This window comes from Labrus bergylta, chromosome 8 (assembly GCF_963930695.1).
Source record: "Labrus bergylta chromosome 8, fLabBer1.1, whole genome shotgun sequence".
Lineage (NCBI taxonomy): Eukaryota > Metazoa > Chordata > Actinopteri > Labriformes > Labridae > Labrus > Labrus bergylta.
The window spans coordinates 4,713,901-4,774,848 of NC_089202.1; the positions used below are offsets into that span (position 1 = coordinate 4,713,901).

Consider the following 60,948-nt stretch of genomic DNA (forward strand, 5'->3'; position numbering starts at 1 on the left):
ATTATCTTTAGTTACCAATTTAGATCACCCAATTTCTCAAACTCATTTGATGAAAAACTATCTCAGACCTTATTGGCTATCATATTACGATGTTATAGTGTCTGGCTACGACGGCCAACTTTTTGGTGCTTCAGGTGTAGCCAATGGTTAAGGTATTAAATACCTTGAGCCAATTCATCTGTTTCTGTGCGTTAAGATTGTTTACTGTTCGACGGGAAAAAGAAGTCAGAGAAGAATGCAGCTCGATTGGAGAGATGATGTCTTGGAGGGGATTGTTAGCTTCACTTGAACACATATGTCTGTTTAAAGCGTTATTAAAAGCTAAATAGTCATTAGATTATTGTGATTAGGTTCGGAGATTATATTACGGCTGATTTGTTCCGGCTCTTTTGCTCTTCCCAAGGATTTTTTTTTTGCCCACTGAAATTCTAAATAACTATAAAACTTGGACTGCAGTCAGAAACACTTATCGAAAACCAGCACCTCAGTTGGGCTGTTGTGGTCAGTTCTCTCACGACTTCACACACTATTAGGAAGTTTCTTGAAGTAGATCAGAGGACACACTAATGTTGAATGTTTCTGACTCATATTGGCAGCATCTGGCTTTCAGGCACTGAAACTAAACAGATTTACATATTTCTGTCACGACTCAGTAAGTTTGATCTTTACATGAGGGAATCAAATGTGCAGCTGGTATGTTTACTAAACTTCATATGACCCTTCTTCTTGCTGTTAAAGTAAAGTGAATGCGGCTCCAATACAACCTGTATGAGACTGAAGGAGGTATGTGTTTCAAGACCTTCGTAATTTTCTCACACACACATTTGTCAAGGAGTATAAAAGAGCGAGGGGATTTCGAGTTCCTAACCCAGAGGACTTGAAGCACACTGCCTGAGGTTGTGATTGGTGAGATGGATGATTTGAACGGCTTGAGGAAAAGAGGGACAGTGAGAGGGAGAGAGGTTTAATTGGATCTGAGTCACTCTGTAGAGTCACTTGTCTTTCATATAGAACAAAGAAACACAAACAGGGTTAGTCATTGAAAAAACAGACCCTTTAGTGTAATCACTGTGCTGCCACATTTAGTTTGAGTGTTGTGTTTTGCCCATGTGTGCAGCTGAGTGTGACTAACAATCTCTCTGAGCCCAATATTTTTCCAATATTTTGGGTAGGATTGTTGTTGTGAGCTGAGAAAAGGCAGGGAGGGCGTAACAGAGAGGCTCACAGAAGACAGATGTAGAGTCAAGACTTTGCACATTCAAAGGTATTGGAAGAAGCAATAACAGTGAGTATATTGCTCACCTGCAGGCATAGTGTTCATATCATCCAGCAAATCAATAAGCCACAAATAGAAACACAATTTTATTGTCAGATAATGAACATTACGTAATTACAAAGATTCCTAGAGATGAACAGACATATACATTACACAGCGCAGCACATCATCAACACAAGCCTCAAACATAATGTGCTTTATGCTAGTAGTTACCCTTTTCAAATGTGTTTTCATGCAGGGCTCATACACAAACTATTAACAGAGAGACATTGTATGACAGAACGTAAATGACTTGCTGCTTTGTCTCTGAACTATTGTAACATGCAACATGACCATCCGTATAGAGCTGATGGTACGGTACGGTATGGTGCGGTATGGTATCGATGGAAGGGTATGGTATAGTATGGTATGGTATGGTATGGTATGGTATGGTATGGTATCGTTCAGTACGGTACGGTATGACATAGCATGAAATGGTGTGGTGTGGTGTAGTGTGGTGTGGACGCAGTGGTCTGAAACAGGAAAAACAAGAGTTTTAAACAGGTAAAACTCGAGACGTGGCGGTCCAACAAAGAGAAAAATTACAGTTTTCACATCAAATCAATCAATGGTAAAAAAACACTCTCTAAAGCTAATTCTGCCCAGACCTAATTAAGCCTCACTTGTGAATCGCTTTGCCTGCAATTGGTGAAGGGAAAAGAATCTGGCGATTGAACAGATCTTCTGTGCAGCTTCGATGTGTTCTCCGTCAAGTGGAAATATGTCCGTTGATGTCCTTTCGTTGCAGAACGGAATAAGACCGTTATTTTTCTGATAATCTGTTATAGTCTGACGCTCTCCGAGAAACTGAGACAATCCAAGCTCGGAATTCAGAACATTGCCGGCCGCGGATTACCTGCGCGCCAAAACTTAAAACAAAGAGAGATTTTCTTGCAGAAAACAGCAGGTGAGCTTGTGTCTCCGAACACTTGAAGTCAGCGCATGGAAAAAGAAAAAACAATGGAAGTTTTGTAGCCTGGCCTGCTTCCTGTGGGGTCTACCTCAGGTACCCTCTGTCATGATTTGGTGTTATTTAGTTTTGTGTTTAGTGTTTCTCTATGTTCTCGTGGGTTTTGTTCATTCTTGGGTTCTGTGTGTCTTCAGTGTTTCATGTATTTTATTTTGTAGTTGTCCTCAGTGTTTCTTGTGTCCATTCCTTCCTCTGTGTGTTTCCCCTTCATTGTGATTGCCCTCATTGTCTTCACCTGTGTTATTAGTCTCACCTGTGTTTGATTACCCCATGTCTATTTAGTCTCTGTGTTTCTTTCATTGTATGTATTTGTCGGTGTCATTTGTTGCATGTCAGTTTACCCATGGCTCCTTCTCTTGTTGGATTTTTTTGGAAGTAAGTTTTTGTTTAATTCAATATTTTTGTTAATTCTGCATTTGGGTCCTCCTCTTGGTTTTCTCGATCCGTGACAGAATGAACTGACCATACAATGGACCCAGTAGGATTATTTTTGTTGGAATTGCGTGAGGTTACTTATAACCTCACATGCTTAAAAAATGACTTAAAATATGCTTGCTGTAGCCAGGAAAGACTGGCAGCCATTCCACGGCTCAGGAGGAAATTCTTTCTAGACCATGGCTGAAAAACTTACTCCCGGAGTGGACTAGAGACTTTTTCTCTACGTCTGCTTCACAGTCTTATACCGCTGAGTCTGTTCGTCCTCAGCAGCCGGTAAACCAACCCAAGCCTCAGCTCGGGCCTCAGCTCGGGCCTCAGCTCGGGCCTCAGCTCGGGCCTCAGCCCTCAGCCATGTGTTCCTGTTCCTGTTCCAGTGGAGCACTGTCTGCCACCGGTTCCGGCGGAGCGCTGTCTGCCCCATGTTCCTGTTCCCGCAGAGCACTGTCTGCTACCAGTTCCGGCAGAGTGTGGTCTGTCCCCTGTGCCTGTGTCTGCTGAACCGCGTCTGTCATCGGTGCTGCTGAGCTGCATCTGACTCCCCTGTCTCCGTGGGAGGCCCTTCCCACTCCTATGACTCCTGCTCCCTCGTCAGAGGCCCTGCTGACTCCTGCTTCCTCGTCGGAGGCCCTGCTGACTCTTGCGTCCTCGTCGGAGGCCCTGCTGACTCCTGCGCCCTCGTCGGAGGCCCTGCTGACCCCTGCGCCCTCGTCGGAGGCCCTGCTGACCCCTGCGCCCTCGTCGGAGGCCCTGCTGACTCCTGCATCCTTGTTGAAAGTCCTGCAGACTCCTGCGCCCTTGTCGGAGGTTCCTCAGACCTGCTGAGTCTGCCTATTTCTGTGACTCCTGAACTCTCGTCGGAGGTTCTGCTGACTCCGCCCGCTGCTGTGTCTTCGTGGGAGGCTCGGCCTCTCACTGGTCCACTGTCGTCTGGTCGGCATCCAGGCCGCCCTCCCGATCTGCTATCTGTGTTCGGTCGGCCTCCCGGCCGTCCCCCCCGATCTGCTCTCTGTGTTCAGTCGGTCTCCCGGCCGCCCCCCCAATCTGCTCTCAGTGTTCGGTTGGCCTCCCGGCCGCCCCCCCCAATCTGCTCTCAGTGTTTGGTCGGCCTCCTGGCCGTCCACCTGAAGGTCTGGAGGTGTGAAGTATTGCAGGGGATTCTGGGAGTAAGAGTCCTTCAGATCTCTTTGTGATCCCAGTGAAAGACTCGAATGAGGGCCAGGTGTGGTGTGGTGTGGTATGGTATGTGTACGGTAGGTACAGTACGGTATTGGAGAGTGTGATTTTTTTGTTGCAAATTGTTCTAATTGATCCATGTGTGTTATTCCTGTTTGAGTCTGGCCAAACTACTACAGATTTCCCACAACTCAGAAGTGAGTATGTTGGTTGCCACAGGTGGCAAAAAATCAAGGTTGTCATCAACATTGTTACCTTCAAAGGCTTTTCATTTTGTAGTTTATTTTCTTTTCAAGGAAATCCAGTTCTTGTTGCTTAGCAGTCACTGTTGATCTTCTATTGTGCTATAACCATCTGCCATTTTCAAAGACACATTGTGATTTTTCCATTAGCACCAGACAACAGGCTGTAATTGTCATAACTCCTGAATAGGTACTAGTCAGAAGACTAATGGTTCCATGCAGGAAAAAAACATTTAATGGTAAAGTATTACTTGTACATTTTTCACACGAGCCAGCTGCTTTTAAGTACATCAGCACTGTTAAATATGGAAAAAGGAGTGGCTCCAAAAGAATTTGATTTACGGTCTTGCTCATCATCCATAACATGCAATGTTATCAAAACTAATTTTTTTCAGTTTATAAACTTTTAAATAAGCGTTGAAAAACATCTACTTCACAGCTATAAATATAATGCTGAAATTGTATTGCGCTTGAGTATTTTAGCCAGTGTTCCTATAGCGGCTTCTAAAGGATTTCATGTTTGGCCCACAGAAGCCAAAACGTAAGACACGATCAATACACAGTGAGGAAATAAACAGGCCTTTACAAAGTTAAACACCAAAACTACCACTAAGTGTTGACAAACTATTAACATTAAAAGAAAAATAGAATAGAATAGCAAAACTAGATTATTGTATAGGTTTTTAAAAAATCAAGTCATATTTAAAACTTTGATATTTAATATGGTTAGTGATGCATTTAGATCCTGTCATCTATGAAGATTTTAATTCCAACATGACTCAATTGTAGCTTTCCTTACTTTGACTCCACCCACCTTTTGACCGGAGAGTACAGAACTAATGAGGACTGCTGCTTTTGCTCATAACCCAGACATGGTAAGAAAAATGGACCTAATAATGTTCTGGCTCCAGCTTGGTTCTGACACACATGAGCTGATGAGTGGTCAAGTTTCTCTCTGTAAACTCTCTGTGGGGATGAACCATTTAAGCACATTAAATCAGGAGGTAGCACAATTCATGACAGAGCATGTAGCCTAATTGTGCTGTACATTTTCTTTTTAATAATTTGTATAAATGTGAAGCAAATCTGCTGTAACTGAAACGTTGTTTGAGGAACATTTAGAGAAAGTGGAATAAGGACTCTTCCCATTAAAATCATAGGAAATCAACAGCTACGGTGAAGTCAGCTAAAATGGACCACCTTTTGGTAAAAGATGCATAAGACCATCAAATAAGCTATGCATGAGATCTAATGATATTTTTATAAATTGTAATCAGTACTGCCGTTGACACACGAACATGCACACACTCTTTATTACCATAATGGTTTCCTGTAAGAACTCTGAGCAGCAGCATGGTGGGTCATTAATGGCACAGGTGGGATCATAAATCACATTTAACACTGTTTCAACTTTTCATCAATATTAAGTGCACAAAAAATCAACACTAGACTCCTTGTGTCCACCTTTGTAACACCCTGAACATCAAATAAAGAAAACATCTGGGAGACATGTTCATTTGTTGACTCTTTTGAATTACACATTTCTGTCAGAAAAAAACTGAAACAACTAGTTAATTGGTTTATAAAAATAAAACAAACCTTGGAGGCTCACACTGAATGTGATTTGTGTAATTAGCAAAATAACAAATGGGAAAAAAAATATTACTTAATTTTAATTTGCTCCACAAACAAACACTGAAAGCTGTTTTGAACACTTTCTGTAGCTTTAGTTACTCTGCCCTTTACAACCATTTTAAGGAACTTAATCATATCCACATGGGGCCACTTGGAAGTCAATATGTCATGATACATCACACAGACTCAGCACAAAAATCAATACTAAACTGCAGCTCCCTGGTGGAGGATTATAAAGATACATTCACCAGAAGTCTCCACCACCTTTAAGGTCATTTGTGGTTTCATATTTTAAGGATGCAGGTTCTCTGTTTTAATCTGACTGAACTGCATCATTGAGACAATCATTAACTAGTGGATCAACAGAACGCTCATTAATATCAACCATTTTAATGTTTGATACAACTGACTGTTCAATTAATTTAATAAGTCAATTCAAATATTTGTTGTTTCTAAATTTGACAGTTGACTGCTATAAAAATAAGAAATGTGTATTTTTTTTAAATTGATACAGAAAAGTTAAAAAGCTATTTTAGGGTTAAAGTCCTGATTGTGCAGATTGACATTGAAGAGGTAGAAATAAGATAAGCTCTTTAGGTAAACAGTGTGTGCTCTCATAATAAAGTAATGGTCATCTGTAATCGTATATCATGGTTTTGAATGGATCTTTTGATAATGACTCCTAACAACCTTTCAAATCTCCAGAATATTTGAATGTGTAAAATGAATGGAGGAGAGCAGAATAGATTGATTGAGGGATGTGGGATGAAGGAGTGAAAGGTAAAGGCATGAAGGGAAAAGGGGATAAAGTCTGATAGGTAGAAGGAAGAAGACATTTCAGACTTGGTCAGATGGGTGGAGGAAAAAGTTGATGGACCAGAGTCAGGTTGAGAAAGAGGAGAAATATGAAAGCTCTGAAAGCAGAGTTTTAAATGAGTTTGCTATGACAAGGCTCTCTGAGAGGCCCAATGTGGGAAGCTCATCTTCTTCAAACGGAGCAGGGAGACGGGCTGTGGAGGTGTGTGAGGAGAAAGTAGTGTTTTGCTGGGAGGCCTTGAAGAGCTGGAAACGTTTTGCTTGGTTGTTGGGACTCCAGGTTTTAAATGGTTCAGGCATGCCTCCGGTATGAAAAGATCTCTAAGGATGTGTTGTACAATGTTGAAGTTTTGGTGGGATTAGTTTGAGAAAGTAGGATTAGCGTAGACACGGGATGTGTTTAAAGTGCCGTCTTTGTTTCTGAACCTGCTCATAATATTTCATATAAAAAAAACAGCATGTATCTGATGTTAGAGCCTTGAACCAGTGACATAAGCCACACCAAAACTCTAGTGTTTGAGTTGTTTTTCAAACTTTAGACCCTTATTAAAACACTTTATATTCAATTCAGCCACATTAACTCAAAGTAGCTCGATATTTTAAAAACGTAAATAGTAACTACAGGATTTTCATGAATCAATTAGCCCTCCACCACACCCCTTTATAAACTTGAGAAAACTTTTAAAAACATGTTTCTAAACTGGCCTTTAACAAAAAGGTTGAATGTGAATGACTCAGTCCCTGATGTGTCTCGTTTCATTGGGATGCTGTGCAGAAAATCAACATTTCTCTTTTCTGCTCGTGCTCTTAAGGGAGGAAGATTTCAGGCCTGAGCATGACACTGCACTAGTGCATTATTAAAAAAATTTATTCTTGAATTATAATATCATCATTTAAGCATCCTATTCAAATTCAAAAATGTCTTATTTAAAAGATGATACAGGGCAGTTCAAGTGGAAGCCACTTCTATAAGAGAGCAGATCCCCCGAGCTTTTCACTGGTGACCCATCTGAGAAAAAATGAAACAACCTCACATGTAGTTATGTGATGCAAAAAATTGACAGAACTTAAAGTGATTATTGTGGAAGTATACTAAAATATATGATGTCAGGAGAGTTTTGAAAGTAAATATGTATTTAAAATATCAAATTAGGTGAAATAGGCTTTGTCAGTGTGTAGTGTTTATACGTGACACGATGACACTCACAAAGCTGTGATGCACAGGGACACAATAAGAGGGACGTGCTGTAGGCTGTTTGTGACCCGTCCTGTTGTTACACAGACAGATGGAGAGACAAAGAGTGCCCTTATGAAGAAGCAGTCCTGATTAGCAAAGTAGCGTGCTCATGCATAACAACAACTGTCATGAACTCAAAGTCAAGTGGACACTGTGAATCCATCGATAACGTCCTGCGATGAAGTGGCTGTGTTGCGTGGTTGTTAAGTGTGTCTAAATGTAAAGCTGCAGGGGGAGTGTGTTGGCGTCAGTATAGGGCTTATGAATGTGTGTCACGATTTTAGACATGGGGCACTTTCACACTCACAGGACACACATAGACTAAAGGACACAAAAAGATCAAAAGGAAGAATAGAAAATGATGTGTAGACTTTCATACCTTGATTTTGGATTAAAATGTAATCTGTATGTTTTATTATTAAGGTGTAAATGGAAAGCAGCTATCTTTTCCTATATTTGAAGCCATGTTCAAATATCAAATAAAAGTGGTATTTTGCTCGATGGGAGGCTGAAAAATTGTTGATGGGATTTTGGTTTGACGTTTCTAAATGATTAGCGGACATTTCTCATGAAATGCCACATCTAGTTAGAGTGAAGAATCCTGAATATAATACAGTAATCATTGTGTCAAAATTCATCATGCAAATATTCCAAGCGCAGCACTGGCCCTAACAATTATAATCATTGTATAAAACTTTGAGCCATCATCTGGCACAGAATCAAATGCACACACACAAATACTGAAAAAGGCATCCAGATCTCAGCCTTATGATTTAAAGCAAAAAAAAAAAAGATTTAGTGTCTTGCAAGTCTGAGTGAAAAGAAAACCTTGTATTTTGTGTAATTTAAGCATTAATCAGACCCTGCATCAATCTGTTTGTACAGTAGCAGGGTTTGATTGCGACTTCTTTGATGGCTTTCTATTTCCAAAAAGGGATAACAGCATTGACAATGCTGCCCTGTCCATAAACATAATCTCTAAAAGATTAAGTTCATGTTTCTGAAGGCTTTAGTGGTCATGATTGTCAGATCATTTCTTCCAGGTTGTTGCTTTTGTCACACTATCTGACAGCTCTCTGAAGGTTACATGGATCTTCTGCTAGAATTGATTGTGTGCTGGTCCAGCTGTGAGCCCACCTTCTACACAGTCATATTATAATATATTTACAACAAAAATTTTTCTTGTTGTGTTTTATGTCAACACATATGTAGAATTCACTCCTCGCCTGGCTTTTGCTTGTTTCCTTTTTGCTTTCCTTTCCCCTTTTCTGTTGTTGAGCAGCAGGCAGCCATAAAGACATTCAGACATGAGCACAGAAGATAGGAGCCATGAACACACAAACACAGAGTCAAATGTGCATTAAGTACACAGCAGGAGGGAGAGGTACTTGTGACAGCCAAATGGTGGCAGAGGAGGGAACATATGAAAGCCAGCCAGCTTCAATTATGAACACACAACGTGACATGAAGAAATGAGAAACTGTTTGTGTTGTAAGTTCAATCAAATATCAACTTATCATTATTAATCAATCAAGTTTATGACACTTAATTCAGCTGTCATCGTTGTTATAACACAAACACAATAATCTGCCGTCATTAACAGTTTGATTTGATTGACTTGTAAAAGTTTAAATAATTTGAATAGATTAATGTTCCATGCCAACTAAAGATATTAATGGTTGCTGTTCTTCTTATTTGAGTTGATTATATGATTCTATAAATGCAGACTTTATTAAGCATGTACAAACATTAAAAGGGTTTATCTCTTGCACACAACTTAAACAGAAGAAGAATTGTTGTTTTTACACAAAGGTGATGATGAGAAATAGGGCATGTGGCTTTTGTGGTTCTGGAGTCCATTTCTGGAGTGAGCGGTTTGTCACCTTAATGGATAGCACTAGTTCACTTTACTGTGAAACATAATGCACTGTGGGAAAAGGCTGAGCGACTTTGAGTCAAGCAACGAGTGGCCATGAAGAGTTCAACAATTCTACATTTATTTAGCAGACGCTTTTGTCCGAAGAGATGCACATCTATAAGTACAACACATACAAGGATCAAGACGAGAGGAAACAACATCAGTAAGTGCCAACAAACAGCTTGAGGTTAGAGCAGACACAGAGGAAATGGACAGGGTGTATTTTTTCATTTAATCCTCAGCATCAATATCATCATCATGTGCAGTATATCCTTATTATCATAATTAATATCATCAACATCAACAGTCACTTCAATACTAAGCAATAAATTTGGTACTCATGAAAGAGCTGGGTCTTGAGCTTTTTTCTTAAAGATGTGAGGGGTCTCTGCAGATCAAATGGAGTTTGGTCATTTATTGCAAAACAAGGTTGTTGTTGTTGTTGTTGTTGTTGTTGTTGTTGTTGTTTTTTGTTGTTGTTGTTGTTTTGATTCAGTTTTTTAAAAAGACCTTTCGATATTGAAATTTGATGCTTCATTTGGCAAGATAACTCCATATCTTGGGATTGTAAAGACATGTCAGTCTCTCACTTTCAGTATTTAACCCCTAACCTTAATTCAGACTGGAGGTGTATGTACATAACAAGAAGGATAAATACATTTCAATGGATCATTTAACATATTGCTATCTGCCTTGTTGTGCTTGGACATTTGTAATCTATATTTACAGACTGCATAAAAATGCAGAATTTGAAGGTCTGCACAAACCTACAAACATGTAGCATTTCTATGTTAAAGATCTTGATTTAGGTGTTAGAAGTGTTTTGGTTTCCTTTAGTCAACAGTTCTACCATCTAGAGTTTTTGCAGGCTGTAAACAGGGGAACAGTCTGTTTGGAGAGTGAAAGAGATGGACTGCATCCCGTCGTGATTCACAACCTATCCGTGGTCATCTAACAACCATTTGTTTTAACTGTCACCAATTAGATATCGGCAAACAAGTGCAGCAAACATCTCGCAGTTTGACGTCGACTTTCAACCTTTAAAATCAAATACAGTTTCACTGATTGACTCATTTATAGGCTGCAGTCATGTCTTCACTCCAAGGAGCATATACCATCCTTATCTTCATATAATAGCTGATGAGTTCCGAGATTGGGATATACATTAAAAAAAAATGTACACAAATAAAATCACAGAAACCATTAATAAAAAAAGAGAAGGAGCAACCTTTTGTGTATTGACAGACATGGTGTCTGACTGTTTGTTTGTTTTTCAGCTGTGGGAGATTTTTCTGGACCACTGATGAACTCTTTATGGCCACAGTTGAGCCTCAGCTTGGACTTTAGTACTAATGAGCCTTCATTCAGCATTTCATTAATAGATGTGAGAACAAATAGGGCAACTCAGCTGCATTTGTACCATGATGGGTCCATGACTATGAATATGGATATGAAAGACTTTGTTACTGACCATTCAGTGACCCATTGAAACCAATTATTTCCAGATGGCAGACCTTCTGCCTGCTCTCATTCAGAATTAAACGTACTGCACAGAGTTTGCAGCATGCTAACAAAGTTGTGCAAGAGAAACACAAAATATGTCAATGAAAGCACTGATCAATAGCCTCCACCTGTGAAATGGTCTACACAGCTCACAGATTGGTCCTACATTTTATAATACTGACTTTTTAATGGATATTTAATAACACAAATTTTGCAATTACAAACTAAATTTCATATACATATGTACTGATCTAGACTTTAATAATAAAAAATGGACTTTGACATGGCCATAATATAATACCTTCTGTAGCCCCATGGACTCGTGCATACAGCTGTCGTTGATTGTAGTCTCCTGTTGTCATCCATGTTATTACAGTGACGTGTATGGACCTGGCAGCCCCATCATCATAACAAGCACAGTCACTGTGTCTCCCATCCCTTTGCCCTACAATAACCTCACTATTGTTCATATGGAGACACGTGTGGAAACAGCTGGTGTTTTTACTAATACAGGAAATTAAATATCTGTTAAAGTCATTACTCTGATTAACACATTATTACAGAATGATGGCATTACAATATCTTTGGTTACATACAAAAAAATCTGCAAACACATGCACATAAATAAATAAACTCAGACACTAGCATGGAACAAAAAAAACATGAAGATCACACACGCAAATGTAAATATTGTGTACCTCTTTTATGGTAATAACACATTTTCTATTTACAAAGGACTGTCTGGTTCGCTTATCAATCAATGCTTTGATATAAGAATAATAAATTGACATCTCAGTGCAAACTTTCTTTATGTGGATTTCCTTTATCAATAGAGGTACATGTGACTTTTTGTGTGAAAGTAACACAAACTTGAACAACAAAAAGGATATTAAATATAACCTTGAGCGTTGTTGTAACAGCTATCTCACTGTGCTGTCTTAAATCTTTACTTTGCACTTTGTGTAATACATTTCTGTATATACTAGATTGACAAACATGATCTCATGGCCCCCTTACACACACACACACACACACACACACACACACACGCAAACACACGCAAACACACACAGACACTCACTCACCACACGAAAAAGAGATTGACATCTCCATATGTCATGTCATCTTGTTCTTTGTGATGACGCTAGTCATCAAGCAGAGACTGATAAATATAACCTTGAACTGGAAATTTCTTCAGTGTCATGTATGTAAATGTAAAACCTCACATGGTAACATCCTGGTGGACTTCCAAGTCTATCTCTCATTTTAGGTTTTTCATCAAACATGTTGCTGTGACATGATATGAAAGTTAAACGGTACAAACGGCTTTGAATAAGACATTTATGTTTTTTTTTGTCTCATACCATCCATCGTATACTTCCTGTAATCGACACCCCTCTCAAGCTCCTGTGAGGAACTTTTGCTTTCAGTTGACTTTGGCACCCACTGTGGACAAACTACTACCTCTTACGTCTCTGCTAATCTTTCTGCTTTCTTAAATATATGTGGTCCATAAAAAGTTATAAATATTGATTTCAGTTTGTTTCATGACGAGCTTAAGACTCCTCTCAGGAGCTTTAAATTTGTCTTGTTTTGAGTCTTGTGATCATTTCACTTTTCATGGTGTGTGATATGGCTTTTACAACAAACTTTATTCAGCTTGATCCTTTCCTACAATCAGTTAAAAAATGATGGGGGCCGTCCAATAAAACAAATGCAAACTGGTTTAAATAACCATTAAAACACATTTAGGAGTAAAAAAGAGAGAGTAATCAATATTTCACACATTTATATTATTTATCTTTTATAGAGTATAATCCCATAATGTTTATATGTAAATGATTGTACCTGTTTTATACCCTCAACTGGGCGATTCAACGCCTGATTTAAAGGTTGTAAAAATCAAAGTCTTTGTTTTTAATAAAAACTTTAAAAATATTCCTTAAAGAACTATTTTCAGGCGCTTGTGGCGCAGTAGTTAGTGCGCGCGCATGTATGGAGGCTGTAGTCTTCCAAGCGGGTGGCCCAGGTTCAAATCCGACCTGTGGCTCCTTTCCTGCATGTCATTCCCCACTCTCTCTCTCTCTCTCTCTCTCCCTCCCTGATTTCCGACTCTATCCACTTTCCTATCCCTACATTAAAGACACAAAAAGCCCAAAAATAAAACTTAAAAAAAAAAAACTATTTTCAAAAACTAAATTCCCCAAAACTCTTATCAGCATGAAAAAATAACAACACTTAGTTCATGTGTCTTTGTCACAGCACATCGTTAAACATAAAGCATTAAAGGGTTAATAATGGATTTATTGTTCTAGCTCGTACATGGAATAAATTCATAGATTTTTGAATGTATTAAGATTACTGCAGCAAAGTAGAATCCACAGAAACAAATGGATAGTGCAATCAAGGAACCTTCATGGATCTAACTAATGGATTTCATTCATGTTCATGTATGTTAAAGTCGTAGTAATTCAGTTTTGCTTCACATATCTGAGTTGTTGTTTTTTTCAGCCATGCTGGAGTCTGACAGCTTCTGATCTCAGCCGTTGTTTGTTTCCAAAGCAGACAGAGAGAAATGTAATTCTACGTCATTTGACCTAATTCAATTTTCCGTCTGGGCAATTTAAATAATCTAATGTAAGTATTATTAGTTACAAATGTCACATTAAAAGTGTGATGAGTGGAGCAGGTTTTGGGGGGGGGGATTGGGGGAAAGACCCACCTCACACATTTCAACATCCTGAAGCCACAGCAGAAGAAGACATCCATTCTCATTAAGCTGTTGCTTCAGGACCGGATGCTAATCATATTGTTCAAATAATCACAACATTACAGAGATTATAAACGTGTGAGGAATGCTCTCTAGTGATACAACAGTACTTCAATAACAGCTGATTGATTTCTTATTAAAAAAAAAGTCAGATTTTACCCAGCAGGAACAAATGAACTGAGGGTAAAGTTTACTTGATTATAACATGATATCATAAGGGAAACAGCATTGACATAATTACCAGTGTCATGTACCCTCCATAGCCACTCTGGCTGTTGTTTAGTTACAGTTTTAAAGGGTCTTTTGAGACTACACAGATGATCTGCCATCTTAAAAATCATCTGTGGATACTGTAAATGTTAGCTAATGTTTTCTTACCATGTAGTTTCATGGTTTGAACTTATTTTCCTTCTGCTAATGACACACTAATGACAGATTGAAAACATAAAGAAGACTTGTTGGATGCTTTAAACAGACTAGACGTGTCATTACATTACAAACCTCATCTTTCAAACCCACTTTAGGTTATTCAAACAAGTCCAAAAATCTGTTTTTATGTGTATAACCAAATCGTAGCTCAAAAATGATTATGTGTGTGAAAGCTGTTTGATAAAAATGACTGAATAGATATCCACATACAGTGAAGAGATGAGGAACCCTTCCGCTGTCCTGATATTGAATAATGTCACAACCAGACTAAATCATCGTTAATGCACTGCACCTTTGAATAATAATTGGATGTCAAAAGGGAGATAAACTACTTAAAAAGTTTGAATTTTTCGAGCCATAAGATATTTGTAGACTTCCAGAAGGAGTCACATTAAAGCTTCATGTAAACATCGCTCCTGTATGAATATGAATGAGACTGAAGCGCTGTCTGAGGTTAATTAACTAAAGATCTTATTACTTCTAGAAATGCACGGTGAACACAATTTGTCTGCATGACTTTTTCAAATGTTATTATTGACCCTGTGGACCTGCACAGTAAAGTAACATACAGGTCAATACTTGTATAATAAAATAATAATGTTTTATGTTTCTTTTTTTTAAATTAAAGATACAACCATTTCAAAGTCAAGAACTGTCTCAGAGTTTGTTTGTCACAGAGTCAGATGAAGTGAGTCACAATGAAAATACCCAAAGTCAGTGATAAACATTTAGTCAGGCTGTGCAGAGATTACAAAGTTTTCATGAGCTTCAGAGCAGAAAGTGAATTTGTGTGATTATTACAAAAGTTTTTATGTAATACAATTTCACTGACCCAGACTTCTATTGGAAATCTGCAAACAGGCACCGAGAGAAAGAGGTGACAAATAAGCCAATAAAGACGTTATATGACTGTAAATCAGAATGGCATTGATGAGCTGGATCATTTCCAAATGTCATAAGGAGAAAATTTAATTTAATGAAACTTAAACATCATATAGCCTGTAGATACTTGTTTAAAGTTATCTCACATTTTTACTTTGGTCTTTTATATAGGGTCAAACTTTGAACGATGGTAATACATAATTTTTCTGATACTGCTGTTCACTGTCAGTAATACAGGTACATGATTAAATGAACTTTGCACTCTGATAAACTCACTGCCTCTCTTAAACATTCACTTTCACAGATTTATAACTTCCGTTTTAACCAGTGAGCATATGTTTCATTTGTTTACACTAGAACACAAAACCTCTAATGGCTGCACTCTAAACCCTAAAGCCCATCGATGACTGGGCCTGTGTGTGTGTGTGTGTGTGTGTGTGTGTGTGTGTGTGTGTGTAGTATCTGCCAATGGTTTCAAGGAGGAAAAGTGCCACCAAGGGAAATCAATCCAGTGTGTTTCCAGAGGCAGAATTTGCTTCATACTTCTGAACCACCGTCAAAGGAGGAGTGGCGTCAGTCAGAAAAACAGAGCCCACAATTGAGTGAGGAATTAATTGTCGAGAAATGTGTGACACAGCAAATCACAAGTTGCACTGACATGAACTGAGTAAAGTATCTGCACAGCTTAATTAACATGGAGGCACACATGAGACACCCAGTAATGTAGATTAAACTACTTTTTACAAACTAAAAAAAACAACAACTTGTCTTGTGTTAGCCGTTAGCTTCTTGTGTTAACATGAATGCTAACACAGAAACAGTATGGCACTGTCTCCACACAAACACTTTATTGAGAATGAAACATCAGCATTTATTTTTACGTTTTTTTACAGCTGTTGGGGATTCAGTGCCTTGCTCAGGGGCACCTCATCAGTTCTCGGGAAGTCACCTGATGCATCCCCAGCAACCAGACCCTGAACTGACCACCCTTTGGTTCCCAACCCAGTCCCTAGACTGAGATTCTGCAGCATGCTAACAATTCTCAAGCCTTTGGATTCAATAATGGATCTTCTATCAAAAGTCCACCTGTGTAACTTTCTGAACAGTTTGATAGCACAAAATATAAGATCATATCAACGTATGCATTACATTGTTTTTTATTCTACATAGATCACGTTTGAGGTTTCTGGCAGCATTGAGGTTTTTTTTTTTAACCACTAGCTGGAAAAAAAAATCCCTTTTTGGAACAGTGTGAAAGAACAATGTTGAGGGACTGTTGGCTCTGCAGCCCCTTATGTTTCACCTCTTGAGTACATGATCACACATCCCGACGCTGAAGTGGGCCTCCTGTCTGAGCTGCTTTTTATCTCTCCGTGCTCAAGAGTCTCATGAATAATTTTTTGGCTTTGAAACACAGCAGCTAAAGAAGAAGAGCCAAGTGGAGACACTTCTTCTGACTCAGGATGCACGTCTGTAAGAGGTTTAAAATCAGTTCAGATAGCAAATCTTGCACCTCAAGATGACCTTTTTTTCTTTTTTGCTGATATGGTTTTCTTAACCTTGTCCAATCTGTTCGCAGGAACAATGACCTCAAAACTGCTGTAATCTTTGATCCTGCATGATTCTCGTTGCTTCATCTGATATCCTTCTTCCACAAATTACACGTCATTACAGACTGACCAAAATCGATCTGCACAGAAAATAACATCTTCAGACAAGCTGACCAAGACCTGAAAAAATGTTTCTCCTTCTTCTGCTCGTCTTTACTTTTTTCAGTCGTGGCTGACTCAACACTTCAGAATGTTCTCATTTCCCCGCTGGGACCAGACACACCTGCCAGTCCTCCTCTGAGCATCATAAACCATTTCACAAGCATTCAGTACTGCAAGTATCCATCTGTCCCCTCTCTTCTTTTTAATCTCCATCATTCAGTTACTTGTTTTCAGTTGTTTGAGTTGGCTCTCTATAATCCCTTCTCTCCACTTGTAAAACTTTTTGAAACGTCCTGGTTTGAGTAACTTCTTCAAAAAGAAAAAACGTAATCAAAAGTCTTGGATTAATCTTTTTAATATTAAGGAAGAATGTCTGTCCCCATCTGGCTTCCCAAATTAGTAATATATTTCAAGAAGATTTCAAATTATAAGCATTTCCAATTGAAAAATTGAAAAACAGGAACATGTTTCCTTATTTTTCCATTACATTAGTGTATGACTGAACAGGATGACAGTGGTGGTTCACTGTCAGTGTGTGCTGTCTGGCTCTGTCGCACACACAGGATGGAGGAGGCGACCAGGAGGACAAAGATCTGCTGAGCTCCATGCCGGGTCCAGGATGTGCACATATGGGTTTAGATAAACAAACATTGGGATGCATTTCTTAAGCTTTCAATGCATGATTGCTTTCTTTTCCAGACTTAGAGTGGGCTGTGGGTTGTGTTTACACCAGCTGTCTACTCCAGTCTCTGTGACACACTGCCTCCCTGTGGGGTAACGATGTAACTGGAGAGGCCTGAGCATATTCAGAACATTGTTTAGAATGGAGATGTTTCATTAACTACAGTTGTTGGAGTAAAGGCTACATTTTTAAAAAAGGGTTACATTATAAAGATGAGGTGACACATTTTTTGTATTAAACTACTTGTTTTTAAGCTTTTGCAGGCACTAATGTGCATTTTATGCTTCTGGTCAGAGATCAAGCCATTCAAAGTGACACCAGCCTCATCTGTGAGGGTACAGTGAGATGATTATTGAAAAGGAATAGAGGAAATATTGAAAGTTCAGATACAAAATCATGCATTACAATTCTCTGAGATGTTGTATCAATCTTCCTTTTTGGGTAAATATTTAATATTTTAAGCAGAAATTAGAATAATACCATGTGAGAAGTTCAGTGGCCTCTTTTTTATCTTTTGGTTGAACTGACAACAACCCAGAGACCTCCACAATGTCACAAGGAGACACGACTTTGTTGTATTGGGAGATTTGGGGTCGGAACAAAAAGTCTGGAAACCACAAAGTAAAGATGAAATGTGAAAAAATCCAGTGAGGTAAATGCATGAAGGAGATGTTTGCCATTAATGCTGCAAGCAGAGGAATAGTAAATGTTTGATGTAAAATCCTGACACACATCCTGTGGATTCAAACACAAAGTTGTGCTTCAGTTGAAAGATTGTGGGAGAGCTCGATGACTTCATGGTGCACGGTGAAATTTTAGGTTCTTTCACACAAGAGACCTGAGTGTTGTTAATAATGATACAGAACCAGTGCTTTGTTTTATTCTGGGTTCACTAGTTGATAGGTTTGGGGTTTACCTCTTAATGCAGCCAGGGATGGTACCATTTTTTTCAACACAAGCATGTGTTTGTTAGCATGTTATTTTTGTAAAGTGTCTTGAGATAACCTTTGTTATGAATTGGTGCTCTACAAATAGAGATTGATTGGTTGATAACTAAATGCAAGTTCAGTTGGAGCCAGTTGTTGGATTGATGACAAATCAAAGTAAATCTTGACCTTCAGATCCTGCCTCTAAAAAAGACGTTTTTACATCTCGACACTGCTGCCAGATTCTTGTTCAGAGTTTATTAATAGGGTCTCTATAAAATATGTCACAGAATAAAAAAAATTATCTTACAAGTGGCCCATCCTCAGTACCTTCAAGGCCCACAAGGGGGCCTCAGACCACTGGACTTTAAAGTGTCATGAGAGAACTCTCATTGTGATTTTGAACTTTATAAAAAAGTATTACTTGATTGAATTTTGATCACCTTGCAATTGTATTGCCATTTTCCTAGTGTGACATCTGAATATTTTCGATGCAATACTGATTTCCACCAGCCCTGCTTCTATGAGCCATTCAGCAGTGTCGACAACTTCTCCACTGACATCTGCCATAAAGGACAACCACTCAACATTCATGAGCAGGAAACATGAAATTAGCAGAAATTCAACACGCATTCAAAGATGAGTTCAGCTGCACTTTGCTTCAGTGCTAAAAAAAGGAAAACAAGTCAGTCTTTATGTTTGTATTTTATTGACAGTCCAGCCTGTTCTGTAGAATCAAACACTTCAGTCCCTGAACAGAAAAGGTTTCTTTTTCTCTTTACTCAAAATAAACAACCTCAACCCCTTTCCTGTTTTTTCTATTGTTACAGTTTCTTTCAAATAAGAAAAGGTTAGCATGACTATATGTTGCATACATTTACAATGAAATGATGGTTTCCCTTTCTCAGGACAACACAAACAGACAGAGATAAATCAACGTATTGTACAGAAATATATAGACCTAAGGCAGCAATACTGCGATAACTTACATTCAGATGTTTCAGCTGACACACAGAAAAACAAGCCCACACACACTCACACACACACTCTCCGTGTCACCTCATGCTTAGCACTTGGTATTGTTGTTAATACTGTAAATTAACGTGTGATTTATGACACATCTGGGCAAAAAACAACCAGAGAACAGCATCTGTATACTGTTATTTGGTGTTGTTAAATGAAATGTGAAGTCCAAGAAACTTCAGTGTGACAGTTCAAAATTAAATACGAACTCAAAATCCTTCATTTAAACACATTCAGTTATATGCTTGTCTTTAACAATCCAAGTATTTTATACATTTGAATAAATATATATAGCTACTTTGAATTTCCACTCGTTAAACCCTTTAATTATTAAGGATTTCAACAGACCGCTTCCAGCAGCAGAGCCAGCCACTTCTCCATCCATTCGCCTAAAACTGGAGTAGCGGTCAGCAGGCCAGACTCAGACAGGAAAAGGTAGCAAGGGATCAAATGTTGCCTGAGGAATTGGACAGGTGAAGTCCCTAGAGAGTTGTAACTTGCTCTCGATATACAGCCCATACATTTTACACAAAGTATTCAAGATATCAGATGAGCTTCTCAGAGGCTCGATAATGGAAGTGGGTCAGTAGAACAACTGTGCTAAAGTCTCCGTCTCGTCTAAGAAACAACATGTGGATACTTCATGTCACTCCTCAAACAATTACATTCACAAACATATTAGTTTAACAACTTCTTATATTGCTATATTTTCAACCACACGCTTGTTTGATTTTGACTAAATAAATTAAATTTTATAAGTATATGTGTATGGGATTCAGGTTTTTTCAAATATTATGCAAACTGCTACAACTCTGTGTGGTGGTCCCGCCTACTACTTGTTCAGGTCTTACTTTGGTTGGAGTGAAACGTGTGTGTGTGTGTGTGTGTGTGTGTGTGGGGGGGGGGGGGGGGGGGAGTGGTACAGCCTGTGAGAGACTTTATTCTTTGATTTGTTGGGGCAAGATATTTGCGCTGAGGTCATGAAGTCAGCACAAACATGGACAATGTTGGAGGATTTAAATAAAATAAATGATGACGACGATAACTTGGTCTCATCTGATACAAATCATCTCCACTTTTCATCCTCTTCGATCCTTTCGAGGATTTGCTCCAAAATGACAAAAAACAAACTAAAACAAAGAAGTGTTTACCTCTTGTTTTTCTTACTCACAGTGTCTGAACAGATGTGTGTATATGTCTGGACCTGGTGTGGATTACTGTCCATGAGCTACATGAGCCTGTTGACTCAACCCAAACTCATAAACAACAACAAGACAGACATCAATGAACCTCACTCCCTCTACTGTATTCAAGTAAAACAAATGCAAAAACACACACCCACTGAGATACAGTATGTTAGCTGTTTTAGGCACATGAGTACGATAAGTCACAGCAGGATGACACGTTAAAGCCACAATCTGGATTCATCTTGAAACTACAGGTTTCATACATACAGTGATTGAAGGTTTAAAAAGAGTTCCTGGTAGAAAAAAAAATCTCCACTACCAACATTATAACTCCTATTTAACTCCAGTGCAATACTTTGCAAACACAAACAAAGTCTGAAGGCTTAAAATGACCACAGAGGCCCAAATATAATACGGTCATTTACCCTGACGGTTTTCAGGTTGGTAAATGAAGTTCATGTATTTGATTATGACCCCACCTTCAAATTTGAATTCAAAACACTAAAATGCTTCATTTATTTTTTTAAAGGTGATACGTTTCCTGGGTTGATTTTAGTCATTCAGCTAAAGGGTTCTGGTGAAAACCTCGATCTGTTAAGAACATTTAGCAGGCTTTATTCATGTCTCAACCTGTCAGCTCTTACTGTAGACTGTGACGCCCTAATACTCCCTTTGTGCACAGGAAATAGAAGAAAGACTAAGATTTAGCAGACAGTTTATTCTGCCCTTATGTTCTTGATGCTCGCTAATGAAGAAATTGCATCTTGGAGATTTTTGTGTTTCAGAAACACAATAGAAATGTTCTTTCGTAATTGCAGTAAGGCTACAAAAGATCCATGACACAGCACTTTCTCTGAAGTAGTGAATGTTTAATCGTATAGTCCTGAAATATACTAACCCAATTTCTTTTAAAAATATATATATAGATGGGGAAATAAACAAATATCTTATTTGTGGGTCGTACATAATAAATATTCCCAGGTTGCATTTTCCCATTAGTGCACTCAAATTGCTGAGGAGAAAATAAAACGGGTTATTGGAAAGCTCTGCAGTACTTTTTACCAGATTGGGCTTTTAATATTTGATTTCATATGACACAGTTTATTGCATATACAACGTGTACAATAAACAATTTGAAAATGGTCACTGAGGAAGGCAACATACTCCTTTATCAGCAGTCTGGTCTGACAGTAAGTGAGTTTAACACAGTGTAACAGTGTCAGCCACTAATGGTTTCTTCACCAGGGTATCATTCAGTTGTTGTTGATCAGACTGATGATGGACTGTGTGGTTGAATCTGCAGGGGGACTGTTGTTCATCAGTGTAGCTGTTGAAGGTTGGTTGTAACATTACGCAGATAGTTTTGGTTTGGTTGTATATATGTATAATCATGTTACATGTGTGTGTTCATGTAAAATGTGTTTTATTACTAGTACACTGAATATCTCTTGTTATGTCCACGTTTCATCATCACTGTATGGGTCAGTGTTTGTTGAAGGCCACAGTCTGCAGTTTGGCTGAGTGTGTCTCTGTACAATGGTCTGTGGTGTGACAGTCTCCAATGCATGTAGGGTCTGTGGTATGTGTATGGCCTTTTTGACCACAGTCTGATGTGTGTGCATGTTGGTAGTTTCCTTTGTGTGCGCTGCTTGTTGGGTATGGGGAGCTTGCATTGTGTGTGGTATAAGTATCTCTGTGTCGGGGGGACCTCCTGGGTCTTTCATAGCCATACTCGCCCCCACCATGGCAGGGTAGCTACGATTCCTCCTCAGCCCGGCATTCAAGCCCGGAAGCCCCCCGCCCAGAGTGCTGTTCCCCAGTCCGTTAGGGCCAAAAGAGGCTAACAGACCACTACCAGATGGAACCGACCCAGCATGAGGAGGAACGGTGCGGAAACTTTTGAGTTTGTCCACAAGTCGAAGATTCAGTGGGTCCGTTTGGCTTTCATCATCTGTCTGCTCCCTCTCTGCCTCTCCAAGTATCTCCCTCAGGATCATACGTGCCGGCTTAGAGGCCAGGAAGGTTTCATAAAATGGCGGTTCGTCATTGGTGGGGCTGAACTGGAAAACCGGGCAGGTGGAGGTAGAGTATGCTGATTTAGAACGAGGGGAGTTGGGTGGGGTGGAGGGCTCCAGGAGAAGGGTGTCTGGCCGTTTCCCAAATTGCCTGAGCTCCGTCTCCTCTGCTGCGTGGCAGCTCCTCTGCGCTGGTGATTCTCCCACGGGTGTTGAAGCTCCGCTAAGATCCAGCCCTCGATCCCAGCTGCAGGGGTCATACACGGAGGCAGAAATCCCATGCTCCAGCAGAAGGTGCACAAGGCCCAGAGAAGTGCTGGTGGTCTTGGTGGAGTCTCTAAGGTTGGTGGAGGACTCGGCTAGAGAGAGAGAGAGGGAGAGGCGGCGAGGGGTGCAGCAGGGGGTGTAGGAAGGTGTGTGAGGGGCAGAGAAGGGTACAGGGGAGGGAGTTGGGGTAGCGGAGCTGGTGCTGGTGCAAGCACTGCCCTGACAGGAGGGGAAAGCTTGGCTGTAAGAGGAGGAAAGAGGAGAGGAAGCAGCAGGGGCAATGGGTGTGCAGAGAGCATGGGAAGCAGAATGGGTGCAGAGACAGAAATGGTCAGTCATCAAGTTGTTATAACTGGCTTTTAGTGATTATTAAAACATGGACTTGAACATAAACACACCACTCATTTTCTTTTTGATCTGCTCAGCAAAAACGTCATGCTTTCCAAAACAAACCTATCAGGAGGATCAAAGTTTACAGACATATATTAGACTATTAACCACACGGGATGTTAATAATTAGAGCCCTGACATAGCAATAAGAAACTAAGCAAAACGTTCTTTCAAAAGGTTTAATTCAGCAAATGGGAGCTGATCAAGGGAGGATTGAAGGCTGGAAGTGCTAGCACTGCTAATGTTAGCCACACTTTGCTAACCAAATGCCCACTGTTTACTAGCAGATAATTCTGAAATAATTGTGCTTAAATTTGACTGTTTCATGAGCGTGCTTCCATTAAACTAGTCAGTGAATCTGAATTTCAATTTCCATTTCACTGACTTGGAGATTAGTCAGTCATGTGGGCAAAGTGGTCATAAACAAGGAGGAAGTGATAATGCTACGATTGATTCAGAATAGACCTCTGATTCATGAATAAAATACAAATTATCTGCACTGGAGCTGAACCACTGATATGATCACAATTTTTTGGTTCCTAAAATATGCTATTGGGTATCAGCAAAAAAACATGTAACAAAATCAAGAACCAACAGCTGCTGTATGTGCTATCATACTGCATAATGTTCTTTAGAGCTAAAAAAGAAAAGAAAAATGTTAATGCAGTTTATCCAAGACTCATTAAAAACATACTTTTTAGCATGAGTATCAAGGGATACTCAGTGTCAGCTGATTCTGAAGACTAGATATCAGAGTCAGTATCAGGGACGTCTTTACTCTCTCTCTCTCTAGTTATTGCTGTGTGCAGTATTTGGGCACATTGTGCAGCTGATGTTAACCACAATTGCGAGCTTGCTTTGTGTCTGGATTTGTACAGCTTGGACCCAGGTTGGGTTGTAAAAGGTAAATCAGTGTTCTTAAAATACTAAATGTTTTGTAATCTAACACCAAACGTTGGGCTTGGATGTATTTTCTAGAGGGAGCATATTAAAGATGCTTAAAAAGATGGGAGAGGGTTCTTTTTTTAAATCCATGTCCTGACCCTCACTGTTAGACTGCATCAGTTCATAGCGTTGTGTCAGAAGAATGATTGTTAGTTGGAAACGTGTTGTCAGAGATCATTAGGGGTTGCACTCCCATGCATTGCCTCACCCATGTGCACCCCAGAGGCTGCACTCAATGAGTCTGCTCTACTCCAGCCATGACAACCATCTGATACAACTCCACTTCATCTTCCTCATCACATGACCTGCCAAGGCCAATCACAAAGCAGGAACAGAGAGCATGAGGTCAGCCAGGTGCTTTGGCATCAAAGTAGCTCTAAAATCTATCAAGAAGACCAAGAGGGGAAGAAACGTTGTTCCTGTACTTTAACAAATAATTAACTAATTGTTTCATATTCTTAAAGCTCCTTTAAGGAATTTTCGGTTTGTGCTACCTAAGCGCTACCTATCATCTCCACTGGTTTTGTTCTGTACATGTGTAAGTACTAAGAACTGTTTAACACAAATTCAGATCCTGCTTTTATTAAGAGTCAAATGTATCACTCAATGAAAATATTTAAAATGTAAAAATAGGCGACTTCATGCGTTAATCACTTAATCTGATATGAACATATGACATTAGGAATAAAGATACATAAATCATCTATCTTCTTATTGATAGTCTTGTTTGCTTTTGTTACTCATTGTGTATACATTTTTCCTTTATGTAAATCGGCCTTGGTAGGCACTGTATACAGTAAAGATTTAGTTAAAGCAATGATGACGTAAAGGTCAGGTAAGTGTTACTAGAGCATGTTAATTTTTATTTTAGAAATGCCTCATTTACAGTCGTTTATCATCTGACATCTTGAGTTCATAATGGTAAACTAAAGTCAACAGTACACACTAAAGACAAAAGGCCTCACAAAGAACTGCCACCAAATTACATTTCTAAACCAAATACAGCGCGACAGTGTAAAAAAAAAAGCACTGAAGTATTGAAGATGTTTACCTTGGGGACACAGTGGTCAGCTGATCAGAGGGGTGGAGAATCCTGCAGGTGGTGAAGGTGTATGTAGAGCTCGTGATGGACATACACTTCCCTGGGAAATTAACTAGAAGAGAAGAGAGCAATAAGTACAGAGACAGAAGGTACAAAGCAGAACTGCAAAAAAAAAAAAAAAATGCAATCAGCAAAGTGGAGAAAAGATAAGACCATGATCTTAGCAGCCCCAAGCAACAGCAACAGCACCAGCAAACATCAGTGAGGTACTGAGGAGATGATAGGTGTGCACCTTTTGGAACCCAGAGTAAGGTGAAAGATTTATTGAGAAAACTTCAGCCATCACATTGTCTCTGTTGTACTTGTGATATTTTGATCTAAGCCTTTAATCTGTATTTATGCCTATCACAATCTCAGGACTTTATTCTAAATTCTGTGTTGTTTGTTTTTGAGATTTGTCTTTGAAAAGCTTTACACCATGTTAAGGTGTTGTCACTTGTCTATAAACCATAAATATATCACACCATATCATGTGTTTCCAAAGGTGACCTTACATCCAAGTCTTATATTAGTCGCAGTGGGGGTTGTGAGTTCATGTGACTTGGACAGCTGCACTAATAACAACCTGATATACGTGTACGTGTCCACTTACTGGACACAAGCCATGAGACATTTGTTTGTGAATGTGTGGGTGTGCTTTAATGGAGAGTATTGTTGGCTGCTTGAAGATATTAAGTAAATGCTTATTTTGAAAATATACTTACAGCATTACATTTTTAAAAATCACACCAAATTATTAACAAATTGTGTGCTGCAGGTCACCAAAGAGAGAGAGTACAAGAGGATAGTCATCACTGAAGATTTAAACAGAGGTGTGATAGGATGAAAATTAAGCAACTGTGGCAGTGAAGGAAAATGTGACCCGAGAGAGAAGGAAGATAATAAAAGGGGAACAAATAAAAGAGGTACTCTGTTTTGTTTGGGCTCCATGGCTGCAAACACAGGGGCTGCGGGAAGGACGGATGGGTGTGCAGGTGTGTGCAGAGAAAGAGGGACGTCACATTGGGGCTGTTAGAAGTCCAGAGAATTCCTTTCCCCTCCCCTCCCCTTCATGCCCTCCCATTCTACCTCCCGTGCTCCACAGTCAACAGGGAGGGTGGATGTTGGTTAGTGACTTCAGCTAAATGCTCCCTCACCAGGCATGTGGTCCACTGCAGCTGACTGTAAGGCCTGGAGCTCCTTGAGGTCTGCGTGCCCGTTCATCTCAGAGGACGGGAGAGGAGACGATGAAGGGCTGGAGAAGGAGAGCGCCGTGTTTGCAACATGTCCATCTTTTACTTGAAAGGCCTCTTCAGCCAGGCACATTTCTCCTTGCAATGTTTCTGATTGGCTGTTCATGTCATCAGCGTCCTTGTTCTTGTTGCAGCGGACAAAGGGAGAAGAGGTAGACTGAGGCAGACCCACGGGGGCGGAGCTCTCTCCTGACAAGGCGGAAAAAGAGTCACATGACACTTCGTCCTCCTCTGGTTGGTCCAGCTGCCAGCTGTCTTCCTGTTCCTGCTCGTTTGCCAAACTGCGGAAGCCCTTTGTGACCACACCAGGCCGGTGATCCAGCAGCGCGCCCATGTGAGGTTGAGCCAACTGCTGCCATGCGTGGAGAGTAGCAGAGCCTGGAAAAGAAGACAGGAAAACACTTCATGTGTTTAGGGCTGATCTCTGCCACTTGTACTTCTCATGGAAGTGTGGTGAAACTAACTCTTAATCTCTTCCATTACATCCTATACGCTACAGTCAATAAATATTAAAAATGAGACGTCATAACAAATTCATTTTTAATCTGACTTGAAGGGCAAAAAAAGGTGTTTATTGTGGAATAAGATCAATGACACCAAAAGATGTTTTCACATCTTAACCCTGAAACTTTGAAACATCTGGTCACACAATCACTTACTTTTGCTTCAGCACTGATTGTATTATTAATTTAAATGAAGTCTTGGTATGAAGTTCTTTGGGTTATAATTGAAGTTGTGAAGCTGTGCTCAAGAAACTTTTGCAGGTTGAAGCAGACGAGACAACAGGCATACTGAGTTTACTCTATACTGCTATTCAATCTTAACCACATTGGATGGTGTTACAGCTTCAGTTACAAGCTTCACATTTTATTACAGCATCAAACGCTGCATCCATAGAGAACACTATGCTGTCTGTAGACACACTGACCTAATATCAGCAGAGTCAATGTCATCGCTGTATTTCGATGTTTAAAAATAGTTAAAAACATATTAAGGGAGACAAACAGAGGCGTGCAGATAGCAGAGACACATGCAGACAGTCAGACAGTCATTCACAGAAACAGTCTTCATGCCACATATACAGCACATAGACTCTGGAAACACATATCCTCACATATTGACAGCATGTCTTATTTAAGGGACTTCAACATAAACTACAGCAACAGTAAACGACATGCTGCCACAATGTGCAGGTCATTCCTGTTTATTAAGAGTCCTTACACCTAGCTCCTCGCTCTAGTTTCAAGTCCAATGAGCGGCTGTTTTATGAAGACAGACGAAAAAGTGCTTTGAGGAATGTCAGGACAGAAATTCACATGAAGAACACCAAAGAATGAGAGAAAAGGGAAGATGACAGACATTAGTATGATTTTATTCAATAAATCATCAGCAAAGGAAACAAACAAGTTGAAGAGAAAAGACAAAGGAAATGTAAAGAACAAAGGATAACAAAAGATGAGGTAAAGGGATGGACGGAGGTATGACACAGTCTGCAGATGAACTTCTTGACACTGAAGTCTAAAACAGTTATGAAACTGTCAACACACAGACAGTGTTTGCTTTTAAGGGAAGCTCTGTTGGGTTTTTAAATGAAGAGGATGATCATCTGAAGGCAGATGAAATCATTCAGTATTATATCATTCTTTCTAGGTTGTTTCTCATCATCATACAACCGCCATTAGACTTGAAATTAAAAAACTTTTATAGATTTATTTCAGGACTTTCCCTTCAAAAACATGTTCCAACAAGTTTCACATGTTTATGTGTTTGTCTTCTCCTGAAGTTTAATTGGCATCGCAGTTTAACCTCTTATTGTTACCATGCAAGGGTTGTTACAGAGTTTGAACACCAGGGGGAGCCACAATACAGGAGATACCCCAGACAACAGTATTCATGTTTTGATTCCCTTAAGCAGTAAGCATTCTTCTTCAAGAGATTGAATCTTTAAAGTCTAAAAGAAACATTTTAACTACAAAGTTCAGATAAATATCTTTAGCTTTAAGGCTGTTGTAGCTTTTTTTTGGCCAACCCAACAATGTTTGCACATCATTTCCTGGTACTGAAAAACTGCTTCTTTGTGTGGCAAAGAATTCAATCAACATGGAAATCAATGATTACAGGAAAATAAGGATCCTCTAATGGAAAAACTTAGACAAACATACACGGTTAAAACATACATGGTGTCATTTTAAAGACAACACTCACAATGCAGAAGGTGCTCAATCTTTTATATATTAGGGATATGTGCAATATTTGTCTAGAAATGTATTTACTTCTCATAAAAACAGCTACAATTAAGGCACAGCATGACATAAAACACCTGCTTCAAATAAAATGAAATATAGACTTTATAAGGTTCTATATAGTCTGCTGTTCTATATTTCAAACCAGCAGCGAGGCTGAGTGTGTCTGAAGTAAAAGGAGTGCTGCAGATTTAAACTGCCGCCCTGCTGCTCTAAAACTTCCAGCAGACCTGTGACTAAAGCCAGAGGAGCTCCGAGATTAGGCTGTGAGCTCTGCAGGCCGCTCAGCTCCGACACACTGGAGCTCGTCTGCAGCGTCTTTATCTCCTCTGAGGCACCCAGAAAGATTTTTGGTGGACTGTGGTTATGAAAAATCAGATAATGATTCTGCTGCTGGTTTTGAAGTGCTTGGTTTTCTTTCTGTTGAGTTATCTGAGTCTGGGGATTCATTAGAAGTATACTGTTTGAGTTTTGGGCCAGGCTGCTTTTTGCATTGTGTTGAGAATTCTGACAGTTTTCCTTTTCATTCATCTGGACATTCTTTTGACTTTCTTTTTCATTATGTAAAGGATTAGAGGACGTGTAATCACCTTCTAGTGGTTTGACAATCTGCAGCTTCTCCGGCAGGTAGGACCTCGCTGAGAAGGAGTATCCCGACCACACGCTTCCAAATGAAGGGTGTGAGCACAGCGACAGCAGGCTCTCAGTCGGTGTCCCGGGGCCTCCGCTGCTCCCCTCCCCTCCTTTTTCTTCATCTTTGGCCAGATATGCCAGCTTTCTTTCCCTCTCATCCTCGAAGAAGCGTTTTTCTGAGAGGTAGTTGTCACGGCGGAGGGACAGACGCCGCAGTGCTGCCTCCAGGTCCCTGCTGCCTGGGGTCCCTGGAGTGCCTGGAGGGCGTTTGTTAGAGTCCTCCGACCTATGAGGGGGGGACACAGGTGATTTGTCAAATGGTGTTAGTGAAGGTTAAATTTAAGCAGAATATTAGCCTCTCTTGCTATTTTGTAAAGAACAGTCTCTCCCGGTTGTGTTTGGTAGCAATAATTCACCTGGAGCCAGAAACTAAAGATTAAACATTAAAGCATATAAACACTCTGAGCAAACAATAAATATAGAGAAGAATCAACAGAATCCACAACGAGGATCCCCTCAGGTACTGCAGACAACGAGGAAGAGAGGTTGAATAAATAGAAAAAAAGAGAGAAGAGAAAAAATCTATCAACCAATCAATCTATTTTTATTTGTATAGCGCCAACTCATAACAAATATTATCCCAAACACTTCACAAAGGAGCAGGGAAAAGACTTCACTCTTTGCAATAATAAAAAAATCAGTACGTACCCATCATCTGGACCCTCCAGGATCCTGTTGTCAAGGATGATTCCACTTCCTGTCTCACTTCCATAAATGGAGTTTGAGCACGGCGTGCCCACCCTGCTGGAGCGCCCTGAGGTGATGCATGATGTACGATTGGAGCCTGGGATGTTGAGGGGGGAGGGGCCTAATGAAGAACGCTGCTGACGCATCAGGTTCAGGTTTTTCACCGTCTGGAAAACTCGTTTTGGTTGCAATCTGAAGAAAAAAAGAAAGATCACATGTATAATAAATGAAGAGTTTCAATGTTTCAAAAACAGAAGAATGAAATCATTTCTTTCACAATGATGTATGTATTTTTGTCTTAATACCTCTGCTCTTCTACGTCTGGATCATCCATCTGAAGCTCTTTCCTCATGGTGCCCTCAATTTCTGCTGCCAGAGAGTCCTGGAGAAGAAAATAAATATATACAGAAATCCTTTTTTAACGACTGGTGCCATTGAGACGCCGTGATACTGACAGACAGGATCATGAATATGAGCTCACCATTGGAAAAAGACCCAGAGAGTGGAAACGTCTCTGCGTGCTGATCGGGAGAGTTTTATTTCTCAGGTTTTTTAGCTCCTCCTGAGCTTCATGGAGCATCTCCATGCACTCTGCATACTTATCCTGTAACTCTCGCAGCTGCATCAAGACAAAGGAACAAAAACAGTAACACATTTTTATCCGGTCAGAGGCGTCCTTGTTTGAGGTTTATGGATATAAATAACTTGTTAGTGGAAGCAAGCACTGCAGAAAATAAAATGATGAAGCCGCGGTCAGCTGGCTGTGAATGGCCTTACCTCAGCAGTGAGTTGGCGCTGGGCATCTTTGGCTGCACCTAAATGCTGAGTCAGCTCCTCGTTCTCCACAGCATACTACAACCACCCCAGACAAAGAAGAACAGCACATGTCAAAAATGTCAACTTTATTATATGTATCCAGTCCCTTCTGCGCTGCATTGAATATAAGTCTTGATAAGACAAATAAAATATGTGTTTATATTGACTTGTCCTGAGTTTCTTACCATTTTGGCCTTCTTCTGGAGGTCTACGATCTGGGAGAGGAGGTGCGTGATCTCCTCCTGCTGCCTCGAGGCATCTTCACTCTTCCTGGCCAGCTCCTCAGCCAGAGAGGACATCTGCTGGTTGGCATTACCTGGAAGAATTAGAAAGCGTTTGTATTTTTATTGTAAGAATACGAGTATGTAGAAAAAAAGCATCCAACACTGCCTCTTGACTGCTTCAGAGAAGTGAAACGTTTAGTACAAAGTCAGTCCAGTACTCACGTAGTTCTTTGACACAGTCATTTACAAGCTGCTGCTCTTTCTCCTCTTGATAGATAGTTTCTGTCTCTAAATGACTGGCCTGAAAATATTTAAAAAAAAAAAACAGGCATGTTTTATTAATGCTAAACACGGTACACATTAAATATCCTAATATGAACGATTCTTTAAATGAAACCTGCTGGTTGTCGTTCTTAGACTGTAAAACATTCTTATCAAAGAAAACATGTTGCTGCCATTAAACTGAAATAAACACACTCAGAAGTATTTAGTTGTGTCCTGACTTCAGTATAAATAGGCAAATGAGTTAACCCAGGTATATTCATATTCATGTGGTCAAGGATTATGTTCCCTCATGAGTCCTTAATGATTATATAAATGCAAATGTAATGGAACAACCTGTGGCTGATAATGTTATATTGTAATAATATTGTCAAATAATAGATAGTTAAGTATCAAATGATGTAGTTTGAGTTTTCAGCGTATGTGTGTGAGTGTGTCTGTGCACCTCAGAGCGCAAAGATTTATTTTCTTCCTCCAGATCTTTGAGTTTCTTCTGCAAGGAGTCAAGGGGGAAAAGAGTTGGAGTTGACACACTGATTTCACTGGGACGCACACTGTAAACACAAACACGTATGTCAGCAATTCATCAATAACTCTGCAGTCACACTTTAAAATGCTGATTGTACATTTGTATGAGGTTTTTTTCTTTTTACAAAAAGACATTCAATGATTTATTATTAACTCAGATCATTCTTAAGGAGATTCACTACAGGGCTGAAACATTTCTTTGAAGGTTATTTTTCGGCAGCATTTTTTTGCCTTTATTGGATAGATCAGCTGAAGGGAGACAGGAAATGTTTGGAGAAGAGAGCGGGGGGGGATGACATGATCCCACTGCCCCCTGGGACCAGGACTATAGCCTCTGTACATGGGGCGTGCAACTTAACCGCTAGGCTACAGGCGCTCCAGTGCCGAAACGTTTTTTAATAATAACTGGAAGCTTTGTATATATACTTGGATGCATAACTGCCGGGCAATGGATAATATTTCCTCAAGAGGAGAGAAGAAGAAGAGGGGGGCAGGAGAGGAGGTGAATGAAAGGAGACGTACGGTGTGGCGGTGGCAGACTCCCCCTCACTTTCGTCTGCAGCGCTGGTGTAAAACTGAAGCAGCTCATCTTTCATGGACAAGTCATGACGCAACTGAGACACCTGCATGAAGAAGACGTAAAGAAGATGAGGAAAGTAGAAAAGAGGATGTCATTATAAGTACTCAAAGTTACCAACTAGACTGCTGGATTGGGTAAAAAACTGGTTTGGATTTGTTTGCTCCATCCAGACAACTTATATTACCTGAAAACAGTTTATTCTAATAACAAAAGGCTACACTGTCCCTGCACCAGTACTGTCCTAGAAAAATGATAAGGAGGCATAAACTTTCATAAAAAAATAGTTTCCCAAGGCTCACACACGCACACACACACACACACACACACACACACACACACACACACACACACACACACACACAGTGTACCTCCTCTCGTATGTGTTCTACTTGCTCCTCCAGCAGTTCGTTTCTCTCACTGAGAGCTTTGTTTTTCTTCAGCAGTGACTGTCCAATGCGAGCTGCCAACTCCAGGTCACGCTCTTTCTGCACCAGGAGAGAGACACGTTTTCTTTAATGACAGTGAAACAGTTAACAAAACATTACAGTCATGAAAAGTGATTCTAAGGGTAAACGTATAACCAGGGAACTGTCACCACCTTGTTTCTGCATGTACTCAAAAATGATTTATGCTAAGCTAACAGGCTGCTAGCTCCCACTTCATTATTTAACCAACTTCTTTGAGAAGGATTTCGATCTTCTCATCTAGTTCCATGCAAAATGCAAAGCTGTCAATGGTGCATGTTTGTCAACTAGGATTAATGGACATGAAGGCCGTGTGACAAAAGCAGGAGTCAAGTGAAAGGGTTGATTACAAGGTCTCAGCGAGGAGAACAAAGAAAGAGAAAAACTAAGGACTGAAACCTAACACTGTGTCCACACATACTACTCAACAAGGACAATGAAAGCTAGAAATGTCCAAACACTGAAGTCTAATAAACGCTTTTAAGAACCTGTGCAATCCACTGCTGGGCAGACCGGTTCTTCTCTGGCAGCAATTAACTACAAAATGAAAAGCCTTAAACTGTGCACTTAAAATGTGCTGCTGAGCAACAAAAAAAGGCAATAGACCAAACGTTTGATGTCAGTTGAGGAAGAGGCAGAACCTCCATCAACTGAACTCTGTTACTGGTACTCAAATGTGCTTAGCTGAAGAGTCAACAGATGCTGCTGGTGGATCCATTCATAGTGTTTTTGTTGTCACATTGTATTTTGACGCTCTCATTGATTTGTTTTAAAAATATTTTTTAATGTTCAAATCATTTAAACTCAAAAAATATTGAAATGTTCTGACAATATCATAGCTTTGTCATCCCCATACTGTTGTTTTGCTGTCCTATCTGTCGGTCAGTAAAGGTTTGTTTTCATATTTATAAAGGAATGATCAAAACTGACTATCTGGAAGGCCTTGTGTTTCTATTGCCATGACGACAGTAAACATAAAACATGACCATGCTGGTTCAGTTGAGCCTGCTGATGCACTGTTTGTATGTTTCTCCTTTACAGTGCTGAAGCAAAGTTCACTGACATTTCATCCTTGACTCCTCCCTTTGTGTTAATGCACGGTTAAAGTAGCCTCAGCTTAAGTCTTTATTGTTAAATAATGACATGTTTATCAGTGCTGCCATGGTCAACATCTCATTAAACATGATTAATACACACTGAAGCACTGGCTCAATCTAAACTCATATTGCTATGTTTCTTTTAGTCTAGCTCGTCCAACCTAGCAACAGTGACCAAGGCGATGGACTTAGGAATGTACAATTGATAAGTCAACACTGTTTGGATATGGAGCATCGGGTTACAGGTTACAAAACTCTAATAAGTTCATATTAAAGGATAGTTTAACCGAAGAGAATACAAGTTAAAGAGTAATGTCAGTAGAATAATCATTCTCATGGTGTCCAGTCTGTTTCTTGATGGTGTGACATCTTTGAATACCATATTTAGTCAGTATTTGGATGGATGGTTAGCTTGACTGTGCTTGAACAATGACACCAGTCTTAGTTTCACAGTTTTTATTTATGAAGAGAGAGCCTGTTAACACTCTGTTTGTGTTAGCACTGAGCTGCTGATCAGGAATGCTCAGATTTGAATATCAGCTCCTGGAAAAAACTGTTTTCATGACCTAGCTCCATCCAATCTCCCTTCTCATGAACTTCATAAAGACACCTGTGTTCAGACTAACAGTCTGTTTCACAACACGTGACTATAGAGCCTCACAGTCTGAATATACTGATGGACTTTCACATGATCTCACCTCTTCCAGTAGTCGAGTGACAGCATCAATGTCACTGTAGGTCTTCGTCATCTGGCCCACTCTGTCAGCACACAGCACTGGACAGACACAGAGAAAAAGTATTTTAGTCTCAATACAAAATCCTCAACAGAGGTCAACTGAATCACGCAAATGGACAATGCGCAATGACTGCACATTTCTTGTTGAAACACAGTCAACTTGTTGTTACCTTATACATAACTTTTAGACATTTGATGACTGAGAACATGTTCATGGATAATGTGTGTGCCTTTTATAATGCCTGCAAGTAACAAAGGAGGAGCATGAACCAATGTTAGAAAAAAAAAAACTCTATTCCAAGTAACTTATTTGTACAAGAATCTCTGTTGGGATGCACCATGCATTGGTTGAACATCAGCTGATATTGGCCCTGTAGACAAACATCGGCAAATTATGAGGCATGCACCAAGGTGACTCAGGGATGTGGCTCATAATTTTAATATAGTATATAATAGTATATCTATCATGTGATTCAGAGAAGAGGTGTTTGTATTGGGCAGAAGAAGTCACCTGTTGCAAAAACTCCCAATTTGCGTTGAATGTGGAAAAAGTGTGGTTGGAGTTGGAGTCTAACACCTTCTCAAAGAAATAATCAGCCATATGCATTTTCTAAGACGTGTTTCAGGGACTTTTCAAGAAGAGGAACCACTGACAGCAAATCAAAAACATCTCAGCTCATTATTATTTGAAAAACAGACACGAGGAAATAGGAGGAAGTAATGATAAAACATCAGTATTGGAATAGCCAATCAGTTCATTTGTTATTTTAAATGGTATTATTTACACAACAATGCATTTCCTCGTCTCCGTCTTTCATTAAAAGAAAAACTCTGCTTCCTGGTTTTCAAACTAAAGTCAAACCTAACTGCAGTCAGGGTTTTTTTTTTTTTTGCAAACTGCACCTTCCATTTCTTTCCCTCACCTTTATTTTTCTAAAATGTTCCTGTTCTCAGATCCTGAGTCATATTCCAGAGTAAGACATACCCACATACTGTACAAGGTTCAAAACAAACCCACCTAGGTTCACACCTGTATCAACCTACTTACCCAATAACTATGAGAAGATATTTAGACACTGTTCAATGTGACGGGCCAAACCCCAGCACTGCTATTTCAACTAGGCACAAATACCTGCAGCTCCTTCCAGCCTCACACACAGTAAAGGCTAAAATACATCAGCTGTCTGCCCACACTGGATAAAGAAGTCTCCCCACAGATACATTTTTTTTTCATATAACTTATTAAAAGAATGTATCAGTTGCAACTTTCTGCCCGTGTGACCAATAACTATTTCCTCTATAATGTGGTCCACGGTTTGCTGACTCATTAATTTGACTTTGGAGGGAATATATTAGTTAATTTTTTAACACTCTTATTTGTCACAATGACAAGTTGAAGAGCAAAGGTGTGTGACGCTGCACTGTTTGCACATACAACACACAACATCTCATGAAGCCACATAAAATACCAAGCATAGCAAAGTGGTTTTACACAAATTACAGAAACATGTAACTATTTCAGTTTCCACAGTACAGGGATAAGACTTCATTCTAATTTAGACCCATTACTTGAGCTATCAGGTATGTGCACAGTAGAGCTAACTCAGAAGCCTCCTAAAATGCAAATCTGAGTTTGCCAATGCAAATGACACATTTTCCTATCTCCAAACATCACTGACAGAATATGACTGCTGGAAACATAAACACAAGGCATCAGTTGGCTTTGCATTAGTTAAGACGGTACCCATCATTATCATCCATTATTCAATGAGTCGCTGTTTTCTTCTTAGGCAAGTTTGAATGAGCATGGACGTGTTCGTTATTCATATTTACCCACGTGTTCCAAGGATTCAAGGTCTTTCCTTAAATTCAAACAGGACAATCAACCTCGGGACCTTTACTTGTACATAAAGTAGTGGTGCCAGCAGGTCTGTGTGGATGTAAAACATACTGTGAGTTCATGCTAAAGTAAGCATGTGAAGGTGTTCACTACAATGTCATCTTCTGTAAACTGTGAATGTCTATCAACAATTACTGCAACAAGCATGAAGACTTTCTTTAATTAAACATCACCAAAACTTCTCAGTTTTGAAACTCATTGGTCATTAAGGCCCTAAAGAACATTGTTGTGTTACAGGATGTTGTGCTTGTTTATCAGTCTGGAGTCAAGCTAGGCTACAACTAGTAACACAAAAACCATATTCCAGAAGTTTGGTCTTAAAAGGCTTATGGGTCATTATTACCCACTTCAAATATTCAGATACAAATCTATCTGTAAGAGTGTGATACAACACACAACTAAAGACAAACAGATATGACCATGGCCACAAACATGCACACACAACCTTCTCCCCCGGGGGTGAGTTGTTAGGCAGCGTTTCCCAGAGGAACAACTTTGAATGATGGCAACACAAACACACACACACACACACACACACACACACACACACACACACACACACACACACACACACACACACACACACACACACACACACACACACACACACACACACACACACACACACACACACACACACACACACACACACACACACACACACACACACACACACACACACACACACAGTAAAGTTGATAGCACAAGGTGCAGCCTGTTTACCGGTCATTTCTTTGTTTCGACTATGAAACTCCACCTTATTGATCCGATCCCAAGTTGGATCAATAAGGCAATTCAACAAGATCAAGTAATGGAGTTTCTTAATCACTTATGTGACAGTTTGTCTATAATTTCCCTTTATTAGTCCACTGATCATAAATCTGCAGTGAAGGAAGATGCAACTTAATACAGGTAGGGGATCAGGGTGTTTCTTGCTGTTTTATACAGAGAGCCGGTAATTTAAGATAGTCCCACTTACCTTCCCTCTTTCTACTTTTGTTGATTCTGTGTATCTGTTGTGCAGAGGGGGGGGGGGTTGTCTGAAGTCTGGAGTTTTGTCTGCACCAGCTCCCTATTGCTACTGGGCAACAGACAACACACAAGTCCAAGGGCAACAAACAAAGGTCAAGACAACAGACAGAGAAGAGCCTGTTTGAATTGATAATCCAAACATATATGTCTACACCGTTTCCTTATTGGACCCTTATTGCTGCTATAAAAACATGTTTATCCTGCAGTGATATCTGTACCCATGCACTGTCTCAAAGACTTTACAGTGACCATTCATTTGTGTTTTTTAAAAGAGGTCTTTTTGTCATTACTTTGTAAATGTTTTAGCCGATCAGATTACAGATGAGTCCTCCATTGTAGCTGTGTGTTACACCACCTTTATCTCATGTACAAATCTTCCAAATGCACGTCTCTCCTGAGCTGTCACGAAGCCTGGTCTCTCTTTCTCTCTATGCACTTCTCAGCATGTCTGGGATTTCTTTAAAACAACCATCCTTAGAGTAATCCAAAAAATGTTTAATAGCCTGCTGTCAGTCGAATGTTTCTAACACAACACTAAATGTCAGCTGGGATAAAAAGAGCCAAGCCCATATTTGAACATGTCAAATCAGCCGGGAGATTAGCCATGCTGTGCTGAGATCAACGCTAAACATGAGGGACGAGAGACAAGGAAGATACTCTTTAAAAGTTTGTACAGTTCTTCTACTAATCCTCCTCAGAATACACAGAGTGCAGCAAATTACACTGAAGATTGAGGCCAAAAAAAAAAAAGGGCCCAAACACTGAGCAAGCCAGTGGACAGAACGGAAATGAATAAAAACCCAGAGATGAGGCCCTCGATTACAAAGTTGATCACGACTACCTTCATATAGAACTTGTTGCTCTTCATCCATCTCTTCTTCCTCTTCCTCCAGCTGCTCTGTGTTGTTATGTCTGGTCCTAAAGAAATATTCCTCTTCTTCCTCCTCCTCCTCTTCTTCTTTTTCTTCCTCCTGCTCTGTGCTTCCATGACCGGGTGTAAAAATATATTCCTTGTTTTCCTCCGTCTCGTTTGAGTCCTCCAGGTCGTCCTTGGTGCCAGCAGCGGTGAGCAGAGCCATCCTCTGCTCTGAGGCTAACCACTGAACCACAGAGCCTGCAGGTGCAACGCCATGGCTCCTACCTGTGCTGTGTGCATTTATGGGTGTGCGTTTGAAACTATGAATCAATACTTAATCTGTGTGAGCACCTGGGTGTGAAAGTACAATCTTGTCCACTGGAGACTTTTAAAGATATACTGCACACATTAAACGCGGACATCGCCCTGTGTAGACTAACTACAGTATCCTTCAGGTGGAAAACTATGTCTCCTGGGTGTGTTCTTTGAGATGTGTGTATCAAATGTCCCTCGTCAACTCTGCAAGACAACCTGTTAACTTGACTCCTCCCCTTCTCCTCTGTCAATGGCTTACTTTACTTTACTGAGACAGAGAGTTAGAAGCACATATAGAAGACAGTCTATTTTATTTATATATTATTTTATAGTTCAACCCTCGACACCCTTTCCATTTAAATACGGTTCAAATGGCAGAGGCTGGCACCCACAGGAGCAAAACACACTGAGAGAGACACCTTTTTCTCAGGTAGGCTTTAGATCTAGTGAAAGTTATTCTTCTCATAACCCCCCCTCAAGTGAAAGTGACTTGGTACAGTCCTGTTCAGTGACAAAAGGGCAGAGCGAACAATAATAGACCGGCACTAGTTTCTAGGGTGGGGCCAGTCACAGTGAAACCTTTATGTGTGAATGTTTCCACAAACATTTAACCTCTTTCTTTGAATCATTCAGTGAGAATCAAGGAATAGCTGGCCTGACTGATTTGAAGGAGAACATTCACATAAATGAGGTATTCAGAGCATGGTTTATTATGTCATGGATCTCATACAATCTTCCTTTACAAGAATGTGAAAGAGTAAAAATATTTGTTTTTGCTTTTAAATAAAAAGAGTTAAGTTAGTCTTTAGTTCCATTAATGTATAGTTATTTCATTCATATATATATATATATATATATATATATATATATAAAACAAGCAAGTTAAAGTACATATTTAAGATTTTAAAAAGCCGAGTGATGGTTCCTGGCTGGATCTATTCATCAACAGAAAGCATCTTGTGGACTTTGGGAGAGGTCACTCTCTCATCTTTCTGTCTGCAGCTTGTGTTCTCTACAAACTGCACAGACAAGAAGATAGCTGCTACACTAAACTATTTGAGCGGTTACATTCACTTCATTCTTAAAGTGGAAACTTACAGCGAGGGGAATTCTGAATCTAAAGAATCTAAAACTACTTATCTGAAGACTGGCACAACAACTTTACAGTCAACTGAATGGAAGATAAGACACAACTGGGTCACTGTGCAGCACTTTCATCCAATAGAGGGGCCCTGGAACATGCAGACCTGATGACATCCAGGGCCAAACTTTAAAGCTTTTAATGTGTTTACAGGCCTGCTCCCCTACTCGCTAACATAAATGAAGTAGCAACTAGCTTCATTAGCACCTAAACGACAAGTATGGTGGCATATAGATATATCTTCTTGACTTCTGAAAATGAGGTTAACTGAATGTCCAAACACATGTCCATCTTAACTCAGTTAGTGCGACCAGTCAGACCAGCTGCTTCATCAAATCGGACACAACATAGCAGCCACATTTCCTGCTCATTAGTCACCGCTAAAGTGTTGAAACTACAGTAATTGGTCTAGAAAAGTGATGCCAGCTCAGTCCCGGTCCTGCATGCTTGAGTAGCTCCCCTCAATGGTCCTGTGGATGCAATGCTTTAAAAAACAAAGGAAACACTTAGTGCCTCTGTGTGTTCAGTCGTTGTTCTTCTCTCATTGCATTTCTGGTCACATTCACTTTACACTCCACTTGGTTTCCCTTTCATTCAACCTCTGAATTGTTAGTTATGTCTGTGTTGACCAACTCTGTGAAGTACTTTTGGGGGAAAAAATGCTAAAAGACAAAAGTGCTAGAAATGCCCGAAGTTCAACTATTTTACAAAATGATAGTTAAGTTTCAATAATTTAAATGACTTCCAGCTTGTTTTCTTTGGCACAGAAACTGTGAAAACATGTCCATCAGAGCAGCCTCCTTTAGGGGGGTCCTCTTTGTTGAATGACTTTCGAAAACATAACTGTTTATTACGAGTTAGGGATGTCATGAGACCAGAATTTTAATCTAAGATACTTTACTAGTAAAAGTCAAACAGTATCGATCCATACATTTTTCGATACCATGGCAACAAAAAGAATAAAAGTCAGAGGCACCAAATGTTGGGTATTTCTTGTTTTTAATAACCAAAAAATGTAGTTTTAATTGCACAAATATGTTTGTAACATTGTGCATTTAAGACAGCGCTCTCTCTATTTTGTTTGTTGCAGTTTTTGGTATAAAATAAGACTTAAGTTTGGTGATAATCTGTTGTTATCACAAAGCTTCTATAAGATTCAATTCAACTAATCATTTAACAGTGAATGTATCAACACATGGTATCAAAAAGTATGGAAGTATCGAACAACATTATTAAAAAAAAAATCAAGATAACAAAGATTAAATACATTTTTCAGTAAGAAGTTTGGACTTATCTTCTTAAGAAATGGAAAAATACAGGCTGAAAACTATTACCACTAAAAACGTGCTTGTTTTCAATCTTTTTTAATGCTCCTAAAATATCAGAAAAATTCATTGCTAACACAAAAATTCAGTATTTTAGAAAAGAGTGTCCCTTTTTCTCAGCCCCAGACCCCTGCCCTTGTTGCCCTCCAGCCATTTGTTTGTCAGGGAATATTTGGCAGGCTTCTATCAACCAGGGTGTAACAGAGCAGCATGCAACTCTTTGGGCTAAATATAAGCCAACCTACTTCCACATCCCTCCCTACATATCTCAGAATAACACCAAACCAGCTGCTTTTCTATTTCTGTCTGTTCACTCCACCAGAACATTCATCAAAGATACTCGACGACCCCCTCATATTTTGTTATTAGATCTCTTTAGTATCAAACACAGCTTTGAAATCGAGTGTCAGTGTCTGGCAGAAAACTACCGGTAACTGTCTCCAAAATGCTATGGCTAAATAACACTGCAGATGTTTAAGCTGCACGGCTCAGATTGGGGGGGGGGGGGGGGGGGGGGTGGCCATCTCAGACTGTTATGTAAGATCATCCACAGAGCATCCCTGGCCCACATGCATAATACAAAGCACACACAAGCTAATAGATCATGTTCTCTACCTTACCGTGATCAAATCTATAATAAAGCACCTGTGTTTCACCAAAGCAATCATTGCAGGTTATAGATGCAGATTACATAACACATAAAGACATGGACATAAACCATGCAAGCTGCTTCTCAAGACAGAAAAACACTGGTGTTGGTCACACATGTCACATGACCGGGCAGCATCAGTCCTGCACATGAGGTAGCTTTGTTTGTGTGGATGGCTCTCTGGAATCATCATCCACACAGATTACACGGGGGAGCTACTCTCAGACAATACAAGAAGCTGTAGGAAAAACATGGGGTGCATTACATAACTGCACATTTTTACGATTCATGGGACATTTACAACCGTGCAGCCATCTTTTAATCATTAAACAATATATATATATATATATATATATATATAGCCTTCTGCTTGATAGGTTTATCCACATGAGTAGTTTTGTATTGTTAAAGCTTGTTTGCATCCGAAAGAAAAGCAATTATCATGTTACAAGGTTGCAAATAATGTCTGAAGCTGTGAAAAATGCTGTATTAGAGCATTAGCTATCTTATGACAAACTTAGCTTCCCTTTTACTCAGATATGATGTCACTCACTGCCTTTACTGGCTGCTTATCTCTTCATGACATCATAATAAACTGTGTTCTCCCTGTGACTCCCAGGAGTCATTCCCAGGATGTTCATTGCTCTTCAGCCTCTGTGAAACGTTTGTTCCTTACATCACATCATTACTCAAACCCCCTTATACAAATTCACAACCATTCCTCCTTCCTACACCTACACTGAGCGAGTCATAAAAGCCACTCTGAGGCTTATTTTAGAAACCACACTGACTGAGCTGACTCTCAGCACCTGTTACAACATCAATTGCATCCAGCAGAAAGTGCCTGCTGCAGCTCCATCTTCAATGCTGCTGTGTTTGTCACTACTGTAACGTCAGCCTCAGTGTTTTAAGGTCTCTTGAATGTCAGTCCACAAGGTCCCATTACTGATGGTTTAAGATGGAAACAAGAAGAAATATTTCATTGTAAGATGGCTCCATTAAGGGGTTCAAGGAAATGTGAGACATTTAATACTTTTTCATCCAAAGTACTTCATAATCCACTTGGTTTGTTAAGATGAGGGAAAACTGCTTTCTTATTCACGACATCTATCTCTTTTCACTTTAACCTAAGTGTGTGAGTCACAGAGGATATCTTAAAAACCTAACCACTTATCAATGAACCACTTGTGTTATATATAATATCAAAGCTGTGTTTTATATTTATAACCTTTGAACCTAGTTAAATCATTAAGAACATTAAGTCTGTTTGAGTTTCTTTGGAGCTGTAGTACACACAGGTTAAGATCTGGATCTGTGCACCTCACAGTGTAGTTTGAGGAAATGCTGATGCAGCATTTTACATTTCTGCCCCAATTCAGTTCAAGTATTCAAACATAAAGAACCTTGGAGATCTATACAACCAACATCCTACCAACCCTAATTCACTTTTCTAAAACTAGTCGCCGCGTATAAAACTCTACTAACTGTTGCCTTACCATCCGTGCACTCTTCATAGTACCAGTCCAGCTCATAGTAGTCTCCCTTGACAAACCTCTGGCCTCTGCTTTGGCTTCGTCTCTTCATCCTCACTGCTCTGACACGCCGCTGTATTGTTTCCAAAGTCCCTGCATGCTTAGAGACAACCAGCTGCCACCTTGGTCTTGCACTGTACTAATATTGTATGCAAGTCAGTCCAGTTCTGCTATCCCAGCATGCTTAGCAGCTACCAGATGGCTAACACAGGTTCCATCATATGTCCACTCTGTCCCACATTCATTAGCAGCGAACTGTCAGCGTATTATGCTCCATATTCGTAGTGGTGTTGGTGGCATTTCTGAGTGTCGTCCAGCTGAACCGTTACTCTCGCCGTCAGTTGTAGCATCTTTTGTTCCTGGTTAATTCTTCACAGTTTGAGCAAATGTGGCACTTGAAATCTGCCATATTTATTAATCTGTGTTGCCTCTCTGTCTCTCTGCACCAGACTCCATCCTCTAATGTATTGATCCATTTTTAGCTTCCTATCAATGTGTTTTCCCGTCCTCCTGCCAGCCCGTCTTCCAGCTGAGTCTGTCTGAGGTCATATCATCACCGCTGTCTTCTCTTGTGTAAGATCCCCTGCTCAGTGACAGCAGCAGCTCTGCACATGGACCCCCGCATCTCTAACAATGACTCAATAATCACAGGGATTCAGAGAGTGAGAGAGAGAGAGCAGCAGCAGCAGTCACGAGTTCTGCACCACAGAGATGATGAAAATCGTGACACAGCGGAGAGGGACGGCTTAGAGGATGCCTTCAGCCAATCAGAGGGAGCAGTTATCACTGGCTTAATCCCGCCCTCCATTCGTATGTAAGCATCTCCCTCCCTCCTCTCCTCTACTTTGTCCTTCTGTGTGGTTGCTATAGTAACAGGCTCAGACTCCATGGCCTGAGACTGGAAGTGAGCAGGAAAGCAGTGCAGTGTTGGAAGAGGTGACGTGGCAAAACAAAACTGAATGAACCAAACTAGTGTAGAACAACAAGATTTAAGTATAACAATGATGATGTGTGCATAGATAAATATGACACATGCATACAAATCTAAATGATACTGCTTAAAGTGCCAACAAAGACTGCTTTAATGAGTATTTTGGTATTTTGAAACAAAGCTACCACAAGGCCAGGCTCAGATGCTCATAGGCTGATGACAGGGCGACGTGTTAGAACTCAGAGCAGGGTGATTGTTATATGTGCTTCTCAGTGACTTGCAACACAAAACTGTTTAATGCCAATGAGTCGCAGGGTTTGTGTGTGTGTGTGTGTGTGTGTGTGTGTGTGTGTGTGTGTGTGTGTGTGTGTGTGTGGGGGGGGGAGTAGAGAGAAAAAGGATGCATAAGGATGATTATAGAATACATTTTTAAATCATTAGATATTGATATACTCTATTAAATACATGTTCTTTTTAATTGTTTTTTGTAAAAATGTAGTTTTGACACCTTTTGATAATGGTTTTCATTGTAATTTCAATTGTTCTCCTATTTTATCCAATATTTCTAAAACTGCTGTTTTTATCTTATTCTGCACTAAACTGCACAGCGAGAGGCTTCATGTGCCGCTGTTTTGGACAGTTTCAATAAAGACTTGAATCATATTGGTATTGTCCCATTGTTCTTTTGTAACGTGACGTTTTCTCCATCTTCACAACACACACACATATTTCCAGTTTTGTGCTTAATACTGACCAACACCATCATTTCAGCACGAGTTGGCAATGGGAACCTCTCTCTTTGTGAAAAACCCCTCTCCCCTGTTTCATCAGACATGTGGCTGTGATGTCATCACAACATGAAAAGGCTCCCTATTGGTCAGTTGCCTCCATGTCATTATCCTCAGAAACATGTCCTTAGATGCCGCAGGTTTTTTCTTAAAAGAGATCAATCATCACTGGTGATGTAACAGTGTGCACGTTATGCTGCCTTTATAATTCATAGTGCTGTTTAACATTTCAGCCAATGAGAGCTTCAGATATAGATAATGTAGTAGTAGGAAGGACAAGCTGTTGCATAAATAAATGCATGAGTATTATCATCTGATAAACATGCACTTTGGTTGGTGTAGCATTTGTGTCAGAGAAAAATATCCCTAGATCTCATCCCTCCTGAGTGAAACACAGCCATGGTGAAAAGGATGAAACCAATATGTCCTCTTGGTTCACTAACCCCCCTCAGGGTGTCGATACCCCGCCATCTGTTCCAGGCAATACTTAGAGGCAACATGGATTTGCTCTGTTGTAAGAAATAACTGAGGTTCAAAAAATACATGGAGATTATATCTGAGAGTAGAAACCAGTCTCACACTGTTTGTTACATAACATGACCTTGATTCTGCCTCTTAGTCTTAGTGACTGTGATGAATGTCAAAGGTGAAAATGACAACATGGAGCATCAAGGTGAATTTACAGTTCTCAGTTAAGCCTATTTATAAGATGATTGATCTATTTTAAAGGCTGGTTTTACCCTGAGTCACTGTTCAAGCAGACATGAATTAAAACTAAATTATTGATGGTGAAAAAAACCTCACTCTACGTTCCCCTGGAGTCCCATGTGCTTTGTGTGAGCCTGTGTATGTGTTTGTAACTGTGTGCAAATGGGAGTGTGTGTTTTACTGCTACCCAAGGTGTCAACCTCGGGGCAACTCATAGTTAGATAAGACGAGAGGAGAGCAGACACATGCATACAAAACAGAAACAGAGAGGCTGAGTGCAAGAGAAAGCTAAACATCAACCAGCACAGGGTGAGAGCAGGAGAGCACATCAGGTGTGTTTGTTGTGGTAACCATGATCAGCTGTCGCGCCCACATGGGGCTGACAGGCAGACGGCCAACGTCACTATGTGCTTTTCTTTGTCATTCCTTCTGCTCAAGGTCAGTGTAAATCTCTACCCTCTCAATCTTAAATCCTCTGTGTCACATTCTAATTACATTTTCTTAAAGGTTAAAACGGAAACATCTCACTTTGCGTCCCTCGTGTTTGCCAATATATGAACATGTGTTTAAATATTAGTATATTAGGGATGATATTTTAAAAGGGGATAATGACTGCTGAGCATGAATGGTATAAGACTTTTAAGATTTTAAAAATCAGGGAGAGAGAGAGAGAGAGAGAGAGAGAGAGAGAGAGAGACACAGAGAGAGAGAGAGAGAGAGAGAGAGAGAGAGAGACAGTGTGTGAGAGAGAGAGAGAGAGCGCGAGAGAGGGAGGGAAAAGACATGCGCGAAAAAAGGAGCCGCAGGTCAGACCTGAACCAAGTCCGCCTGCTTGGCGGACTATATCTCCATACATGGGGCGCAACCTAACCGCTAGGCCAACTGTGCTCCAAAAATACAGATTCTGACAGAGAATAATCCATTGATTACTGATACTGTTAATGATACCGTGTGCTTTAAAGCTTAAATAAAAATAGAGCTTTTCTACATGCATGGTGAACTGATTTTGCACTGATATAACTGTGCAAATGATCCCAGAAGGCGGCTTTCCTCATCAAATTACGTTATTCAAGAACATTTACCTTAACCATGTGATCTAGTTGTAGTGCAGTCCAAAGTTTCTTCAGCTGTGATGCTCTGTTATATGTTGCAGAGAATCTGCGATCTGTGATCTTTTTAAAATTAGCCCAAGTATAGCTTTTTGCAGTTTGTCTTCAAAATAAACTTTATGGATATATCAGGATATGCCCCTTAGAGGAATTTTAATTAGAGCCCAAATAAATCATAGATTTGCTGATATTATCCTGCTTTGTACATTTGTTCAAAGAATCTGTGCCCTCAATGAACTTCAGTATTTGGAAATAGTATTTCTACTTCAAAAATGGAACATAGCACAACTTCTTTAAATTTTCATAGAAATATCTTAATGAAGAGTTTGTGTTGAACTTACAGAAGTATTTGAGGGTCTCCTCTATCTGTTCTGTAGTCAAGTCGAAGGAGGTGTTGGGGTCCACCAGTGGTGTGCGCAGCCAATCATCTTGATCGTAGCCAAAGATGGTGTCCGCCCTCAGCTTGTAGACGGGCAGCTGCTCCTCCAATAGGCTGATAATCTCGAGCTCTGGCAAATCAGTACTGTTACACACATCTGCACAGACAGAGAGAGAGAGAGAGTAACACGTGTGGTTAAGCATGTGTTGTTTCTATGGCAACGTTTTCATTCAGTCAGGATTTAGAGGCATTATCTCTGTGCAGTGGAATAAGGTAACAAATATGATTAGAGGACCTTTCCTCATTTACCATCTATCCCAAAGAGACATTTCATCAGTCGAGTTAGTAAAACTGCAGGTATAGGATGCCCTCTAGTGGTAAACCTCAGAACTAACCAAACACTTCTATCATAAACTGTGAAGCACTTTCAAAGTACTTATTTAAGCATTAAGTATTTACTTAATGCTAACTTGGATTGGGGTTGTACAGTGTTTCAAAACCGACCATACCTTGCCCTTATTAAAATCCCATATAAGTTGAGTTTCATAAACAAATGTCACACCACACACACTGTATCAACTTCACTAACATTGGTGTAGGCAGTTAATAAAAAAAACCTACAGTATATATTTCTCAGATGCCCTTTGGAAAAGCAAAAACATAAGTAGAGACTGTTTGAGATGAAGCCTTTCTACCTTAAAACCTTAAAGTCTACAACATGATGTACAAATACATTTATTTGCTTATTATAGAGAATTTCTCTAGACCCCAAAGCAATACATCTGAACAATCCTATTACTTCTCTATAATAAGCACAACTGCAAAGAAAACTAACTATTAAGTTCTTCCCTATTGTGTAGAAAAATCAATAAAAGAACTGCAATTATTGCACACAAAAACTCATGTTAAAAAAAAGCCAAACTGTTTGCCATACTCTCTGCATCAACTAATAAAAGTTAAGAGCAGCCATCTCTGCATCTATGAACTGTTGCTGTCTGCTACATGCCTCCCTGTTCACTCTTTTATTGTGCTTTAATAGGACTTTCCATTAAGGTCTCAAGTGCATATTTTCCCTCTTTAGTCACACTTTTGAGATTTTAGGCATTATCCGGACAAAAAATGTCTTCACAAGAAGCTTTTTTTTTCCTATGGGCACTACTAGCCTAGACGAGTAAAGAGAATTAACATAGAGCCAAAATAAGGTCCTTTGTTTCTCTGCCTCCCTCCATGTCTGTCTCTGTCGCTCTCCTCTCTTGCCTGTCTGTTCCTGTGGCTGTCCTTCTGTCCGTCTCTGTCTCCAACAATGCTGTCTCTCACAGTTTGCTAATCCAGACTGAATGACTGACTGTGGCGAGAAATGAAAACACACACACTAACACACACAGAGCAGCTGAGAAATCATTCAGCAAGCACAGCCAATCAGGCTTCAACTCAGAAGCAAGAACTGACAGCATTTCTTGACTTTGTCATAGAAGATCTTTTTTAATATATAAACTTAAGATGTATAGCTAACATCTTAGAATATTATTGAACATGCTGTTTCCTCACACTAAAAAACATACAGATGCACAGCTGAACGACAGCTGCAAAAACATTGAAGCTATCTTTTAGCTCTTCCTTCATTATTGTGCTCCATTTATAATTTTCCTTTAACACATTACCCCTGAAACTACATAAATGCAGTCATGAAAACTGTTTTCGTGCCTTTGTGGATCTATGAGTCATCTTTTTTTCTTCTTTTGTTTAAGGTTGGTTTTAAAACTGTTTGACCGCAGGCAAAAATGAAGCACAATAATATGTTTAAACACGATCATGTTGTGGATGTTGCTCCTCAGAATCACAAGATTCCTCGTCGGTACTGATTTGAAATGTGAGCAATGCACTTCAGCTCCTAAATAAAGTTCTGATGGGATGTGAATGAGGATAAATATAGCACAAAGCATTCTGTGCCATGTGTGCTGACAAAAGGTCAATGGAGACGGTAAAAAATAAAAAATAAAAGTGTAAATGTTTTTGCATGTCTATGTATATTTAGTAAAAACAAATGTACTATACATTTTTTTTTAAATATGTCTTTTTGGTAAATAGATTAATGTACTTAACCAGTTTTTTTAGTTTTATTTTGGGGGCTTTGTATGCCTTTATTGTAGAGACAGGACATTAGAGTTGGAAGTTGGGGAGTGAAAAATCACATGTGGGAAAGGAGCCATAGGTCAGATTCAAACCCGGGTTGCCCGCTTGGAGGACTATAACCTCTGTACATGGGGCGCGCACACTAACCACTAGGCTACTGGCACCCCACTAAACCAGTTTTGAATTAGCTATATATAGCTAATATTGCTTATATACTGTAATTGTCTCAGATCTCAAGAAAATCTGTCAATGAAGGAGTTGCTAAAAGTTGAAAAGTAAACTCATTTTTCTTTTGTCACTGTTATTGCCTTTTCTATTACTGTTCTTTCAGGATGTCCATTTGACACAACATAATGAATCACATGACCCCTTCTACATGCCTCCATCAATGAGCAACAGAAAGACAACTTTACATCTGATGCTAAACTTCTCTGCTTGATACTGATCCACAGGTATCATAGAGGCATGATCTTGTTAAACCAATAAAGTCTTTAGCCTTATGACCAAGAAAGTTCAAATTCAAGCTCAACATTCAGATGTAAATATAGACTGCTGGCACCGAGAACACAACCTGAAGGGTCATACCAACATTAGTAGAAGCTATAGAAGCCATAAGAGTAAGAAAGTTCAAGTTCAAATGTAAGAATAGGCCTCACATGAGCATGTACAGTAAAGAGCATGCAGAGTCCAGGAGGTAGGAAGAACAAATCAAGCTCAGGTCATTCTGAAGAATATAGAAATAAACTCTTCATAATGTACAATAAAAAGAGTTCCAAAATAAGTAGAACATTTGTCAACTTAGTAAACAGCAGTTACATCAACTATAGAGACCATCAGATGTGCCAGGTCTCCTGCCTGTTGACCCCCACAAGAGCAAACACTGCACCTACAATACAACAGAGAACAGTATCACCGGACTGACAAGCTGAACTAGGTCACAGAAGAGAAGAAGGGAATAGAAGCTCATGAGCTGGCTCCACATGATCTGATATCCCACTATGGAATATTAGCTTTAACACATGTTGCTTACACCAACAGGCTACGTTTAAAAGCAAGTGCATTGAATGTTATGTTCAAAATGGCTGCCTCCTGTAAACAAGTACAGTAAAGGAGTGCTTCTTGTGACCATGCTGACCTTTTTTACGACACATTCATGGTATACTTTTCAACTTTGAAAATATAAACATAGCAACACACAACTTAAGGCTAATCTTTAATTTTTGTCAGACTTTTGGAAAGCTCAATAGTGAACGATCTGAAAAAAGAAACGGCTAACGTTTTAGGGGAAATCCCAAAAGCTCCCTAAACTAGAAGTCCATAAAAGGACAAAACAGCTGACTGAGTCACAGAAAGACAGCTCAACAGATCAGAGGACAAAGGCAAAGTAGAGAAACGCTATCCAGATGTTAGCCAGACCCGTCATAAACTTGACCAAAGAGCAGCTGAGGCTTGCAGAAAACCATGCAGCGCACAGTGTACTCACTCATGGTGCCTGACGCCCGACGACCACCAGCTCTCCTGCCCCCAAATCACATTTTCCACTGGACCAGGAGTGAGCAAGGTCGAACAAAATAACAGAGAGGAGAGAGAGAGAAAGCTTGTTGGGAGGGTGAGAGACAGGAAGAACATGAGAGGGAGAGGGGTGCTAAAAGTTTCAGAGGACAGCACTGACTGCAAAAGAGAGAGAGAGAGAGAGAGAGAGAGAGAGAGAGAGAGAGAGAGAGAGAGAGAGAAATAGAGGGAGGGAGGAGTGAAGTGGAGAGGAGACCCGAGCCAAACTAGCTGGTAATGCCTGACATGCCAATGACGATAGCCACATGGACCGCCCTACACTTACACCACCTCCCACCCGGCCTCTGTCTTGCTCACTCTGACAGCCAGCTGGATTCTTCTTCTAACAGGCTGGGCTCACTAAACACACACACACACTCTCTCTCTCCCTCTTCTCCTATCCTGCTTCAGTGTATACACACTGCAGGTCACAGCAGGCTTCTTACTTCTCTTCTTACTGTTTGTCTTTCTGGTTGTTCAAGAATATTGTTGCTCTCTGTTGTTGGGGCGGCAGTAGCCCTGCCTGTGCTCAAGGGCACAGACGCCCCCCCCCCCCCCCCGCCCCACCATCAGCTCAGGAGCACCTGATGTGGGCGGCTCCGTCACTCTGACATCTCTCCATTAGTGCATGTCCATAGGATCCTGTTTGTGCATGTGCGTATATTTCAGCCTATGTGTGTGTCGCATGACTGAAAACGGAAATTTCCCCTTGCCAGGATCAATAAAGTAAAATCTTAAATTTTAATACAAACTCTTAAATGGAGAATGGCTCTGAAGCAGTCTTGCAATCACACTCGGACAAAGAGGAACAACACAAAAGTAATATCACACTTTTAGTTTCCACAAACATGATAAACCAAACTATTAAACTGTCATACCTCTTCATATTGAAATGTTCCAATTTCATGTTTTCCTTCCTGATACTGATTCAGATACCTTGGCCTATATCGTTTACCTTTTGAAACCAAAGTGATTTATTCAAAAGCTGCTACTAAAATTAAATGGTTGTGACATAATTCCCAACATTGTTATATGGTTTGGCAAATAGGCTGTATGAAAAAATGGACAATAATAATTCTTAGCCTTACCTTGATAAAACACGAGATTTCTATATATAAAAAAAAACAAAGAAATGAGCTTTTTTAGAACCAAGCTGTAAATATGATTTTAAAAAATGGGCATTTTAACATCTAATGGTGGTAGCTTATCTTTTGGAGCCAGACATAAAGGGAAATGTAGCATTTTGCACTTCAGCATTGAATACATTTTTTGACACTAGAGGTCGCTGCTTGATGGCATAGTGCACAAAACACAGAACACAACACTAAACCCTAACCATAAAACCAAGTTGAGCACCTAGAATCAAGTTAAGCTAATGTGAGCAGGAGCTTTGTTCACAGCCCCTCCTCATGTCCAAAGACTCAAAATGTCACACGAAAGATCTTCATTTTGTTTTCATGTGTTTAAACTAAGTTACATTTTGACAAATTGACACCTCAGAATGTTTAAATCAAAATAGAGAAATTCTGATCTTTAGCTAGCAGCGACTATTGATTGACTACTTTTTTGCCCTTAAATAAATGTTGTTTGTGGCATAATAATGAATATTTTTAACATTTAAGGTTGTATTGGATGCCATTCTGGGACACACACACACACATACACAAGCAGGGCCCTTCAACACCCTCAACATACAAAATTGCCAAACGTTATTATTACTCCCTGCTTGCCTGTTTTGTCTTGTCTTTGTCTATGCTGTGCATTGTATCGTCGTGTCTCCCCTGTCTCCCACATACTTTAGCTCTTGTCATGCCCCTCACTTGTCTTGTATTGTTCTGCATCACCTAATAAAAATAAAAAATAAAAAAAAGAATATGGGATCATCTGTAAAAATGTCTTGGTTTGGTCTTATTCCTCTGACCAAAGGGAAAGATGAGAAAGCCAAATGGAAATCTGGGATGGAAATAAGCAATATTGTCGAAATTTGGCAAAGGTCTTTTAAATCTTTCAGATTTAACTGGATACCTGGTGAGAATTATCTGTCCACTTCATCTTCAAGAACTTATTTTATTTTAATAGATTTGATGCATAAAAAATAAAACTTTTTGACATATGCATTCAGTACTGTTTATCTATTTTGGGAACAGCAGGTGTTGCTTTCTAGTTGCGCACTGTACATTTAATAATAAGTGATAAATCAACAGCCTGACCTAGACAAACTATAATCCATTATCACTTAGAACCACATTCACAGCTAGAGCCCCATTAGAGCCGTATGATCCAATACATCAATGCTGTTCTTATGAGGCTGCAGTAACAACTGTGCCCAGAAATAGACAGCGCTGTGGTTTAAACTGCCGCTGGTCACAGAGAGTCAGGTCATACAGGAGAGTATGTCAGTGTGGTCAGATATCACTGACAGCCTGCAGTGTGTGTGAGGCTTGACTCTGTCATTCTCTGAGTCTAGTTTATGTATGTCATTCTTCACTCAAGTGTAACATGATATATAAGGAGTTGACATTAATCAAAGAATAATTAAAAATATAAAATGACCGCCTAAAATTTGCTGGGAATTCTGTTACGTAACAAATCAATTAAGCCACTTACATAGATGGTTGGATATTGTCAACGATTGAAAAATACATTACATAACCTGCCACAAAGCTTTGTTCTTCCTTACTGTGGCATGGACTCTGGTCCAGTCTACAATTGTGAGTTTATTGGCATATCCATGCCAACCATTACGACACATACTGGCAGACATGACGGTACTGATTGGTTTGATAACAGCTATTATTGAAGTACTGCTCATGTGGCTTCATGCTTAAACAACCATGTGCTGGTTTGGTCAAACAAGAGTCAAGAGTCATTTGATGATACAACTTAAAGCCTGCATGTCTGATTGGTATCTGGACATCTGGTAGGATTTTAAAACAATATAGGCAATACATAATGAATTTGTGGGATTGTTTAAAAATATAAACTTGTAGATAAAGGGTCAGTTTTACTGCAGTGATATTGACTAAATCCTAATAACTTTATCAGTGGATTAAAAGTAACAGAACATATTTTCATAATGATAGATCACAGGCAACTTGTAAAATCATTTGCTGAAATATAACAGGACAGGTTTTGACAGGTTAAATGATTTAGAGCCTGTTGTGTCTTTTGAGAAAGAACTAAGCTCCACAAACAATCAAGAAAGGAGACTCGGACATGACAGGACATGTGTCTGTATCAGATATGTAAACACATAGCGTCACATGCCAATGTGAGGAGCCTGACACAGAACAACAAAAAGAGACATCAAGCAGTAATCTGTAAATATTATGTGGTCAAACCGATCTTTGCATCTATTTTTTCAGTGTTGTAAAAAAAAGCCTTCTGAAATGACTTAACAATGTAGTCCAGCCTGTTATGTTATGTGTGCAGCCAGACAGTCTCCTGCTTTTAGTCTATCCTGTGTGATTCAGCCTTTTCATAAAACACTGTATCCATGGCAACACTAAGCTAACATGCACAGTAGCCGTAGCACACATCTGTCAGCCCAAGAGTTCATTAAAAATCTGTTCAAATTAAATCACTCCTGCAATAAAGTAGACAACGCAGACAGCCCGGCTGCTTGTTGTCAACACAGTTTCAATCTCATGTCCCTTGACTCTGTCTCCTCTCTGTGTGTGATCATGCAAACAGTAAAGAAGAAGCAAACCCGGCTCACAACATTACAGCACAATGGAAGTTTTTCGCATGATGTCATTGCTCCACAGTGAGCAAGCGGACTCAGCAATTAGGATTCTTCGATGTTTTTGTCAACTTACATAACTTCTCTCAAGTTCTCTGTCTGTTTGTTCCTGATCTCTCTCCTCACAGAGCATCCAATAATTTCACAGTAACTCAACTCTTTACATCATTGCTGGCCTGTAACCATGGAGAGTTCAACGCACGCCCGGGGAACTGCACCACGACAATGAGCTGCTCCATTCAGCTTTTTGTGTTCATTCATCCTCTAGACTTAGTGAAAATACACACACATACACACTCCCACACAAACTCTCTCTCTCTCTCTCTCTCTCTCTGATGAAATGTTCAACAGACCAACAGACAGAGAAACAAGCATAAACAAGGAATATAGATACTAGAACTTCAAAAACTTCTAATGAAGTATCATTTGACTTCTAACACTTTGTCGTAGTCTTCTCACCAGTAGATGGCAGCACTGACCCGTCCCCTCTTAACTGTTCTGCCCTCCAATGACTTCAGTGTAAGAGCCATGTGATTACAGTCACTATTAACTCAACATGTGATTTCAACATTTGTTTTTTGCAAATTAGAGGTTACACTGATGACTGAAATCTGTGTTTCTACCAGTTTGTCTGACTGATGATGCCAGAGTGAAATTTATTGTTTTCATAATGTTAGACAATTTGTGTTCAGAGATCACAATATAATAAATAAAAATAAATACTTTTAAATCTGACATCTAGGCTAAATGTTATTTAAGCAACGAAGAATGAGAAAACAAACTTACACAGTGAATGAAATGCAATTTATTTTGCATTCTTATCTGGTGTGATTTGTGATAAATCTAATGAATAAATACTAAATGTTAGAAGTTAATATCACTGACAAATAACAGCATACCATTTGTTACTAAACTGTAGCTCATACATTTCCAGCACACTTTCTCCTGTGTAAGAGACTAAACTAGAATCAACAAGCTTTGCAGGGCTAATGTCGCACTACCACAAAGACTGCATTATACAGCGGGCCTGCATGATGTGAGAAAAACATGCAAATAGCATTAACATTGTTTAATATCAAATTATTTATATGTAGTGCAGTTAACCATGTTAAAGATCGTTTAGCTTTACCTCACAGTTTCTTTGTCCTTCTGCTGTTTAAATGTTTTACCTGTTTGCAACATGGGTCTCCTGATGCGCAGATACATCCAAAAAAGGAGTTTTTTTAACCACTAAATTGGCACCATTACATTTGGAATAGCTGACCGCTTGTGTTAGTTTGACCTGAGTGCACAACACTGACGTGAAAGCACCCATCCATCAGGTCAAATGTACACAGCCTATGCCTAAGGAGGGAATGTTTCTTGTCAACATAAAATGTTTTTAAAAATAAAATCAGACTTGTGTGATATGTTCAGTATGAATTCTCGTCTTGCTTGTTATTAATGGTGTAGAACTATTAGAGCACAGAATAACATCGGAAGCCACTGATGAATTAAAACAATTACTAAACAGCTCTTGGCCAATGTATAGTGAGGATCCTGTGAAAGATTAAGGGCTTTCTGTGTGATTTTTCACACTTAAATGTACCGTATTTTCCGCACTATAAGGCGCACTTAAAAGCCTTTAATTTTCTCAAAAAACGACAGTGCGCCTTATAATCCGGAGCGCCTTATATATGGATCAATTGGTTAATTGGTTGATCCATACTGGTTGTACACGGCGCTCAGCGACACTGACTCGGATAATGACGAGAGGGAGCCGGGCATGTTGGATGCCGTACTCGCCCAACTGTTCAATTCGGACACTGAAGAAGAAGAATTCGAGGGATTCGTGGACGGGGAATGAACTGAAAAAGTGAGCTTTACGTGTTATACGTAACTGAACAATGTTGAGTTATGCACTAACGCAGGGGTGCCCAACCTTTTTTGAACCAAGATCTACTTTTAAAGTTACCAGTCTGCCGAGATCTACCAGTCCACATAGTGAGCCATAGCCTTTACCAACAGCCTACAAACGCATTTAATACTCACACAACAAACAGAAAATAATAAATGAGAGTTCTGTAAAAAATAATGCAGACTACAGACTACAGCAGGCTGCTGTGAGGTGATTTTGCTTTTGTTAAATTAGCTGCAGACACGGTGAGAGTGAACGGAGTAAAGTCCAACCGCCTGTTTGACCGGGTCACGTGTGTTCCCACCTCGGTCCGTACGGATCACGGATCAACTGTGTGCTGTAGCACTAAAAGTAAAAAGTAAAAAGGTTTGCGTGGTGGCTGGCGCTCCAGTGCAAGTGTGTGTGTGTGTGTGTGTGTGTGTGTGCGTGTGCGTGTGCGTGTGCGTGTGTGTGTGTTTGTGTGTGTGTGTGTGTGTGTGTGTGTGTGTGTGCGCTGTTTGTTGGTGTGTCTCGTCCCCCACGATGCTCACAGTCATGACAGCAGAGAGGAGCAGAGAAAAGTAGCTGCAGCTTCATCAAATGCGCTTAATACTCGTAGCATAGTTTCTATATATGACTTTTTGGTAAAACATTTACCCCCCCGGTTTTACCTGCACGTCATTGCGCATGCCTGCACTCTCTCTTGCGCGCTCTCTCTCTCTCTCGCTCCCCCGCTCGCTCTCTCGCTCTCTCTCTCATGCACGCAGCAATTTCATGAATAAATGAAAAATTAAATACACACAGGTCGGAAGTATACTTGGGCTCCCAACACAGGTATCGTGTGTGGGAAACAGTGCAATGAGATGAAATTGAAATCACTTTTCTATTTTACAATTGTATTTTATATTGACAAAACATCTCGCGATCGACTGAGAATCAGTCAGCGATCTACCTGTCGATCGCGATCGACTGTTTGGGCACCCCTGCACTAACGTTTGAATTAGCGGTATCAGACTGTGTTTCTTTTACGTGTTTACAACTGAACAAGGCTGGGAGATATTGTGAATATGCACATTAACGTTTGAACAACGTTGAGTTATTGTGAATGCACTACGTATAAAACTACGTTTTGAGAGTTAAGAGAAACATCAAAGAAATAATTTATTATTTGGGGAAATCGTCTTATGTACTTTTGTTTTTGCAGTTTTATACATTACGTTTTATACGTATTTATATTTATATATTCACAATGTCTCCCAGCCTTGTTCAGTTGTAAACACGTTCTATTCTATGCGCCTTATAATCCGGTGCGCCTTATAGTGCGGAAAATACGGTAATAGAAATCAAGAATATCCTCTGAAAATAACTCTGTGAGTCATGACTGTCTACAATGGGTGTAACACCCGAGTCCCACTGTCTGTGATGTTTTCAGAGTTTTCAGAGTCCTATCTTCAGTTTGTTTACATCGTCAGGACGGCCGGCTGACTCCTCCCCTCGTGTATAAAAGTTGTTTAATTGAGGGACTAGAGAAAAGAAGAATAACATACTGTACTCACTGCTTAACTGTGTTTCTAGATCACGCTCATTTCAGGTAAATTTACATGCAGTGTGAAGATACAACCATAGTAAAGATCGCTAGCATTAGCATGCTAACACAACAATGCACCGCAAGTTTTTTTGGTTTCATGCTGGTGCTCAAGGGCGACATCTGCTGGATCAAAGAAATCACATATAAAGCCTTTAAACTGCTCTGGGAACTGCATACATATATGTAATGGGGGGGAGGGGGTCTGGCTGCAGGATGATCCAACCCCCAACCTTTGGGTTGAAAGTCAACCGACTCCACTAGCTGAGCCACAGCCGCCCCTAAATAAAGGGGACTGAGTTCATGTTTAACGGTTGGAGGGTGTGTGATACAGTACAGAACAGGAAGGGTCTTTTTCCTGTTTGTGTGTGTGTGTGTAAGAAAGTGCTATTGTCTCAATCAGTGATGCCATGGCTCTATAGTCTGGTGCTGTGCGAGTTCTTGGCTCCCCTGAAGCGGCCTTGCTGAGATGGCTTTTTGCCAGGCAGTATTCAGCTCCCTGTCCCGTCCCCTGGGCTCTCTCCTTACTGTTCCTCAGCTCCTTAACAGTTGTCTTTGGAGTTTTATGAGAAGATGGAGTACTGAACTCATCATGTAGAGTAATGGTTATGTGCTGCTCTGTCCAGAACTCTGAATTCATATCTAGTATTATCATTCTAAAAGAGTAATCCATCATAAGTTTTTTGTTTCTCGACTGCTGCCTGATTAAAAAAAAATGAATCAATAGCCATTAATAATTCATGACCTATCACTTCAGTCGTTAAAAGCGTCTGCCAGACACTTGGTCCAGACGGCTCATTCAGATTGGAAGAAGAAGAAGCAAAACCAGCGGGGAAAACACATAAGTGTCCCTCTGCTCCATGGAGAGAGGGATGAGTGGTGAGAGGAATAAAGGAGGGGAGGGGGGATGAGTGAAAGAGCTGACAGAGACAGTCCACTGGGAGCTCTTTTCACATGCAGGCTCACACACAGAGCATGAGGTCCCCTGGAGCTGCTCTGCTGACAGGATGTGACATTAGAGCGGGTCACAGAGTGGAGACACTTTCTCACAGCTCCACAGGCCTTGCTGTAACCATCACACTCTCAGACAGCAACTTCCACTGTACGCAAAGTCATTCAAGAGCTGTTTAAACAGCTGATTCTGAATGATTGGTTTAACGGCATGTAAACTTAATCTCTTTTTCTCACTCCTTATCAACTCAAACTGAATACATACAGGAAAAGAAAATCCTGAAAAAGTCCCCATATTTTCAGGATGAGCTGCATGTTTGAACAAAAACAGCCTCGTTTTTCATCCTAACTTTATCTGGAGTTTTTCCTGCCAGCCCTGTCGTAAATATATCCACAAGAAGTGAAGGTGAACTGTGAGAAGCAGAGGGAAATATTTAGGAAAATTCAAAAGGAGCAATCTGGAGGGGATGATGATGATATTTATGTCATGAGAACGGCAGAACTAATGAAGCTGCTTCACTTCGTTTGTCATTATAACGTCAGTCTCTGTTGCTTGTCCTCCATCTTGGCTCCTCGTTTTTTATGTCATGGTTTTTATCCTGAGACCCCCTCCCCCGCCCAACAGGGAACCCTTCCTGCTATTGAGGAACATTTGTGAGCGATGCAGTAATGCAGTAAGATTCCAGTGGTAGGCTTTACTGTATTGTTTGTTTGTTAAATAGTATATGACATGTATTAAACATTTTATGTCTACTAATGTTTGTAATGTTTGTAATGTTTGAGTGACACATTACCAGTGATGGTCTCTGCATCTCTGTAGTTGTTTGTGAACTCCTGCAGTGCAGCGGGCAGACTCGCTTCACTGACATACTCCTCCTCTTCCTCCTCTCCGCTGGCCAATAGGAGCCCTGGGTTGTGGAGCAGAGCTGAGAGTTCTGGAGACAGTTTAGGGGTCAGGGCAGAGGAGCAGGCCTGGGGAGGCAAAGTCGTCGGGTCCAGCTTGGCGCTGAGTGTTTATCGTTTTAAAATATGACCAGCCATGGACAGGACTTGGGACTCTCAAAACAAGATCAACATTTGTCTTGGGTTGCTTTATTGGACTGGTGAGGATGTGTGGAGCACAGGGCAGGTAGAAGTGACGGACCCGACGCGCTCACTTTGATGTACAGACGTAATTTACAGCACACCTGAAAGAGAAACAAGAAACAAGTTAGAAAGTTAAAAAAGAGCACATATTTATAGCATAAGATTCATTTTATTTTTATCATTTATATACTTTAATAATC

General features: G+C 40.0%; 1 protein-coding gene across 5 annotated transcripts; it reads right to left on the reverse strand.

The window, feature by feature from the left end:
• Window positions 1-19,334: 19,334 nt before the first annotated feature.
• Window positions 19,335-60,663, reverse strand: trak1a (trafficking protein, kinesin binding 1a). 5 transcript variants are annotated; one of them, XM_020634366.3, is made up of 16 exons: window positions 60,457-60,663; window positions 47,787-47,981; window positions 35,122-35,198; window positions 33,231-33,347; window positions 32,805-32,905; window positions 32,200-32,308; window positions 31,695-31,773; window positions 31,434-31,564; window positions 31,210-31,284; window positions 30,914-31,051; window positions 30,738-30,814; window positions 30,394-30,624; window positions 29,643-29,971; window positions 26,714-27,187; window positions 25,527-25,629; window positions 19,335-23,381 (listed from the first exon to the last, which is right to left on the reverse strand). In XM_020634366.3, the coding sequence occupies exons 3-16, from the start codon at window positions 35,170-35,172 to the stop codon at window positions 22,310-22,312; spliced, it is 3,087 nt and encodes a 1,028-aa protein (XP_020490022.2). In that variant the 5' UTR covers window positions 35,173-35,198; window positions 47,787-47,981; window positions 60,457-60,663; the 3' UTR covers window positions 19,335-22,309. The 5 variants fall into 5 exon arrangements, with proteins under 5 accessions (XP_020490022.2, XP_020490009.2, XP_020490017.2 ...); XM_020634353.3 differs by lacking the exon at window positions 60,457-60,663 and adding an exon at window positions 51,441-51,655; XM_020634376.3 differs by lacking the exons at window positions 47,787-47,981; window positions 60,457-60,663 and adding exons at window positions 24,684-24,780; window positions 38,933-39,895 and having other exon boundaries at window positions 23,244-23,381.
• Window positions 60,664-60,948: the final 285 nt, after the last annotated feature.

Coding starts and splice junctions, on each gene's coding strand:
- trak1a (XM_020634345.3), bottom strand. CDS start 39,170: ATGGCTCTGCTCACCGCTGCTGGCACCAAGGACGACCTGGAGGACTCA. Junction 31,285..31,433: donor TCCAGAAGAAGGCCAAAATG/GTAAGAAACTCA, acceptor GGGTGGTTGTAG/TATGCTGTGGAGAACGAGGA. Junction 23,382..25,526: donor CTGACCACTGTGTCCCCAAG/GTAAACATCTTC, acceptor CTCCTCTTACAG/CCAAGCTTTCCCCTCCTGTC.